This window comes from Garra rufa, unplaced genomic scaffold (genome assembly GCF_049309525.1).
Source record: "Garra rufa unplaced genomic scaffold, GarRuf1.0 hap1_unplaced_001, whole genome shotgun sequence".
Lineage (NCBI taxonomy): Eukaryota > Metazoa > Chordata > Actinopteri > Cypriniformes > Cyprinidae > Garra > Garra rufa.
The window spans coordinates 23895566-23967654 of NW_027394276.1; positions in this window are offsets into that span (position 1 = coordinate 23895566).

Sequence of the window (72089 nt, forward strand, 5' to 3'; positions counted from 1 at the left end):
AAACACTTCTAACACCTTCAGATTTGTTTCTCTGTGTTGCAAAATAGGTTTTATTCATGCACAGACTGCAATTTTAATTTTGGACCGAGTTTCAGCTTGCATTGCCAGAACCAAGTTTGTTATGTGCTGAAAAGCCTTTTTCTGACATTTCAGGCTCTAACTTCAAAAATCACGCAAAACACTTCTAACACCTTCAGATATGTTTCTCTGTGTTGCAAAATAGGTTTTATTCATGCACAGACTGCAATTTTAATTTTTGGCCGAGTTTCAGCTTGCATTACCAGAACCAAGTTTGTTATGTGCTGAAACGCTGTTTTCTGACATTTCAGGCTCTAACTTCAAAAATCATGCAAAACACTTCTAACACCTTCAGATATGTTTCTCTGTGTTGAAAAATAGGTTTTATTCATGCACAGACTGCAATTTTAATTTTGGACCGAGTTTCAGCTTGCATTGCCTGAACCAAGTTTGTTATGTGCTGAAACGCCGTTTTCTGACATTTCAGGCTCTAACTTCAAAAATCATGCAAAACACTTCTAACACCTTCAGATATGTTTCTCTGTGTTGAAAAATAGGTTTTATTCATGCACAGACTGCAATTTTAATTTTGGGCCGAGTTTCAGCTTGCATTGCCTGAACCAAGTTTGTTATGTGCTGAAACGCCGTTTTCTGACATTTCAGGCTCTAACTTCAAAAATCATGCAAAACACTTCTAACACCTTCAGATATGTTTCTCTGTGTTGAAAAATAGGTTTTATTCATGCACAGACTGCAATTTTACTTTTTGGCCGAGTTTCAGCTTGCATTGCCTGAACCGAGTTTGTTATGTGCTGAAACGCGGTTTTCTGACATTTCAGGCTCTAACTTCAAAAATCATGCAAAACACTTCTAACACCTTCAGATATGATTCTCTGTGTTGCAAAATAGGTTTTATTCATGCACAGACTGCAATTTTAATTTTTGGCCGAGTTTCAGCTTTTATTACCAGAACCAAGTTTGTTATGTGCTGAAACGCTGTTTTCTGACATTTCAGGCTCTAACTTCAAAAATCATGCAAAACACTTCTAACACCTTCAGATATGTTTCTCTGTGTTGAAAAATAGGTTTTATTCATGCACAGACTGCAATTTTAATTTTTGGCCGAGTTTCAGCTTGCATTGCCTGAACCGAGTTTGTTATGTCCTGAAACGCCGTTTTCTGACATTTCAGGCTCTAACTTCAAAAATCATGCAAAACACTTCTAACACCTTCAGATATGTTTCTCTGTGTTGCAAAATAGGTTTTATTCATGCACAGACTGCAATTTTAATTTTGGACCGAGTTTCAGCTTGCATTGCCAGAACCAAGTTTGTTAAGTGCTGAAACGCTGTTTTCTGACATTTCAGGCTCTAACTTCAAAAATCATGCAAAACACTTCTAACACCTTCAGATATGTTTCTCTGTGTTGAAAAATAGGTTTTATTCATGCACAGACTGCAATTTTAATTTTGGGCCGAGTTTCAGCTTGCATTGCCTGAACCAAGTTTGTTATGTGCTGAAACGCCGTTTTCTGACATTTCAGGCTCTAACTTCAAAAATCATGCAAAACACTTCTAACACCTTCAGATATGTTTCTCTGTGTTGAAAAATAGGTTTTATTCATGCACAGACTGCAATTTTAATTTTTGGCCGAGTTTCAGCTTGCATTGCCTGAACCGAGTTTGTTATGTGCTGAAACGCGGTTTTCTGACATTTCAGGCTCTAACTTCAAAAATCATGCAAAACACTTCTAACACCTTCAGATATGTTTCTCTGTGTTGAAAAATAGGTTTTATTCATGCACAGACTGCAATTTTAATTTTTGGCCGAGTTTCAGCTTGCATTGCCTGAACCGAGTTTGTTATGTGCTGAAAACGCCGTTTTCTGACATTTCAGGCTCTAACTTCAAAAATCATGCAAAACACTTCTAACACCTTCAGATATGTTTCTCTGTGTTGCAAAATAGGTTTTATTCATGCACAGACTGCAATTTTAATTTTGGACCGAGTTTCAGCTTGCATTGCCAGAACCAAGTTTGTTAAGTGCTGAAACGCTGTTTTCTGACATTTCAGGCTCTAACTTCAAAAATCATGCAAAACACTTCTAACACCTTCAGATATGTTTCTCTGTGTTGCAAAATAGGTTTTATTCATGCACAGACTGCAATTTTAATTTTGGGCCGAGTTTCAGCTTGCATTGCCAGAACCAAGTTTGTTATGTGCTGAAAAGCCTTTTTCTGACATTTCAGGCTCTAACTTCAAAAATCATGCAAAACACTTCTAACACCTTCAGATATGTTTCTCTGTGTTGCAAAATAGGTTTTATTCATGCACAGACTGCAATTTTAATTTTTGGCCGAGTTTCAGCTTGCATTGCCTGAACCGAGTTTGTTATGTGCTGAAACGCCGTTTTCTGACATTTCAGGCTCTAACTTCAAAAATCATGCAAAACACTTCTAACACCTTCAGATATGTTTCTCTGTGTTGCAAAATAGGTTTTATTCATGCACAGACTGCAATTTTAATTTTTGGCCGAGTTTCAGCTTTTATTACCAGAACCAAGTTTGTTATGTGCTGAAACGCTGTTTTCTGACATTTCAGGCTCTAACTTCAAAAATCATGCAAAACACTTCTAACACCTTCAGATATGTTTCTCTGTGTTGCAAAATAGGTTTTATTCATGCACAGACTGCAATTTTAATTTTGGGCCGAGTTTCAGCTTGCATTGCCTGAACCAAGTTTGTTATGTGCTGAAAAGCCTTTTTCTGACATTTCAGGCTCTAGCTTCAAAAATCATGCAAAACACTTCTAACACCTTCAGATTTGTTTCTCTGTGTTGCAAAATAGGTTTTATTCATGCACAGACTGCAATTTTAATTTTGGACCGAGTTTCAGCTTGCATTGCCAGAACCAAGTTTGTTATGTGCTGAAAAGCCTTTTTCTGACATTTCAGGCTCTAACTTCAAAAATCATGCAAAACACTTCTAACACCTTCAGATATGTTTCTCTGTGTTGCAAAATAGGTTTTATTCATGCACAGACTGCAATTTTAATTTTTGGCCGAGTTTCAGCTTGCATTACCAGAACCAAGTTTGTTATGTGCTGAAACGCTGTTTTCTGACATTTCAGGCTCTAACTTCAAAAATCATGCAAAACACTTCTAACACCTTCAGATATGTTTCTCTGTGTTGAAAAATAGGTTTTATTCATGCACAGACTGCAATTTTAATTTTGGACCGAGTTTCACCTTGCATTGCCTGAACCAAGTTTGTTATGTGCTGAAACGCCGTTTTCTGACATTTCAGGCTCTAACTTCAAAAATCATGCAAAACACTTCTAACACCTTCAGATATGTTTCTCTGTGTTGAAAAATAGGTTTTATTCATGCACAGACTGCAATTTTACTTTTTGGCCGAGTTTCAGCTTGCATTGCCTGAACCGAGTTTGTTATGTGCTGAAACGCGGTTTTCTGACATTTCAGGCTCTAACTTCAAAAATCATGCAAAACACTTCTAACACCTTCAGATATGATTCTCTGTGTTGCAAAATAGGTTTTATTCATGCACAGACTGCAATTTTAATTTTTGGCCGAGTTTCAGCTTTTATTACCAGAACCAAGTTTGTTATGTGCTGAAACGCTGTTTTCTGACATTTCAGGCTCTAACTTCAAAAATCATGCAAAACACTTCTAACACCTTCAGATATGTTTCTCTGTGTTGAAAAATAGGTTTTATTCATGCACAGACTGCAATTTTAATTTTTGGCCGAGTTTCAGCTTGCATTGCCTGAACCGAGTTTGTTATGTGCTGAAACGCCGTTTTCTGACATTTCAGGCTCTAACTTCAAAAATCATGCAAAACACTTCTAACACCTTCAGATATGTTTCTCTGTGTTGCAAAATAGGTTTTATTCATGCACAGACTGCAATTTTAATTTTGGACCGAGTTTCAGCTTGCATTGCCAGAACCAAGTTTGTTAAGTGCTGAAACGCTGTTTTCTGACATTTCAGGCTCTAACTTCAAAAATCATGCAAAACACTTCTAACACCTTCAGATATGTTTCTCTGTGTTGCAAAATAGGTTTTATTCATGCACAGACTGCAATTTTAATTTTTGGCCGAGTTTCAGCTTGCATTACCAGAACCAAGTTTGTTATGTGCTGAAACGCTGTTTTCTGACATTTCAGGCTCTAACTTCAAAAATCATGCAAAACACTTCTAACACCTTCAGATATGTTTCTCTGTGTTGCAAAATAGGTTTTATTCATGCACAGACTGCTATTTTAATTTTGGGCCGAGTTTCAGCTTGCATTGCCAGAACCAAGTTTGTTATGTGCTGAAAAGCCTTTTTCTGACATTTCAGGCTCTAACTTCAAAAATCATGCAAAACACTTCTAACACCTTCAGATATGTTTCTCTGTGTTGCAAAATAGGTTTTATTCATGCACAGACTGCAATTTTAATTTTGGACCGAGTTTCAGCTTGCATTGCCAGAACCAAGTTTGTTATGTGCTGAAACGCCGTTTTCTGACATTTCAGGCTCTAACTTCAAAAATCATGCAAAACACTTCTAACACCTTCAGATATGTTTCTCTGTGTTGCAAAATAGGTTTTATTCATGCACAGACTGCAATTTTAATTTTTGGCCGAGTTTCAGCTTGCATTGCCTGAACCGAGTTTGTTATGTGCTGAAACGCCGTTTTCTGACATTTCAGGCTCTAACTTCAAAAATCATGCAAAACACTTCTAACACCTTCAGATATGTTTCTCTGTGTTGCAAAATAGGTTTTATTCATGCACAGACTGCAATTTTAATTTTTGGCCGAGTTTCAGCTTTTATTACCAGAACCAAGTTTGTTATGTGCTGAAACGCTGTTTTCTGACATTTCAGGCTCTAACTTCAAAAATCATGCAAAACACTTCTAACACCTTCAGATATGTTTCTCTGTGTTGCAAAATAGGTTTTATTCATGCACAGACTGCAATTTTAATTTTTGGCCGAGTTTCAGCTTGCATTGCCAGAACCAAGTTTGTTAAGTGCTGAAACGCCGTTTTCTGACATTTCAGGCTCTAACTTCAAAAATCATGCAAAACACTTCTAACACCTTCAAATATGTTTCTCTGTGTTGCAAAATAGGTTTTATTCATGCACAGACTGCAATTTTAATTTTGGGCCGAGTTTCAGCTTGCATTGCCTGAACCAAATTTGTTATGTGCTAAAACGTCGTTTTCTGACATTTCAGGCTCTAACTTCAAAAATCATGCAAAACACTTCTAACACCTTCAGATATGTTTCTCTGTGTTGCAAAATAGGTTTTATTCATGCACAGACTGCAATTTTAATTTTTGGCCGAGTTTCAGCTTGCATTGCCTGAACCGAGTTTGTTATGTGCTGAAACGCCGTTTTCTGACATTTCAGGCTCTAACTTCAAAAATCATGCAAAACACTTCTAACACCTTCAGATATGTTTCTCTGTGTTGCAAAATAGGTTTTATTCATGCACAGACTGCAATTTTAATTTTGGACCGAGTTTCAGCTTGCATTGCCAGAACCAAGTTTGATATGTGCTGAAAAGCCTTTTTCTGACATTTCAGGCTCTAACTTCAAAAATCATGCAAAACACTTCTAACACGTTCAAATATGTTTCTCTGTGTTGCAAAATAGGTTTTATTCATGCACAGACTGCAATTTTAATTTTGGACCGAGTTTCAGCTTGCATTGCCAGAACCAAGTTTGTTAAGTGCTGAAACGCTGTTTTCTGACATTTCAGGCTCTAACTTCAAAAATCATGCAAAACACTTCTAACACCTTCAGATATGTTTCTCTGTGTTGCAAAATAGGTTTTATTCATGCACAGACTGCAATTTTAATTTTTGGCCGAGTTTCAGCTTTTATTACCAGAACCAAGTTTGTTATGTGCTGAAACGCTGTTTTCTGACATTTCAGGCTCTAACTTCAAAAATCATGCAAAACACTTCTAACACCTTCAGATATGTTTCTCTGTGTTGCAAAATAGGTTTTATTCATGCACAGACTGCAATTTTAATTTTGGGCCGAGTTTCAGCTTGCATTGCCTGAACCAAGTTTGTTATGTGCTGAAAAGCCTTTTTCTGACATTTCAGGCTCTAGCTTCAAAAATCATGCAAAACACTTCTAACACCTTCAGATTTGTTTCTCTGTGTTGCAAAATAGGTTTTATTCATGCACAGACTGCAATTTTAATTTTGGACCGAGTTTCAGCTTGCATTGCCAGAACCAAGTTTGTTATGTGCTGAAAAGCCTTTTTCTGACATTTCAGGCTCTAACTTCAAAAATCATGCAAAACACTTCTAACACCTTCAGATATGTTTCTCTGTGTTGCAAAATAGGTTTTATTCATGCACAGACTGCAATTTTAATTTTTGGCCGAGTTTCAGCTTGCATTACCAGAACCAAGTTTGTTATGTGCTGAAACGCTGTTTTCTGACATTTCAGGCTCTAACTTCAAAAATCATGCAAAACACTTCTAACACCTTCAGATATGTTTCTCTGTGTTGAAAAATAGGTTTTATTCATGCACAGACTGCAATTTTAATTTTGGACCGAGTTTCAGCTTGCATTGCCTGAACCAAGTTTGTTATGTGCTGAAACGCCGTTTTCTGACATTTCAGGCTCTAACTTCAAAAATCATGCAAAACACTTCTAACACCTTCAGATATGTTTCTCTGTGTTGAAAAATAGGTTTTATTCATGCACAGACTGCAATTTTAATTTTGGGCCGAGTTTCAGCTTGCATTGCCTGAACCAAGTTTGTTATGTGCTGAAACGCCGTTTTCTGACATTTCAGGCTCTAACTTCAAAAATCATGCAAAACACTTCTAACACCTTCAGATATGTTTCTCTGTGTTGAAAAATAGGTTTTATTCATGCACAGACTGCAATTTTACTTTTTGGCCGAGTTTCAGCTTGCATTGCCTGAACCGAGTTTGTTATGTGCTGAAACGCGGTTTTCTGACATTTCAGGCTCTAACTTCAAAAATCATGCAAAACACTTCTAACACCTTCAGATATGATTCTCTGTGTTGCAAAATAGGTTTTATTCATGCACAGACTGCAATTTTAATTTTTGGCCGAGTTTCAGCTTTTATTACCAGAACCAAGTTTGTTATGTGCTGAAACGCTGTTTTCTGACATTTCAGGCTCTAACTTCAAAAATCATGCAAAACACTTCTAACACCTTCAGATATGTTTCTCTGTGTTGAAAAATAGGTTTTATTCATGCACAGACTGCAATTTTAATTTTTGGCCGAGTTTCAGCTTGCATTGCCTGAACCGAGTTTGTTATGTGCTGAAACGCCGTTTTCTGACATTTCAGGCTCTAACTTCAAAAATCATGCAAAACACTTCTAACACCTTCAGATATGTTTCTCTGTGTTGCAAAATAGGTTTTATTCATGCACAGACTGCAATTTTAATTTTGGACCGAGTTTCAGCTTGCATTGCCAGAACCAAGTTTGTTAAGTGCTGAAACGCTGTTTTCTGACATTTCAGGCTCTAACTTCAAAAATCATGCAAAACACTTCTAACACCTTCAGATATGTTTCTCTGTGTTGCAAAATAGGTTTTATTCATGCACAGACTGCAATTTTCATTTTTGGCCGAGTTTCAGCTTGCATTGCCTGAACCGAGTTTGTTATGTGCTGAAACGCCGTTTTCTGACATTTCAGGCTCTAACTTCAAAAATCATGCAAAACACTTCTAACACCTTCAGATATGTTTCTCTGTGTTGCAAAATAGGTTTTATTCATGCACAGACTGCAATTTTAATTTTGGACCGAGTTTCAGCTTGCATTGCCAGAACCAAGTTTGATATGTGCTGAAAAGCCTTTTTCTGACATTTCAGGCTCTAACTTCAAAAATCATGCAAAACACTTCTAACACGTTCAGATATGTTTCTCTGTGTTGCAAAATAGGTTTTATTCATGCACAGACTGCAATTTTAATTTTGGACCGAGTTTCAGCTTGCATTGCCAGAACCAAGTTTGTTAAGTGCTGAAACGCTGTTTTCTGACATTTCAGGCTCTAACTTCAAAAATCATGCAAAACACTTCTAACACCTTCAGATATGTTTCTCTGTGTTGCAAAATAGGTTTTATTCATGCACAGACTGCAATTTTAATTTTTGGCCGAGTTTCAGCTTTTATTACCAGAACCAAGTTTGTTATGTGCTGAAACGCTGTTTTCTGACATTTCAGGCTCTAACTTCAAAAATCATGCAAAACACTTCTAACACCTTCAGATATGTTTCTCTGTGTTGCAAAATAGGTTTTATTCATGCACAGACTGCAATTTTAATTTTGGGCCGAGTTTCAGCTTGCATTGCCTGAACCAAGTTTGTTATGTGCTGAAAAGCCTTTTTCTGACATTTCAGGCTCTAGCTTCAAAAATCATGCAAAACACTTCTAACACCTTCAGATTTGTTTCTCTGTGTTGCAAAATAGGTTTTATTCATGCACAGACTGCAATTTTAATTTTGGACCGAGTTTCAGCTTGCATTGCCAGAACCAAGTTTGTTATGTGCTGAAAAGCCTTTTTCTGACATTTCAGGCTCTAACTTCAAAAATCATGCAAAACACTTCTAACACCTTCAGATATGTTTCTCTGTGTTGCAAAATAGGTTTTATTCATGCACAGACTGCAATTTTAATTTTTGGCCGAGTTTCAGCTTGCATTACCAGAACCAAGTTTGTTATGTGCTGAAACGCTGTTTTCTGACATTTCAGGCTCTAACTTCAAAAATCATGCAAAACACTTCTAACACCTTCAGATATGTTTCTCTGTGTTGAAAAATAGGTTTTATTCATGCACAGACTGCAATTTTAATTTTGGGCCGAGTTTCAGCTTGCATTGCCTGAACCAAGTTTGTTATGTGCTGAAACGCCGTTTTCTGACATTTCAGGCTCTAACTTCAAAAATCATGCAAAACACTTCTAACACCTTCAGATATGTTTCTCTGTGTTGAAAAATAGGTTTTATTCATGCACAGACTGCAATTTTAATTTTGGGCCGAGTTTCAGCTTGCACTGCCTGAACCAAGTTTGTTATGTGCTGAAACGCCGTTTTCTGACATTTCAGGCTCTAACTTCAAAAATCATGCAAAACACTTCTAACACCTTCAGATATGTTTCTCTGTGTTGAAAAATAGGTTTTATTCATGCACAGACTGCAATTTTACTTTTTGGTCGAGTTTCAGCTTGCATTGCCTGAACCGAGTTTGTTATGTGCTGAAACGCGGTTTTCTGACATTTCAGGCTCTAACTTCAAAAATCATGCAAAACACTTCTAACACCTTCAGATATGATTCTCTGTGTTGCAAAATAGGTTTTATTCATGCACAGACTGCAATTTTAATTTTTGGCCGAGTTTCAGCTTTTATTACCAGAACCAAGTTTGTTATGTGCTGAAACGCTGTTTTCTGACATTTCAGGCTCTAACTTCAAAAATCATGCAAAACACTTCTAACACCTTCAGATATGTTTCTCTGTGTTGAAAAATAGGTTTTATTCATGCACAGACTGCAATTTTAATTTTTGGCCGAGTTTCAGCTTGCATTGCCTGAACCGAGTTTGTTATGTGCTGAAACGCCGTTTTCTGACATTTCAGGCTCTAACTTCAAAAATCATGCAAAACACTTCTAACACCTTCAGATATGTTTCTCTGTGTTGCAAAATAGGTTTTATTCATGCACAGACTGCAATTTTAATTTTGGACCGAGTTTCAGCTTGCATTGCCAGAACCAAGTTTGTTAAGTGCTGAAACGCTGTTTTCTGACATTTCAGGCTCTAACTTCAAAAATCATGCAAAACACTTCTAACACCTTCAGATATGTTTCTCTGTGTTGCAAAATAGGTTTTATTCATGCACAGACTGCAATTTTAATTTTTGGCCGAGTTTCAGCTTGCATTACCAGAACCAAGTTTGTTATGTGCTGAAACGCTGTTTTCTGACATTTCAGGCTCTAACTTCAAAAATCATGCAAAACACTTCTAACACCTTCAGATATGTTTCTCTGTGTTGCAAAATAGGTTTTATTCATGCACAGACTGCTATTTTAATTTTGGGCCGAGTTTCAGCTTGCATTGCCAGAACCAAGTTTGTTATGTGCTGAAAAGCCTTTTTCTGACATTTCAGGCTCTAACTTCAAAAATCATGCAAAACACTTCTAACACCTTCAGATATGTTTCTCTGTGTTGCAAAATAGGTTTTATTCATGCACAGACTGCAATTTTAATTTTTGGCCGAGTTTCAGCTTGCATTACCAGAACCAAGTTTGTTATGTGCTGAAACGCTGTTTTCTGACATTTCAGGCTCTAACTTCAAAAATCATGCAAAACACTTCTAACACCTTCAGATATGTTTCTCTGTGTTGAAAAATAGGTTTTATTCATGCACAGACTGCAATTTTAATTTTGGACCGAGTTTCAGCTTGCATTGCCTGAACCAAGTTTGTTATGTGCTGAAACGCCGTTTTCTGACATTTCAGGCTCTAACTTCAAAAATCATGCAAAACACTTCTAACACCTTCAGATATGTTTCTCTGTGTTGAAAAATAGGTTTTATTCATGCACAGACTGCAATTTTAATTTTGGGCCGAGTTTCAGCTTGCATTGCCTGAACCAAGTTTGTTATGTGCTGAAACGCCGTTTTCTGACATTTCAGGCTCTAACTTCAAAAATCATGCAAAACACTTCTAACACCTTCAGATATGTTTCTCTGTGTTGAAAAATAGGTTTTATTCATGCACAGACTGCAATTTTACTTTTTGGCCGAGTTTCAGCTTGCATTGCCTGAACCGAGTTTGTTATGTGCTGAAACGCGGTTTTCTGACATTTCAGGCTCTAACTTCAAAAATCATGCAAAACACTTCTAACACCTTCAGATATGATTCTCTGTGTTGCAAAATAGGTTTTATTCATGCACAGACTGCAATTTTAATTTTTGGCCGAGTTTCAGCTTTTATTACCAGAACCAAGTTTGTTATGTGCTGAAACGCTGTTTTCTGACATTTCAGGCTCTAACTTCAAAAATCATGCAAAACACTTCTAACACCTTCAGATATGTTTCTCTGTGTTGAAAAATAGGTTTTATTCATGCACAGACTGCAATTTTAATTTTTGGCCGAGTTTCAGCTTGCATTGCCTGAACCGAGTTTGTTATGTGCTGAAACGCCGTTTTCTGACATTTCAGGCTCTAACTTCAAAAATCATGCAAAACACTTCTAACACCTTCAGATATGTTTCTCTGTGTTGCAAAATAGGTTTTATTCATGCACAGACTGCAATTTTAATTTTGGACCGAGTTTCAGCTTGCATTGCCAGAACCAAGTTTGTTAAGTGCTGAAACGCTGTTTTCTGACATTTCAGGCTCTAACTTCAAAAATCATGCAAAACACTTCTAACACCTTCAGATATGTTTCTCTGTGTTGCAAAATAGGTTTTATTCATGCACAGACTGCAATTTTAATTTTTGGCCTAGTTTCAGCTTGCATTACCAGAACCAAGTTTGTTATGTGCTGAAACGCTGTTTTCTGACATTTCAGGCTCTAACTTCAAAAATCATGCAAAACACTTCTAACACCTTCAGATATGTTTCTCTGTGTTGCAAAATAGGTTTTATTCATGCACAGACTGCTATTTTAATTTTGGGCCGAGTTTCAGCTTGCATTGCCAGAACCAAGTTTGTTATGTGCTGAAAAGCCTTTTTCTGACATTTCAGGCTCTAACTTCAAAAATCATGCAAAACACTTCTAACACCTTCAGATATGTTTCTCTGTGTTGCAAAATAGGTTTTATTCATGCACAGACTGCAATTTTAATTTTGGACCGAGTTTCAGCTTGCATTGCCAGAACCAAGTTTGTTATGTGCTGAAACGCCGTTTTCTGACATTTCAGGCTCTAACTTCAAAAATCATGCAAAACACTTCTAACACCTTCAGATATGTTTCTCTGTGTTGCAAAATAGGTTTTATTCATGCACAGACTGCAATTTTAATTTTTGGCCGAGTTTCAGCTTGCATTGCCTGAACCGAGTTTGTTATGTGCTGAAACGCCGTTTTCTGACATTTCAGGCTCTAACTTCAAAAATCATGCAAAACACTTCTAACACCTTCAGATATGTTTCTCTGTGTTGCAAAATAGGTTTTATTCATGCACAGACTGCAATTTTAATTTTTGGCCGAGTTTCAGCTTTTATTACCAGAACCAAGTTTGTTATGTGCTGAAACGCTGTTTTCTGACATTTCAGGCTCTAACTTCAAAAATCATGCAAAACACTTCTAACACCTTCAGATATGTTTCTCTGTGTTGCAAAATAGGTTTTATTCATGCACAGACTGCAATTTTAATTTTTGGCCGAGTTTCAGCTTGCATTGCCAGAACCAAGTTTGTTAAGTGCTGAAACGCCGTTTTCTGACATTTCAGGCTCTAACTTCAAAAATCATGCAAAACACTTCTAACACCTTCAAATATGTTTCTCTGTGTTGCAAAATAGGTTTTATTCATGCACAGACTGCAATTTTAATTTTGGGCCGAGTTTCAGCTTGCATTGCCTGAACCAAGTTTGTTATGTGCTAAAACGTCGTTTTCTGACATTTCAGGCTCTAACTTCAAAAATCATGCAAAACACTTCTAACACCTTCAGATATGTTTCTCTGTGTTGCAAAATAGGTTTTATTCATGCACAGACTGCAATTTTAATTTTTGGCCGAGTTTCAGCTTGCATTGCCTGAACCGAGTTTGTTATGTGCTGAAACGCCGTTTTCTGACATTTCAGGCTCTAACTTCAAAAATCATGCAAAACACTTCTAACACCTTCAGATATGTTTCTCTGTGTTGCAAAATAGGTTTTATTCATGCACAGACTGCAATTTTAATTTTGGACCGAGTTTCAGCTTGCATTGCCAGAACCAAGTTTGATATGTGCTGAAAAGCCTTTTTCTGACATTTCAGGCTCTAACTTCAAAAATCATGCAAAACACTTCTAACACGTTCAGATATGTTTCTCTGTGTTGCAAAATAGGTTTTATTCATGCACAGACTGCAATTTTAATTTTGGACCGAGTTTCAGCTTGCATTGCCAGAACCAAGTTTGTTAAGTGCTGAAACGCTGTTTTCTGACATTTCAGGCTCTAACTTCAAAAATCATGCAAAACACTTCTAACACCTTCAGATATGTTTCTCTGTGTTGCAAAATAGGTTTTATTCATGCACAGACTGCAATTTTAATTTTTGGCCGAGTTTCAGCTTGCATTACCAGAACCAAGTTTGTTATGTGCTGAAACGCTGTTTTCTGACATTTGAGGCTCTAACTTCAAAAATCATGCAAAACACTTCTAACACCTTCAGATATGTTTCTCTGTGTTGCAAAATAGGTTTTATTCATGCACAGACTGCAATTTTAATTTTGGACCGAGTTTCAGCTTGCATTGCCAGAACCAAGTTTGTTATGTGCTGAAACGCCGTTTTCTGACGTTTCAGGCTCTAACTTCAAAAATCATGCAAAACACTTCTAACACCTTCAGATATGTTTCTCTGTGTTGCAAAATAGGTTTTATTCATGCACAGACTGCAATTTTAATTTTTGGCCGAGTTTCAGCTTGCATTGCCTGAACCGAGTTTGTTATGTGCTGAAACGCCGTTTTCTGACATTTCAGGCTCTAACTTCAAAAATCATGCAAAACACTTCTAACACCTTCAGATATGTTTCTCTGTGTTGCAAAATAGGTTTTATTCATGCACAGACTGCAATTTTAATTTTTGGCCGAGTTTCAGCTTTTATTACCAGAACCAAGTTTGTTATGTGCTGAAACGCTGTTTTCTGACATTTCAGGCTCTAACTTCAAAAATCATGCAAAACACTTCTAACACCTTCAGATATGTTTCTCTGTGTTGAAAAATAGGTTTTATTCATGCACAGACTGCAATTTTAATTTTTGGCCGAGTTTCAGCTTGCATTGCCTGAACCGAGTTTGTTATGTACTGAAACGCCGTTTTCTGACATTTCAGGCTCTAACTTCAAAAATCATGCAAAACACTTCTAACACCTTCAGATATGTTTCTCTGTGTTGCAAAATAGGTTTTATTCATGCACAGACTGCAATTTTAATTTTTGGCCGAGTTTCAGCTTGCATTACCAGAACCAAGTTTGTTATGTGCTGAAACGCTGTTTTCTGACATTTCAGGCTCTAACTTCAAAAATCATGCAAAACACTTCTAACACCTTCAGATATGTTTCTCTGTGTTGAAAAATAGGTTTTATTCATGCACAGACTGCAATTTTAATTTTTGGCCGAGTTTCAGCTTGCATTGCCAGAACAAAGTTTGTTAAGTGCTGAAACGCCGTTTTCTGACATTTCAGGCTCTAACTTCAAAAATCATGCAAAACACTTCTAACACCTTCAGATATGTTTCTCTGTGTTGCAAAATAGGTTTTATTCATGCACAGACTGCAATTTTAATTTTGGGCCGAGTTTCAGCTTGCATTGCCTGAACCAAGTTTGTTATGTGCTGAAAAGCCTTTTTCTGACATTTCAGGCTCTAACTTCAAAAATCATGCAAAACACTTCTAACACCTTCAGATATGTTTCTCTGTGTTGCAAAATAGGTTTTATTCATGCACAGACTGCAATTTTAATTTTTGGCCGAGTTTCAGCTTGCATTGCCTGAACCGAGTTTGTTATGTGCTGAAACGCCGTTTTCTGACATTTCAGGCTCTAACTTCAAAAATCATGCAAAACACTTCTAACACCTTCAGATATGTTTCTCTGTGTTGCAAAATAGGTTTTATTCATGCACAGACTGCAATTTTAATTTTTGGCCGAGTTTCAGCTTTTATTACCAGAACCAAGTTTGTTATGTGCTGAAACGCTGTTTTCTGACATTTCAGGCTCTAACTTCAAAAATCATGCAAAACACTTCTAACACCTTCAGATATGTTTCTCTGTGTTGCAAAATAGGTTTTATTCATGCACAGACTGCAATTTTAATTTTGGGCCGAGTTTCAGCTTGCATTGCCTGAACCAAGTTTGTTATGTGCTGAAAAGCCTTTTTCTGACATTTCAGGCTCTAGCTTCAAAAATCATGCAAAACACTTCTAACACCTTCAGATTTGTTTCTCTGTGTTGCAAAATAGGTTTTATTCATGCACAGACTGCAATTTTAATTTTGGACCGAGTTTCAGCTTGCATTGCCAGAACCAAGTTTGTTATGTGCTGAAAAGCCTTTTTCTGACATTTCAGGCTCTAACTTCAAAAATCATGCAAAACACTTCTAACACCTTCAGATATGTTTCTCTGTGTTGCAAAATAGGTTTTATTCATGCACAGACTGCAATTTTAATTTTGGACCGAGTTTCAGCTTGCATTGCCAGAACCAAGTTTGTTAAGTGCTGAAACGCTGTTTTCTGACATTTCAGGCTCTAACTTCAAAAATCATGCAAAACACTTCTAACACCTTCAGATATGTTTCTCTGTGTTGCAAAATAGGTTTTATTCATGCACAGACTGCAATTTTAATTTTTGGCCGAGTTTCAGCTTGCATTACCAGAACCAAGTTTGTTATGTGCTGAAACGCTGTTTTCTGACATTTCAGGCTCTAACTTCAAAAATCATGCAAAACACTTCTAACACCTTCAGATATGTTTCTCTGTGTTGAAAAATAGGTTTTATTCATGCACAGACTGCAATTTTAATTTTGGACCGAGTTTCAGCTTGCATTGCCTGAACCAAGTTTGTTATGTGCTGAAACGCCGTTTTCTGACATTTCAGGCTCTAACTTCAAAAATCATGCAAAACACTTCTAACACCTTCAGATATGTTTCTCTGTGTTGAAAAATAGGTTTTATTCATGCACAGACTGCAATTTTACTTTTTGGCCGAGTTTCAGCTTGCATTGCCTGAACCGAGTTTGTTATGTGCTGAAACGCGGTTTTCTGACATTTCAGGCTCTAACTTCAAAAATCATGCAAAACACTTCTAACACCTTCAGATATGATTCTCTGTGTTGCAAAATAGGTTTTATTCATGCACAGACTGCAATTTTAATTTTTGGCCGAGTTTCAGCTTTTATTACCAGAACCAAGTTTGTTATGTGCTGAAACGCTGTTTTCTGACATTTCAGGCTCTAACTTCAAAAATCATGCAAAACACTTCTAACACCTTCAGATATGTTTCTCTGTGTTGAAAAATAGGTTTTATTCATGCACAGACTGCAATTTTAATTTTTGGCCGAGTTTCAGCTTGCATTGCCTGAACCGAGTTTGTTATGTGCTGAAACGCCGTTTTCTGACATTTCAGGCTCTAACTTCAAAAATCATGCAAAACACTTCTAACACCTTCAGATATGTTTCTCTGTGTTGCAAAATAGGTTTTATTCATGCACAGACTGCAATTTTAATTTTGGACCGAGTTTCAGCTTGCATTGCCAGAACCAAGTTTGTTAAGTGCTGAAACGCTGTTTTCTGACATTTCAGGCTCTAACTTCAAAAATCATGCAAAACACTTCTAACACCTTCAGATATGTTTCTCTGTGTTGCAAAATAGGTTTTATTCATGCACAGACTGCTATTTTAATTTTGGGCCGAGTTTCAGCTTGCATTGCCAGAACCAAGTTTGTTATGTGCTGAAAAGCCTTTTTCTGACATTTCAGGCTCTAACTTCAAAAATCATGCAAAACACTTCTAACACCTTCAGATATGTTTCTCTGTGTTGCAAAATAGGTTTTATTCATGCACAGACTGCAATTTTAATTTTGGACCGAGTTTCAGCTTGCATTGCCAGAACCAAGTTTGTTATGTGCTGAAACGCCGTTTTCTGACATTTCAGGCTCTAACTTCAAAAATCATGCAAAACACTTCTAACACCTTCAGATATGTTTCTCTGTGTTGCAAAATAGGTTTTATTCATGCACAGACTGCAATTTTAATTTTTGGCCGAGTTTCAGCTTGCATTGCCTGAACCGAGTTTGTTATGTGCTGAAACGCCGTTTTCTGACATTTCAGGCTCTAACTTCAAAAATCATGCAAAACACTTCTAACACCTTCAGATATGTTTCTCTGTGTTGCAAAATAGGTTTTATTCATGCACAGACTGCAATTTTAATTTTGGGCCGAGTTTCAGCTTTTATTACCAGAACCAAGTTTGTTATGTGCTGAAACGCTGTTTTCTGACATTTCAGGCTCTAACTTCAAAAATCATGCAAAACACTTCTAACACCTTCAGATATGTTTCTCTGTGTTGCAAAATAGGTTTTATTCATGCACAGACTGCAATTTTAATTTTTGGCCGAGTTTCAGCTTGCATTGCCTGAACCAAGTTTGTTAAGTGCTGAAACGCCGTTTTCTGACATTTCAGGCTCTAACTTCAAAAATCATGCAAAACACTTCTAACACCTTCAGATATGTTTCTCTGTGTTGCAAAATAGGTTTTATTCATGCACAGACTGCAATTTTAATTTTGGGCCGAGTTTCAGCTTGCATTGCCTGAACCAAGTTTGTTAAGTGCTGAAACGCCGTTTTCTGACATTTCAGGCTCTAACTTCAAAAATCATGCAAAACACTTCTAACACCTTCAAATATGTTTCTCTGTGTTGCAAAATAGGTTTTATTCATGCACAGACTGCAATTTTAATTTTGGGCCGAGTTTCAGCTTGCATTGCCTGAACCAAGTTTGTTATGTGCTAAAACGTCGTTTTCTGACATTTCAGGCTCTAACTTCAAAAATCATGCAAAACACTTCTAACACCTTCAGATATGTTTCTCTGTGTTGCAAAATAGGTTTTATTCATGCACAGACTGCAATTTTAATTTTTGGCCGAGTTTCAGCTTGCATTGCCTGAACCGAGTTTGTTATGTGCTGAAACGCCGTTTTCTGACATTTCAGGCTCTAACTTCAAAAATCATGCAAAACACTTCTAACACCTTCAGATATGTTTCTCTGTGTTGCAAAATAGGTTTTATTCATGCACAGACTGCAATTTTAATTTTGGACCGAGTTTCAGCTTGCATTGCCAGAACCAAGTTTGATATGTGCTGAAAAGCCTTTTTCTGACATTTCAGGCTCTAACTTCAAAAATCATGCAAAACACTTCTAACACGTTCAGATATGTTTCTCTGTGTTGCAAAATAGGTTTTATTCATGCACAGACTGCAATTTTAATTTTGGACCGAGTTTCAGCTTGCATTGCCAGAACCAAGTTTGTTAAGTGCTGAAACGCTGTTTTCTGACATTTCAGGCTCTAACTTCAAAAATCATGCAAAACACTTCTAACACCTTCAGATATGTTTCTCTGTGTTGCAAAATAGGTTTTATTCATGCACAGACTGCAATTTTAATTTTTGGCCGAGTTTCAGCTTGCATTACCAGAACCAAGTTTGTTATGTGCTGAAACGCTGTTTTCTGACATTTCAGGCTCTAACTTAAAAAATCATGCAAAACACTTCTAACACCTTCAGATATGTTTCTCTGTGTTGCAAAAAAGGTTTTATTCATGCACAGACTGCAATTTTAATTTTGGGCCGAGTTTCAGCTTGCATTGCCAGAACCAAGTTTGTTATGTGCTGAAAAGCCTTTTTCTGACATTTGAGGCTCTAACTTCAAAAATCATGCAAAACACTTCTAACACCTTCAGATATGTTTCTCTGTGTTGCAAAATAGGTTTTATTCATGCACAGACTGCAATTTTAATTTTGGACCGAGTTTCAGCTTGCATTGCCAGAACCAAGTTTGTTATGTGCTGAAACGCCGTTTTCTGACGTTTCAGGCTCTAACTTCAAAAATCATGCAAAACACTTCTAACACCTTCAGATATGTTTCTCTGTGTTGCAAAATAGGTTTTATTCATGCACAGACTGCAATTTTAATTTTTGGCCGAGTTTCAGCTTGCATTGCCTGAACCGAGTTTGTTATGTGCTGAAACGCCGTTTTCTGACATTTCAGGCTCTAACTTCAAAAATCATGCAAAACACTTCTAACACCTTCAGATATGTTTCTCTGTGTTGCAAAATAGGTTTTATTCATGCACAGACTGCAATTTTAATTTTTGGCCGAGTTTCAGCTTTTATTACCAGAACCAAGTTTGTTATGTGCTGAAACGCTGTTTTCTGACATTTCAGGCTCTAACTTCAAAAATCATGCAAAACATTTCTAACACCTTCAGATATGTTTCTCTGTGTTGAAAAATAGGTTTTATTCATGCACAGACTGCAATTTTAATTTTTGGCCGAGTTTCAGCTTGCATTGCCTGAACCGAGTTTGTTATGTACTGAAACGCCGTTTTCTGACATTTCAGGCTCTAACTTCAAAAATCATGCAAAACACTTCTAACACCTTCAGATATGTTTCTCTGTGTTGCAAAATAGGTTTTATTCATGCACAGACTGCAATTTTAATTTTTGGCCGAGTTTCAGCTTGCATTACCAGAACCAAGTTTGTTATGTGCTGAAACGCTGTTTTCTGACATTTCAGGCTCTAACTTCAAAAATCATGCAAAACACTTCTAACACCTTCAGATATGTTTCTCTGTGTTGAAAAATAGGTTTTATTCATGCACAGACTGCAATTTTAATTTTTGGCCGAGTTTCAGCTTGCATTGCCAGAACAAAGTTTGTTAAGTGCTGAAACGCCGTTTTCTGACATTTCAGGCTCTAACTTCAAAAATCATGCAAAACACTTCTAACACCTTCAGATATGTTTCTCTGTGTTGCAAAATAGGTTTTATTCATGCACAGACTGCAATTTTAATTTTGGGCCGAGTTTCAGCTTGCATTGCCTGAACCAAGTTTGTTATGTGCTGAAAAGCCTTTTTCTGACATTTCAGGCTCTAGCTTCAAAAATAATGCAAAACACTTCTAACACCTTCAGATTTGTTTCTCTGTGTTGCAAAATAGGTTTTATTCATGCACAGACTGCAATTTTAATTTTGGACCGAGTTTCAGCTTGCATTGCCAGAACCAAGTTTGTTATGTGCTGAAAAGCCTTTTTCTGACATTTCAGGCTCTAACTTCAAAAATCATGCAAAACACTTCTAACACCTTCAGATATGTTTCTCTGTGTTGCAAAATAGGTTTTATTCATGCACAGACTGCAATTTTAATTTTGGACCGAGTTTCAGCTTGCATTGCCAGAACCAAGTTTGTTATGTGCTGAAACGCTGTTTTCTGACATTTCAGGCTCTAACTTCAAAAATCATGCAAAACACTTCCAACACCTTCAGATATGTTTCTCTGTGTTGCAAAATAGGTTTTATTCATGCACAGACTGCAATTTTAATTTTGGGCCGAGTTTCAGCTTGCATTGCCAGAACCAAGTTTGTTATGTGCTGAAAAGCCTTTTTCTGACATTTCAGGCTCTAACTTCAAAAATCATGCAAAACACTTCTAACACCTTCAGATTTGTTTCTCTGTGTTGCAAAATAGGTTTTATTCATGCACAGACTGCAATTTTAATTTTGGACCGAGTTTCAGCTTGCATTGCCTGAACCAAGTTTGTTATGTGCTGAAACGCCGTTTTCTGACATTTCAGGCTCTAACTTCAAAAATCATGCAAAACACTTCTAACACCTTCAGATATGTTTCTCTGTGTTGAAAAATAGGTTTTATTCATGCACAGACTGCAATTTTAATTTTGGGCCGAGTTTCAGCTTGCATTGCCTGAACCAAGTTTGTTATGTGCTGAAACGCCGTTTTCTGACATTTCAGGCTCTAACTTCAAAAATCATGCAAAACACTTCTAACACCTTCAGATATGTTTCTCTGTGTTGAAAAATAGGTTTTATTCATGCACAGACTGCAATTTTAATTTTTGGCCGAGTTTCAGCTTGCATTGCCTGAACCGAGTTTGTTATGTGCTGAAACGCGGTTTTCTGACATTTCAGGCTCTAACTTCAAAAATCATGCAAAACACTTCTAACACCTTCAGATATGATTCTCTGTGTTGCAAAATAGGTTTTATTCATGCACAGACTGCAATTTTAATTTTTGGCCGAGTTTCAGCTTTTATTACCAGAACCAAGTTTGTTATGTGCTGAAACGCTGTTTTCTGACATTTCAGGCTCTAACTTCAAAAATCATGCAAAACATTTCTAACACCTTCAGATATGTTTCTCTGTGTTGAAAAATAGGTTTTATTCATGCACAGACTGCAATTTTAATTTTTGGCCGAGTTTCAGCTTGCATTGCCTGAACCGAGTTTGTTATGTACTGAAACGCCGTTTTCTGACATTTCAGGCTCTAACTTCAAAAATCATGCAAAACACTTCTAACACCTTCAGATATGTTTCTCTGTGTTGCAAAATAGGTTTTATTCATGCACAGACTGCAATTTTAATTTTTGGCCGAGTTTCAGCTTGCATTGCCAGAACAAAGTTTGTTAAGTGCTGAAACGCCGTTTTCTGACATTTCAGGCTCTAACTTCAAAAATCATGCAAAACACTTCTAACACCTTCAGATATGTTTCTCTGTGTTGCAAAATAGGTTTTATTCATGCACAGACTGCAATTTTAATTTTGGACCGAGTTTCAGCTTGCATTGCCAGAACCAAGTTTGTTATGTGCTGAAACGCCGTTTTCTGACGTTTCAGGCTCTAACTTCAAAAATCATGCAAAACACTTCTAACACCTTCAGATATGTTTCTCTGTGTTGAAAAATAGGTTTTATTCATGCACAGACTGCAATTTTAATTTTTGGCCGAGTTTCAGCTTGCATTGCCAGAACAAAGTTTGTTAAGTGCTGAAACGCCGTTTTCTGACATTTCAGGCTCTAACTTCAAAAATCATGCAAAACACTTCTAACACCTTCAGATATGTTTCTCTGTGTTGCAAAATAGGTTTTATTCATGCACAGACTGCAATTTTAATTTTGGGCCGAGTTTCAGCTTGCATTGCCTGAACCAAGTTTGTTATGTGCTGAAAAGCCTTTTTCTGACATTTCAGGCTCTAGCTTCAAAAATCATGCAAAACACTTCTAACACCTTCAGATTTGTTTCTCTGTGTTGCAAAATAGGTTTTATTCATGCACAGACTGCAATTTTAATTTTGGACCGAGTTTCAGCTTGCATTGCCAGAACCAAGTTTGTTATGTGCTGAAAAGCCTTTTTCTGACATTTCAGGCTCTAACTTCAAAAATCATGCAAAACACTTCTAACACCTTCAGATATGTTTCTCTGTGTTGAAAAATAGGTTTTATTCATGCACAGACTGCAATTTTAATTTTTGGCCGAGTTTCAGCTTGCATTGCCTGAACCGAGTTTGTTATGTGCTGAAACGCGGTTTTCTGACATTTCAGGCTCTAACTTCAAAAATCATGCAAAACACTTCTAACACCTTCAGATATGATTCTCTGTGTTGCAAAATAGGTTTTATTCATGCACAGACTGCAATTTTAATTTTTGGCCGAGTTTCAGCTTTTATTACCAGAACCAAGTTTGTTATGTGCTGAAACGCTGTTTTCTGACATTTCAGGCTCTAACTTCAAAAATCATGCAAAACACTTCTAACACCTTCAGATATGTTTCTCTGTGTTGAAAAATAGGTTTTATTCATGCACAGACTGCAATTTTAATTTTTGGCCGAGTTTCAGCTTGCATTGCCTGAACCGAGTTTGTTATGTGCTGAAAACGCCGTTTTCTGACATTTCAGGCTCTAACTTCAAAAATCATGCAAAACACTTCTAACACCTTCAGATATGTTTCTCTGTGTTGCAAAATAGGTTTTATTCATGCACAGACTGCAATTTTAATTTTGGACCGAGTTTCAGCTTGCATTGCCAGAACCAAGTTTGTTAAGTGCTGAAACGCTGTTTTCTGACATTTCAGGCTCTAACTTCAAAAATCATGCAAAACACTTCTAACACCTTCAGATATGTTTCTCTGTGTTGCAAAATAGGTTTTATTCATGCACAGACTGCTATTTTAATTTTGGGCCGAGTTTCAGCTTGCATTGCCAGAACCAAGTTTGTTATGTGCTGAAAAGCCTTTTTCTGACATTTCAGGCTCTAACTTCAAAAATCATGCAAAACACTTCTAACACCTTCAGATATGTTTCTCTGTGTTGCAAAATAGGTTTTATTCATGCACAGACTGCAATTTTAATTTTTGGCCGAGTTTCAGCTTTTATTACCAGAACCAAGTTTGTTATGTGCTGAAACGCTGTTTTCTGACATTTCAGGCTCTAACTTCAAAAATCATGCAAAACACTTCTAACACCTTCAGATATGTTTCTCTGTGTTGCAAAATAGGTTTTATTCATGCACAGACTGCAATTTTAATTTTTGGCCGAGTTTCAGCTTGCATTGCCTGAACCAAGTTTGTTAAGTGCTGAAACGCCGTTTTCTGACATTTCAGGCTCTAACTTCAAAAATCATGCAAAACACTTCTAACACCTTCAGATATGTTTCTCTGTGTTGCAAAATAGATTTTATTCATGCACAGACTGCAATTTTAATTTTTGGCCGAGTTTCAGCTTTTATTACCAGAACCAAGTTTGTTATGTGCTGAAACGCTGTTTTCTGACATTTCAGGCTCTAACTTCAAAAATCATGCAAAACACTTCTAACACCTTCAGATATGTTTCTCTGTGTTGAAAAATAGGTTTTATTCATGCACAGACTGCAATTTTAATTTTTGGCCGAGTTTCAGCTTGCATTGCCTGAACCGAGTTTGTTATGTGCTGAAACGCCGTTTTCTGACATTTCAGGCTCTAACTTCAAAAATCATGCAAAACACTTCTAACACCTTCAGATATGTTTCTCTGTGTTGAAAAATAGGTTTTATTCATGCACAGACTGCAATTTTAATTTTTGGCCGAGTTTCAGCTTGCATTGCCTGAACCGAGTTTGTTAAGTGCTGAAACGCCGTTTTCTGACATTTCAGGCTCTAACTTCAAAAATCATGCAAAACACTTCTAACACCTTCAGATATGTTTCTCTGTGTTGCAAAATAGGTTTTATTCATGCACAGACTGCAATTTTAATTTTGGACCGAGTTTCAGCTTGCATTGCCTGAACCAAGTTTGTTATGTGCTGAAACGCCGTTTTCTGACATTTCAGGCTCTAACTTCAAAAATCATGCAAAACACTTCTAACACCTTCAGATATGTTTCTCTGTGTTGAAAAATAGGTTTTATTCATGCACAGACTGCAATTTTAATTTTGGGCCGAGTTTCAGCTTGCATTGCCTGAACCAAGTTTGTTATGTGCTGAAACGCCGTTTTCTGACATTTCAGGCTCTAACTTCAAAAATCATGCAAAACACTTCTAACACCTTCAGATATGTTTCTCTGTGTTGAAAAATAGGTTTTATTCATGCACAGACTGCAATTTTAATTTTTGGCCGAGTTTCAGCTTGCATTGCCTGAACCGAGTTTGTTATGTGCTGAAACGCGGTTTTCTGACATTTCAGGCTCTAACTTCAAAAATCATGCAAAACACTTCTAACACCTTCAGATATGATTCTCTGTGTTGCAAAATAGGTTTTATTCATGCACAGACTGCAATTTTAATTTTTGGCCGAGTTTCAGCTTTTATTACCAGAACCAAGTTTGTTATGTGCTGAAACGCTGTTTTCTGACATTTCAGGCTCTAACTTCAAAAATCATGCAAAACACTTCTAACACCTTCAGATATGTTTCTCTGTGTTGAAAAATAGGTTTTATTCATGCACAGACTGCAATTTTAATTTTTGGCCGAGTTTCAGCTTGCATTGCCTGAACCGAGTTTGTTATGTGCTGAAAACGCCGTTTTCTGACATTTCAGGCTCTAACTTCAAAAATCATGCAAAACACTTCTAACACCTTCAGATATGTTTCTCTGTGTTGCAAAATAGGTTTTATTCATGCACAGACTGCAATTTTAATTTTGGACCGAGTTTCAGCTTGCATTGCCAGAACCAAGTTTGTTAAGTGCTGAAACGCTGTTTTCTGACATTTCAGGCTCTAACTTCAAAAATCATGCAAAACACTTCTAACACCTTCAGATATGTTTCTCTGTGTTGCAAAATAGGTTTTATTCATGCACAGACTGCTATTTTAATTTTGGGCCGAGTTTCAGCTTGCATTGCCAGAACCAAGTTTGTTATGTGCTGAAAAGCCTTTTTCTGACATTTCAGGCTCTAACTTCAAAAATCATGCAAAACACTTCTAACACCTTCAGATATGTTTCTCTGTGTTGCAAAATAGGTTTTATTCATGCACAGACTGCAATTTTAATTTTTGGCCGAGTTTCAGCTTGCATTGCCTGAACCGAGTTTGTTATGTGCTGAAACGCCGTTTTCTGACATTTCAGGCTCTAACTTCAAAAATCATGCAAAACACTTCTAACACCTTCAGATATGTTTCTCTGTGTTGCAAAATAGGTTTTATTCATGCACAGACTGCAATTTTAATTTTGGACCGAGTTTCAGCTTGCATTGCCAGAACCAAGTTTGTTATGTGCTGAAACGCCGTTTTCTGACGTTTCAGGCTCTAACTTCAAAAATCATGCAAAACACTTCTAACACCTTCAGATATGTTTCTCTGTGTTGAAAAATAGGTTTTATTCATGCACAGACTGCAATTTTAATTTTTGGCCGAGTTTCAGCTTGCATTGCCAGAACAAAGTTTGTTAAGTGCTGAAACGCCGTTTTCTGACATTTCAGGCTCTAACTTCAAAAATCATGCAAAACACTTCTAACACCTTCAGATATGTTTCTCTGTGTTGCAAAATAGGTTTTATTCATGCACAGACTGCAATTTTAATTTTGGGCCGAGTTTCAGCTTGCATTGCCTGAACCAAGTTTGTTATGTGCTGAAAAGCCTTTTTCTGACATTTCAGGCTCTAGCTTCAAAAATCATGCAAAACACTTCTAACACCTTCAGATTTGTTTCTCTGTGTTGCAAAATAGGTTTTATTCATGCACAGACTGCAATTTTAATTTTGGACCGAGTTTCAGCTTGCATTGCCAGAACCAAGTTTGTTATGTGCTGAAAAGCCTTTTTCTGACATTTCAGGCTCTAACTTCAAAAATCATGCAAAACACTTCTAACACCTTCAGATATGTTTCTCTGTGTTGAAAAATAGGTTTTATTCATGCACAGACTGCAATTTTAATTTTTGGCCGAGTTTCAGCTTGCATTGCCTGAACCGAGTTTGTTATGTGCTGAAACGCGGTTTTCTGACATTTCAGGCTCTAACTTCAAAAATCATGCAAAACACTTCTAACACCTTCAGATATGATTCTCTGTGTTGCAAAATAGGTTTTATTCATGCACAGACTGCAATTTTAATTTTTGGCCGAGTTTCAGCTTTTATTACCAGAACCAAGTTTGTTATGTGCTGAAACGCTGTTTTCTGACATTTCAGGCTCTAACTTCAAAAATCATGCAAAACACTTCTAACACCTTCAGATATGTTTCTCTGTGTTGAAAAATAGGTTTTATTCATGCACAGACTGCAATTTTAATTTTTGGCCGAGTTTCAGCTTGCATTGCCTGAACCGAGTTTGTTATGTGCTGAAAACGCCGTTTTCTGACATTTCAGGCTCTAACTTCAAAAATCATGCAAAACACTTCTAACACCTTCAGATATGTTTCTCTGTGTTGCAAAATAGGTTTTATTCATGCACAGACTGCAATTTTAATTTTGGACCGAGTTTCAGCTTGCATTGCCAGAACCAAGTTTGTTAAGTGCTGAAACGCTGTTTTCTGACATTTCAGGCTCTAACTTCAAAAATCATGCAAAACACTTCTAACACCTTCAGATATGTTTCTCTGTGTTGCAAAATAGGTTTTATTCATGCACAGACTGCTATTTTAATTTTGGGCCGAGTTTCAGCTTGCATTGCCAGAACCAAGTTTGTTATGTGCTGAAAAGCCTTTTTCTGACATTTCAGGCTCTAACTTCAAAAATCATGCAAAACACTTCTAACACCTTCAGATATGTTTCTCTGTGTTGCAAAATAGGTTTTATTCATGCACAGACTGCAATTTTAATTTTTGGCCGAGTTTCAGCTTTTATTACCAGAACCAAGTTTGTTATGTGCTGAAACGCTGTTTTCTGACATTTCAGGCTCTAACTTCAAAAATCATGCAAAACACTTCTAACACCTTCAGATATGTTTCTCTGTGTTGCAAAATAGGTTTTATTCATGCACAGACTGCAATTTTAATTTTTGGCCGAGTTTCAGCTTGCATTGCCTGAACCAAGTTTGTTAAGTGCTGAAACGCCGTTTTCTGACATTTCAGGCTCTAACTTCAAAAATCATGCAAAACACTTCTAACACCTTCAGATATGTTTCTCTGTGTTGCAAAATAGATTTTATTCATGCACAGACTGCAATTTTAATTTTTGGCCGAGTTTCAGCTTTTATTACCAGAACCAAGTTTGTTATGTGCTGAAACGCTGTTTTCTGACATTTCAGGCTCTAACTTCAAAAATCATGCAAAACACTTCTAACACCTTCAGATATGTTTCTCTGTGTTGAAAAATAGGTTTTATTCATGCACAGACTGCAATTTTAATTTTTGGCCGAGTTTCAGCTTGCATTGCCTGAACCGAGTTTGTTATGTGCTGAAACGCCGTTTTCTGACATTTCAGGCTCTAACTTCAAAAATCATGCAAAACACTTCTAACACCTTCAGATATGTTTCTCTGTGTTGAAAAATAGGTTTTATTCATGCACAGACTGCAATTTTAATTTTTGGCCGAGTTTCAGCTTGCATTGCCTGAACCGAGTTTGTTAAGTGCTGAAACGCCGTTTTCTGACATTTCAGGCTCTAACTTCAAAAATCATGCAAAACACTTCTAACACCTTCAGATATGTTTCTCTGTGTTGCAAAATAGGTTTTATTCATGCACAGACTGCAATTTTAATTTTTGGCCGAGTTTCAGCTTTTATTACCAGAACCAAGTTTGTTATGTGCTGAAAAGCCTTTTTCTGACATTTCAGGCTCTAGCTTCAAAAATCATGCAAAACACTTCTAACACCTTCAGATTTGTTTCTCTGTGTTGCAAAATAGGTTTTATTCATGCACAGACTGCAATTTTAATTTTGGACCGAGTTTCAGCTTGCATTGCCAGAACCAAGTTTGTTATGTGCTGAAAAGCCTTTTTCTGACATTTCAGGCTCTAACTTCAAAAATCATGCAAAACACTTCTAACACCTTCAGATATGTTTCTCTGTGTTGCAAAATAGGTTTTATTCATGCACAGACTGCAATTTTAATTTTGGACCGAGCTTCAGCTTGCATTGCCAGAACCAAGTTTGTTAAGTGCTGAAACGCTGTTTTCTGACATTTCAGGCTCTAACTTCAAAAATCATGCAAAACACTTCTAACACCTTCAGATATGTTTCTCTGTGTTGCAAAATAGGTTTTATTCATGCACAGACTGCAATTTTAATTTTTGGCCGAGTTTCAGCTTGCATTACCAGAACCAAGTTTGTTATGTGCTGAAACGCTGTTTTCTGACATTTCAGGCTCTAACTTCAAAAATCATGCAAAACACTTCCAACACCTTCAGATATGTTTCTCTGTGTTGCAAAATAGGTTTTATTCATGCACAGACTGCAATTTTAATTTTGGGCCGAGTTTCAGCTTGCATTGCCAGAACCAAGTTTGTTATGTGCTGAAAAGCCTTTTTCTGACATTTCAGGCTCTAACTTCAAAAATCATGCAAAACACTTCTAACACCTTCAGATTTGTTTCTCTGTGTTGCAAAATAGGTTTTATTCATGCACAGACTGCAATTTTAATTTTGGACCGAGTTTCAGCTTGCATTGCCTGAACCAAGTTTGTTATGTGCTGAAACGCCGTTTTCTGACATTTCAGGCTCTAACTTCAAAAATCATGCAAAACACTTCTAACACCTTCAGATATGTTTCTCTGTGTTGAAAAATAGGTTTTATTCATGCACAGACTGCAATTTTAATTTTGGGCCGAGTTTCAGCTTGCATTGCCTGAACCAAGTTTGTTATGTGCTGAAACGCCGTTTTCTGACATTTCAGGCTCTAACTTCAAAAATCATGCAAAACACTTCTAACACCTTCAGATATGTTTCTCTGTGTTGAAAAATAGGTTTTATTCATGCACAGACTGCAATTTTAATTTTTGGCCGAGTTTCAGCTTGCATTGCCTGAACCGAGTTTGTTATGTGCTGAAACGCGGTTTTCTGACATTTCAGGCTCTAACTTCAAAAATCATGCAAAACACTTCTAACACCTTCAGATATGATTCTCTGTGTTGCAAAATAGGTTTTATTCATGCACAGACTGCAATTTTAATTTTTGGCCGAGTTTCAGCTTTTATTACCAGAACCAAGTTTGTTATGTGCTGAAACGCTGTTTTCTGACATTTCAGGCTCTAACTTCAAAAATCATGCAAAACACTTCTAACACCTTCAGATATGTTTCTCTGTGTTGAAAAATAGGTTTTATTCATGCACAGACTGCAATTTTAATTTTTGGCCGAGTTTCAGCTTGCATTGCCTGAACCGAGTTTGTTCTGTGCTGAAACGCCGTTTTCTGACATTTCAGGCTCTAACTTCAAAAATCATGCAAAACACTTCTAACACCTTCAGATATGTTTCTCTGTGTTGCAAAATAGGTTTTATTCATGCACAGACTGCAATTTTAATTTTGGACCGAGTTTCAGCTTGCATTGCCAGAACCAAGTTTGTTAAGTGCTGAAACGCTGTTTTCTGACATTTCAGGCTCTAACTTCAAAAATCATGCAAAACACTTCTAACACCTTCAGATATGTTTCTCTGTGTTGCAAAATAGGTTTTATTCATGCACAGACTGCTATTTTAATTTTGGGCCGAGTTTCAGCTTGCATTGCCAGAACCAAGTTTGTTATGTGCTGAAAAGCCTTTTTCTGACATTTCAGGCTCTAACTTCAAAAATCATGCAAAACACTTCTAACACCTTCAGATATGTTTCTCTGTGTTGCAAAATAGGTTTTATTCATGCACAGACTGCAATTTTAATTTTTGGCCGAGTTTCAGCTTGCATTGCCTGAACCGAGTTTGTTATGTGCTGAAACGCCGTTTTCTGACATTTCAGGCTCTAACTTCAAAAATCATGCAAAACACTTCTAACACCTTCAGATATGTTTCTCTGTGTTGCAAAATAGGTTTTATTCATGCACAGACTGCAATTTTAATTTTTGGCCGAGTTTCAGCTTTTATTACCAGAACCAAGTTTGTTATGTGCTGAAACGCTGTTTTCTGACATTTCAGGCTCTAACTTCAAAAATCATGCAAAACACTTCTAACACCTTCAGATATGTTTCTCTGTGTTGCAAAATAGGTTTTATTCATGCACAGACTGCAATTTTAATTTTTGGCCGAGTTTCAGCTTGCATTGCCTGAACCAAGTTTGTTAAGTGCTGAAACGCCGTTTTCTGACATTTCAGGCTCTAACTTCAAAAATCATGCAAAACACTTCTAACACCTTCAGATATGTTTCTCTGTGTTGAAAAATAGGTTTTATTCATGCACAGACTGCAATTTTAATTTTTGGCCGAGTTTCAGCTTTTATTACCAGAACCAAGTTTGTTATGTGCTGAAACGCTGTTTTCTGACATTTCAGGCTCTAACTTCAAAAATCATGCAAAACACTTCTAACACCTTCAGATATGTTTCTCTGTGTTGAAAAATAGGTTTTATTCATGCACAGACTGCAATTTTAATTTTTGGCCGAGTTTCAGCTTGCATTGCCTGAACCGAGTTTGTTATGTGCTGAAACGCCGTTTTCTGACATTTCAGGCTCTAACTTCAAAAATCATGCAAAACACTTCTAACACCTTCAGATATGTTTCTCTGTGTTGAAAAATAGGTTTTATTCATGCACAGACTGCAATTTTAATTTTTGGCCGAGTTTCAGCTTGCATTGCCTGAACCGAGTTTGTTAAGTGCTGAAACGCCGTTTTCTGACATTTCAGGCTCTAACTTCAAAAATCATGCAAAACACTTCTAACACCTTCAGATATGTTTCTCTGTGTTGCAAAATAGGTTTTATTCATGCACAGACTGCAATTTTAATTTTTGGCCGAGTTTCAGCTTTTATTACCAGAACCAAGTTTGTTATGTGCTGAAAAGCCTTTTTCTGACATTTCAGGCTCTAGCTTCAAAAATCATGCAAAACACTTCTAACACCTTCAGATTTGTTTCTCTGTGTTGCAAAATAGGTTTTATTCATGCACAGACTGCAATTTTAATTTTGGACCGAGTTTCAGCTTGCATTGCCAGAACCAAGTTTGTTATGTGCTGAAAAGCCTTTTTCTGACATTTCAGGCTCTAACTTCAAAAATCATGCAAAACACTTCTAACACCTTCAGATATGTTTCTCTGTGTTGAAAAATAGGTTTTATTCATGCACAGACTGCAATTTTAATTTTTGGCCGAGTTTCAGCTTGCATTGCCTGAACCGAGTTTGTTAAGTGCTGAAACGCCGTTTTCTGACATTTCAGGCTCTAACTTCAAAAATCATGCAAAACACTTCTAACACCTTCAGATATGTTTCTCTGTGTTGCAAAATAGGTTTTATTCATGCACAGACTGCAATTTTAATTTTTGGCCGAGTTTCAGCTTTTATTACCAGAACCAAGTTTGTTATGTGCTGAAAAGCCTTTTTCTGACATTTCAGGCTCTAGCTTCAAAAATCATGCAAAACACTTCTAACACGTTCAGATATGTTTCTCTGTGTTGCAAAATAGGTTTTATTCATGCACAGACTGCAATTTTAATTTTGGACCGAGTTTCAGCTTGCATTGCCAGAACCAAGTTTGTTAAGTGCTGAAACGCTGTTTTCTGACATTTCAGGCTCTAACTTCAAAAATCATGCAAAACACTTCTAACACCTTCAGATATGTTTCTCTGTGTTGCAAAATAGGTTTTATTCATGCACAGACTGCAATTTTAATTTTTGGCCGAGTTTCAGCTTGCATTACCAGAACCAAGTTTGTTATGTGCTGAAACGCTGTTTTCTGACATTTCAGGCTCTAACTTAAAAAATCATGCAAAACACTTCTAACACCTTCAGATATGTTTCTCTGTGTTGCAAAAAAGGTTTTATTCATGCACAGACTGCAATTTTAATTTTGGGCCGAGTTTCAGCTTGCATTGCCAGAACCAAGTTTGTTATGTGCTGAAAAGCCTTTTTCTGACATTTGAGGCTCTAACTTCAAAAATCATGCAAAACACTTCTAACACCTTCAGATATGTTTCTCTGTGTTGCAAAATAGGTTTTATTCATGCACAGACTGCAATTTTAATTTTGGACCGAGTTTCAGCTTGCATTGCCAGAACCAAGTTTGTTATGTGCTGAAACGCCGTTTTCTGACGTTTCAGGCTCTAACTTCAAAAATCATGCAAAACACTTCTAACACCTTCAGATATGTTTCTCTGTGTTGCAAAATAGGTTTTATTCATGCACAGACTGCAATTTTAATTTTTGGCCGAGTTTCAGCTTGCATTGCCTGAACCGAGTTTGTTATGTGCTGAAACGCCGTTTTCTGACATTTCAGGCTCTAACTTCAAAAATCATGCAAAACACTTCTAACACCTTCAGATATGTTTCTCTGTGTTGCAAAATAGGTTTTATTCATGCACAGACTGCAATTTTAATTTTTGGCCGAGTTTCAGCTTTTATTACCAGAACCAAGTTTGTTATGTGCTGAAACGCTGTTTTCTGACATTTCAGGCTCTAACTTCAAAAATCATGCAAAACATTTCTAACACCTTCAGATATGTTTCTCTGTGTTGAAAAATAGGTTTTATTCATGCACAGACTGCAATTTTAATTTTTGGCCGAGTTTCAGCTTGCATTGCCTGAACCGAGTTTGTTATGTACTGAAACGCCGTTTTCTGACATTTCAGGCTCTAACTTCAAAAATCATGCAAAACACTTCTAACACCTTCAGATATGTTTCTCTGTGTTGCAAAATAGGTTTTATTCATGCACAGACTGCAATTTTAATTTTTGGCCGAGTTTCAGCTTGCATTACCAGAACCAAGTTTGTTATGTGCTGAAACGCTGTTTTCTGACATTTCAGGCTCTAACTTCAAAAATCATGCAAAACACTTCTAACACCTTCAGATATGTTTCTCTGTGTTGAAAAATAGGTTTTATTCATGCACAGACTGCAATTTTAATTTTTGGCCGAGTTTCAGCTTGCATTGCCAGAACAAAGTTTGTTAAGTGCTGAAACGCCGTTTTCTGACATTTCAGGCTCTAACTTCAAAAATCATGCAAAACACTTCTAACACCTTCAGATATGTTTCTCTGTGTTGCAAAATAGGTTTTATTCATGCACAGACTGCAATTTTAATTTTGGGCCGAGTTTCAGCTTGCATTGCCTGAACCAAGTTTGTTATGTGCTGAAAAGCCTTTTTCTGACATTTCAGGCTCTAGCTTCAAAAATAATGCAAAACACTTCTAACACCTTCAGATTTGTTTCTCTGTGTTGCAAAATAGGTTTTATTCATGCACAGACTGCAATTTTAATTTTGGACCGAGTTTCAGCTTGCATTGCCAGAACCAAGTTTGTTATGTGCTGAAAAGCCTTTTTCTGACATTTCAGGCTCTAACTTCAAAAATCATGCAAAACACTTCTAACACCTTCAGATATGTTTCTCTGTGTTGCAAAATAGGTTTTATTCATGCACAGACTGCAATTTTAATTTTGGACCGAGTTTCAGCTTGCATTGCCAGAACCAAGTTTGTTATGTGCTGAAACGCTGTTTTCTGACATTTCAGGCTCTAACTTCAAAAATCATGCAAAACACTTCCAACACCTTCAGATATGTTTCTCTGTGTTGCAAAATAGGTTTTATTCATGCACAGACTGCAATTTTAATTTTGGGCCGAGTTTCAGCTTGCATTGCCAGAACCAAGTTTGTTATGTGCTGAAAAGCCTTTTTCTGACATTTCAGGCTCTAACTTCAAAAATCATGCAAAACACTTCTAACACCTTCAGATTTGTTTCTCTGTGTTGCAAAATAGGTTTTATTCATGCACAGACTGCAATTTTAATTTTGGACCGAGTTTCAGCTTGCATTGCCTGAACCAAGTTTGTTATGTGCTGAAACGCCGTTTTCTGACATTTCAGGCTCTAACTTCAAAAATCATGCAAAACACTTCTAACACCTTCAGATATGTTTCTCTGTGTTGAAAAATAGGTTTTATTCATGCACAGACTGCAATTTTAATTTTGGGCCGAGTTTCAGCTTGCATTGCCTGAACCAAGTTTGTTATGTGCTGAAACGCCGTTTTCTGACATTTCAGGCTCTAACTTCAAAAATCATGCAAAACACTTCTAACACCTTCAGATATGTTTCTCTGTGTTGAAAAATAGGTTTTATTCATGCACAGACTGCAATTTTAATTTTTGGCCGAGTTTCAGCTTGCATTGCCTGAACCGAGTTTGTTATGTGCTGAAACGCGGTTTTCTGACATTTCAGGCTCTAACTTCAAAAATCATGCAAAACACTTCTAACACCTTCAGATATGATTCTCTGTGTTGCAAAATAGGTTTTATTCATGCACAGACTGCAATTTTAATTTTTGGCCGAGTTTCAGCTTTTATTACCAGAACCAAGTTTGTTATGTGCTGAAACGCTGTTTTCTGACATTTCAGGCTCTAACTTCAAAAATCATGCAAAACATTTCTAACACCTTCAGATATGTTTCTCTGTGTTGAAAAATAGGTTTTATTCATGCACAGACTGCAATTTTAATTTTTGGCCGAGTTTCAGCTTGCATTGCCTGAACCGAGTTTGTTATGTACTGAAACGCCGTTTTCTGACATTTCAGGCTCTAACTTCAAAAATCATGCAAAACACTTCTAACACCTTCAGATATGTTTCTCTGTGTTGCAAAATAGGTTTTATTCATGCACAGACTGCAATTTTAATTTTTGGCCGAGTTTCAGCTTGCATTACCAGAACCAAGTTTGTTATGTGCTGAAACGCTGTTTTCTGACATTTCAGGCTCTAACTTCAAAAATCATGCAAAACACTTCTAACACCTTCAGATATGTTTCTCTGTGTTGAAAAATAGGTTTTATTCATGCACAGACTGCAATTTTAATTTTTGGCCGAGTTTCAGCTTGCATTGCCAGAACAAAGTTTGTTAAGTGCTGAAACGCCGTTTTCTGACATTTCAGGCTCTAACTTCAAAAATCATGCAAAACACTTCTAACACCTTCAGATATGTTTCTCTGTGTTGCAAAATAGGTTTTATTCATGCACAGACTGCAATTTTAATTTTGGACCGAGTTTCAGCTTGCATTGCCAGAACCAAGTTTGTTATGTGCTGAAACGCCGTTTTCTGACGTTTCAGGCTCTAACTTCAAAAATCATGCAAAACACTTCTAACACCTTCAGATATGTTTCTCTGTGTTGAAAAATAGGTTTTATTCATGCACAGACTGCAATTTTAATTTTTGGCCGAGTTTCAGCTTGCATTGCCAGAACAAAGTTTGTTAAGTGCTGAAACGCCGTTTTCTGACATTTCAGGCTCTAACTTCAAAAATCATGCAAAACACTTCTAACACCTTCAGATATGTTTCTCTGTGTTGCAAAATAGGTTTTATTCATGCACAGACTGCAATTTTAATTTTGGGCCGAGTTTCAGCTTGCATTGCCTGAACCAAGTTTGTTATGTGCTGAAAAGCCTTTTTCTGACATTTCAGGCTCTAGCTTCAAAAATCATGCAAAACACTTCTAACACCTTCAGATTTGTTTCTCTGTGTTGCAAAATAGGTTTTATTCATGCACAGACTGCAATTTTAATTTTGGACCGAGTTTCAGCTTGCATTGCCAGAACCAAGTTTGTTATGTGCTGAAAAGCCTTTTTCTGACATTTCAGGCTCTAACTTCAAAAATCATGCAAAACACTTCTAACACCTTCAGATATGTTTCTCTGTGTTGAAAAATAGGTTTTATTCATGCACAGACTGCAATTTTAATTTTTGGCCGAGTTTCAGCTTGCATTGCCTGAACCGAGTTTGTTATGTGCTGAAACGCGGTTTTCTGACATTTCAGGCTCTAACTTCAAAAATCATGCAAAACACTTCTAACACCTTCAGATATGATTCTCTGTGTTGCAAAATAGGTTTTATTCATGCACAGACTGCAATTTTAATTTTTGGCCGAGTTTCAGCTTTTATTACCAGAACCAAGTTTGTTATGTGCTGAAACGCTGTTTTCTGACATTTCAGGCTCTAACTTCAAAAATCATGCAAAACACTTCTAACACCTTCAGATATGTTTCTCTGTGTTGAAAAATAGGTTTTATTCATGCACAGACTGCAATTTTAATTTTTGGCCGAGTTTCAGCTTGCATTGCCTGAACCGAGTTTGTTATGTGCTGAAAACGCCGTTTTCTGACATTTCAGGCTCTAACTTCAAAAATCATGCAAAACACTTCTAACACCTTCAGATATGTTTCTCTGTGTTGCAAAATAGGTTTTATTCATGCACAGACTGCAATTTTAATTTTGGACCGAGTTTCAGCTTGCATTGCCAGAACCAAGTTTGTTAAGTGCTGAAACGCTGTTTTCTGACATTTCAGGCTCTAACTTCAAAAATCATGCAAAACACTTCTAACACCTTCAGATATGTTTCTCTGTGTTGCAAAATAGGTTTTATTCATGCACAGACTGCTATTTTAATTTTGGGCCGAGTTTCAGCTTGCATTGCCAGAACCAAGTTTGTTATGTGCTGAAAAGCCTTTTTCTGACATTTCAGGCTCTAACTTCAAAAATCATGCAAAACACTTCTAACACCTTCAGATATGTTTCTCTGTGTTGCAAAATAGGTTTTATTCATGCACAGACTGCAATTTTAATTTTTGGCCGAGTTTCAGCTTTTATTACCAGAACCAAGTTTGTTATGTGCTGAAACGCTGTTTTCTGACATTTCAGGCTCTAACTTCAAAAATCATGCAAAACACTTCTAACACCTTCAGATATGTTTCTCTGTGTTGCAAAATAGGTTTTATTCATGCACAGACTGCAATTTTAATTTTTGGCCGAGTTTCAGCTTGCATTGCCTGAACCAAGTTTGTTAAGTGCTGAAACGCCGTTTTCTGACATTTCAGGCTCTAACTTCAAAAATCATGCAAAACACTTCTAACACCTTCAGATATGTTTCTCTGTGTTGCAAAATAGATTTTATTCATGCACAGACTGCAATTTTAATTTTTGGCCGAGTTTCAGCTTTTATTACCAGAACCAAGTTTGTTATGTGCTGAAACGCTGTTTTCTGACATTTCAGGCTCTAACTTCAAAAATCATGCAAAACACTTCTAACACCTTCAGATATGTTTCTCTGTGTTGAAAAATAGGTTTTATTCATGCACAGACTGCAATTTTAATTTTTGGCCGAGTTTCAGCTTGCATTGCCTGAACCGAGTTTGTTATGTGCTGAAACGCCGTTTTCTGACATTTCAGGCTCTAACTTCAAAAATCATGCAAAACACTTCTAACACCTTCAGATATGTTTCTCTGTGTTGAAAATTAGGTTTTATTCATGCACAGACTGCAATTTTAATTTTTGGCCGAGTTTCAGCTTGCATTGCCTGAACCGAGTTTGTTAAGTGCTGAAACGCCGTTTTCTGACATTTCAGGCTCTAACTTCAAAAATCATGCAAAACACTTCTAACACCTTCAGATATGTTTCTCTGTGTTGCAAAATAGGTTTTATTCATGCACAGACTGCAATTTTAATTTTGGACCGAGTTTCAGCTTGCATTGCCTGAACCAAGTTTGTTATGTGCTGAAACGCCGTTTTCTGACATTTCAGGCTCTAACTTCAAAAATCATGCAAAACACTTCTAACACCTTCAGATATGTTTCTCTGTGTTGAAAAATAGGTTTTATTCATGCACAGACTGCAATTTTAATTTTGGGCCGAGTTTCAGCTTGCATTGCCTGAACCAAGTTTGTTATGTGCTGAAACGCCGTTTTCTGACATTTCAGGCTCTAACTTCAAAAATCATGCAAAACACTTCTAACACCTTCAGATATGTTTCTCTGTGTTGAAAAATAGGTTTTATTCATGCACAGACTGCAATTTTAATTTTTGGCCGAGTTTCAGCTTGCATTGCCTGAACCGAGTTTGTTATGTGCTGAAACGCGGTTTTCTGACATTTCAGGCTCTAACTTCAAAAATCATGCAAAACACTTCTAACACCTTCAGATATGATTCTCTGTGTTGCAAAATAGGTTTTATTCATGCACAGACTGCAATTTTAATTTTTGGCCGAGTTTCAGCTTTTATTACCAGAACCAAGTTTGTTATGTGCTGAAACGCTGTTTTCTGACATTTCAGGCTCTAACTTCAAAAATCATGCAAAACACTTCTAACACCTTCAGATATGTTTCTCTGTGTTGAAAAATAGGTTTTATTCATGCACAGACTGCAATTTTAATTTTTGGCCGAGTTTCAGCTTGCATTGCCTGAACCGAGTTTGTTATGTGCTGAAAACGCCGTTTTCTGACATTTCAGGCTCTAACTTCAAAAATCATGCAAAACACTTCTAACACCTTCAGATATGTTTCTCTGTGTTGCAAAATAGGTTTTATTCATGCACAGACTGCAATTTTAATTTTGGACCGAGTTTCAGCTTGCATTGCCAGAACCAAGTTTGTTAAGTGCTGAAACGCTGTTTTCTGACATTTCAGGCTCTAACTTCAAAAATCATGCAAAACACTTCTAACACCTTCAGATATGTTTCTCTGTGTTGCAAAATAGGTTTTATTCATGCACAGACTGCTATTTTAATTTTGGGCCGAGTTTCAGCTTGCATTGCCAGAACCAAGTTTGTTATGTGCTGAAAAGCCTTTTTCTGACATTTCAGGCTCTAACTTCAAAAATCATGCAAAACACTTCTAACACCTTCAGATATGTTTCTCTGTGTTGCAAAATAGGTTTTATTCATGCACAGACTGCAATTTTAATTTTTGGCCGAGTTTCAGCTTGCATTGCCTGAACCGAGTTTGTTATGTGCTGAAACGCCGTTTTCTGACATTTCAGGCTCTAACTTCAAAAATCATGCAAAACACTTCTAACACCTTCAGATATGTTTCTCTGTGTTGCAAAATAGGTTTTATTCATGCACAGACTGCAATTTTAATTTTGGACCGAGTTTCAGCTTGCATTGCCAGAACCAAGTTTGTTATGTGCTGAAACGCCGTTTTCTGACGTTTCAGGCTCTAACTTCAAAAATCATGCAAAACACTTCTAACACCTTCAGATATGTTTCTCTGTGTTGAAAAATAGGTTTTATTCATGCACAGACTGCAATTTTAATTTTTGGCCGAGTTTCAGCTTGCATTGCCAGAACAAAGTTTGTTAAGTGCTGAAACGCCGTTTTCTGACATTTCAGGCTCTAACTTCAAAAATCATGCAAAACACTTCTAACACCTTCAGATATGTTTCTCTGTGTTGCAAAATAGGTTTTATTCATGCACAGACTGCAATTTTAATTTTGGGCCGAGTTTCAGCTTGCATTGCCTGAACCAAGTTTGTTATGTGCTGAAAAGCCTTTTTCTGACATTTCAGGCTCTAGCTTCAAAAATCATGCAAAACACTTCTAACACCTTCAGATTTGTTTCTCTGTGTTGCAAAATAGGTTTTATTCATGCACAGACTGCAATTTTAATTTTGGACCGAGTTTCAGCTTGCATTGCCAGAACCAAGTTTGTTATGTGCTGAAAAGCCTTTTTCTGACATTTCAGGCTCTAACTTCAAAAATCATGCAAAACACTTCTAACACCTTCAGATATGTTTCTCTGTGTTGAAAAATAGGTTTTATTCATGCACAGACTGCAATTTTAATTTTTGGCCGAGTTTCAGCTTGCATTGCCTGAACCGAGTTTGTTATGTGCTGAAACGCGGTTTTCTGACATTTCAGGCTCTAACTTCAAAAATCATGCAAAACACTTCTAACACCTTCAGATATGATTCTCTGTGTTGCAAAATAGGTTTTATTCATGCACAGACTGCAATTTTAATTTTTGGCCGAGTTTCAGCTTTTATTACCAGAACCAAGTTTGTTATGTGCTGAAACGCTGTTTTCTGACATTTCAGGCTCTAACTTCAAAAATCATGCAAAACACTTCTAACACCTTCAGATATGTTTCTCTGTGTTGAAAAATAGGTTTTATTCATGCACAGACTGCAATTTTAATTTTTGGCCGAGTTTCAGCTTGCATTGCCTGAACCGAGTTTGTTATGTGCTGAAAACGCCGTTTTCTGACATTTCAGGCTCTAACTTCAAAAATCATGCAAAACACTTCTAACACCTTCAGATATGTTTCTCTGTGTTGCAAAATAGGTTTTATTCATGCACAGACTGCAATTTTAATTTTGGACCGAGTTTCAGCTTGCATTGCCAGAACCAAGTTTGTTAAGTGCTGAAACGCTGTTTTCTGACATTTCAGGCTCTAACTTCAAAAATCATGCAAAACACTTCTAACACCTTCAGATATGTTTCTCTGTGTTGCAAAATAGGTTTTATTCATGCACAGACTGCTATTTTAATTTTGGGCCGAGTTTCAGCTTGCATTGCCAGAACCAAGTTTGTTATGTGCTGAAAAGCCTTTTTCTGACATTTCAGGCTCTAACTTCAAAAATCATGCAAAACACTTCTAACACCTTCAGATATGTTTCTCTGTGTTGCAAAATAGGTTTTATTCATGCACAGACTGCAATTTTAATTTTTGGCCGAGTTTCAGCTTTTATTACCAGAACCAAGTTTGTTATGTGCTGAAACGCTGTTTTCTGACATTTCAGGCTCTAACTTCAAAAATCATGCAAAACACTTCTAACACCTTCAGATATGTTTCTCTGTGTTGCAAAATAGGTTTTATTCATGCACAGACTGCAATTTTAATTTTTGGCCGAGTTTCAGCTTGCATTGCCTGAACCAAGTTTGTTAAGTGCTGAAACGCCGTTTTCTGACATTTCAGGCTCTAACTTCAAAAATCATGCAAAACACTTCTAACACCTTCAGATATGTTTCTCTGTGTTGCAAAATAGATTTTATTCATGCACAGACTGCAATTTTAATTTTTGGCCGAGTTTCAGCTTTTATTACCAGAACCAAGTTTGTTATGTGCTGAAACGCTGTTTTCTGACATTTCAGGCTCTAACTTCAAAAATCATGCAAAACACTTCTAACACCTTCAGATATGTTTCTCTGTGTTGAAAAATAGGTTTTATTCATGCACAGACTGCAATTTTAATTTTTGGCCGAGTTTCAGCTTGCATTGCCTGAACCGAGTTTGTTATGTGCTGAAACGCCGTTTTCTGACATTTCAGGCTCTAACTTCAAAAATCATGCAAAACACTTCTAACACCTTCAGATATGTTTCTCTGTGTTGAAAAATAGGTTTTATTCATGCACAGACTGCAATTTTAATTTTTGGCCGAGTTTCAGCTTGCATTGCCTGAACCGAGTTTGTTAAGTGCTGAAACGCCGTTTTCTGACATTTCAGGCTCTAACTTCAAAAATCATGCAAAACACTTCTAACACCTTCAGATATGTTTCTCTGTGTTGCAAAATAGGTTTTATTCATGCACAGACTGCAATTTTAATTTTTGGCCGAGTTTCAGCTTTTATTACCAGAACCAAGTTTGTTATGTGCTGAAAAGCCTTTTTCTGACATTTCAGGCTCTAGCTTCAAAAATCATGCAAAACACTTCTAACACCTTCAGATTTGTTTCTCTGTGTTGCAAAATAGGTTTTATTCATGCACAGACTGCAATTTTAATTTTGGACCGAGTTTCAGCTTGCATTGCCAGAACCAAGTTTGTTATGTGCTGAAAAGCCTTTTTCTGACATTTCAGGCTCTAACTTCAAAAATCATGCAAAACACTTCTAACACCTTCAGATATGTTTCTCTGTGTTGCAAAATAGGTTTTATTCATGCACAGACTGCAATTTTAATTTTGGACCGAGCTTCAGCTTGCATTGCCAGAACCAAGTTTGTTAAGTGCTGAAACGCTGTTTTCTGACATTTCAGGCTCTAACTTCAAAAATCATGCAAAACACTTCTAACACCTTCAGATATGTTTCTCTGTGTTGCAAAATAGGTTTTATTCATGCACAGACTGCAATTTTAATTTTTGGCCGAGTTTCAGCTTGCATTACCAGAACCAAGTTTGTTATGTGCTGAAACGCTGTTTTCTGACATTTCAGGCTCTAACTTCAAAAATCATGCAAAACACTTCCAACACCTTCAGATATGTTTCTCTGTGTTGCAAAATAGGTTTTATTCATGCACAGACTGCAATTTTAATTTTGGGCCGAGTTTCAGCTTGCATTGCCAGAACCAAGTTTGTTATGTGCTGAAAAGCCTTTTTCTGACATTTCAGGCTCTAACTTCAAAAATCATGCAAAACACTTCTAACACCTTCAGATTTGTTTCTCTGTGTTGCAAAATAGGTTTTATTCATGCACAGACTGCAATTTTAATTTTGGACCGAGTTTCAGCTTGCATTGCCTGAACCAAGTTTGTTATGTGCTGAAACGCCGTTTTCTGACATTTCAGGCTCTAACTTCAAAAATCATGCAAAACACTTCTAACACCTTCAGATATGTTTCTCTGTGTTGAAAAATAGGTTTTATTCATGCACAGACTGCAATTTTAATTTTGGGCCGAGTTTCAGCTTGCATTGCCTGAACCAAGTTTGTTATGTGCTGAAACGCCGTTTTCTGACATTTCAGGCTCTAACTTCAAAAATCATGCAAAACACTTCTAACACCTTCAGATATGTTTCTCTGTGTTGAAAAATAGGTTTTATTCATGCACAGACTGCAATTTTAATTTTTGGCCGAGTTTCAGCTTGCATTGCCTGAACCGAGTTTGTTATGTGCTGAAACGCGGTTTTCTGACATTTCAGGCTCTAACTTCAAAAATCATGCAAAACACTTCTAACACCTTCAGATATGATTCTCTGTGTTGCAAAATAGGTTTTATTCATGCACAGACTGCAATTTTAATTTTTGGCCGAGTTTCAGCTTTTATTACCAGAACCAAGTTTGTTATGTGCTGAAACGCTGTTTTCTGACATTTCAGGCTCTAACTTCAAAAATCATGCAAAACACTTCTAACACCTTCAGATATGTTTCTCTGTGTTGAAAAATAGGTTTTATTCATGCACAGACTGCAATTTTAATTTTTGGCCGAGTTTCAGCTTGCATTGCCTGAACCGAGTTTGTTCTGTGCTGAAACGCCGTTTTCTGACATTTCAGGCTCTAACTTCAAAAATCATGCAAAACACTTCTAACACCTTCAGATATGTTTCTCTGTGTTGCAAAATAGGTTTTATTCATGCACAGACTGCAATTTTAATTTTGGACCGAGTTTCAGCTTGCATTGCCAGAACCAAGTTTGTTAAGTGCTGAAACGCTGTTTTCTGACATTTCAGGCTCTAACTTCAAAAATCATGCAAAACACTTCTAACACCTTCAGATATGTTTCTCTGTGTTGCAAAATAGGTTTTATTCATGCACAGACTGCTATTTTAATTTTGGGCCGAGTTTCAGCTTGCATTGCCAGAACCAAGTTTGTTATGTGCTGAAAAGCCTTTTTCTGACATTTCAGGCTCTAACTTCAAAAATCATGCAAAACACTTCTAACACCTTCAGATATGTTTCTCTGTGTTGCAAAATAGGTTTTATTCATGCACAGACTGCAATTTTAATTTTTGGCCGAGTTTCAGCTTGCATTGCCTGAACCGAGTTTGTTATGTGCTGAAACGCCGTTTTCTGACATTTCAGGCTCTAACTTCAAAAATCATGCAAAACACTTCTAACACCTTCAGATATGTTTCTCTGTGTTGCAAAATAGGTTTTATTCATGCACAGACTGCAATTTTAATTTTTGGCCGAGTTTCAGCTTTTATTACCAGAACCAAGTTTGTTATGTGCTGAAACGCTGTTTTCTGACATTTCAGGCTCTAACTTCAAAAATCATGCAAAACACTTCTAACACCTTCAGATATGTTTCTCTGTGTTGCAAAATAGGTTTTATTCATGCACAGACTGCAATTTTAATTTTTGGCCGAGTTTCAGCTTGCATTGCCTGAACCAAGTTTGTTAAGTGCTGAAACGCCGTTTTCTGACATTTCAGGCTCTAACTTCAAAAATCATGCAAAACACTTCTAACACCTTCAGATATGTTTCTCTGTGTTGAAAAATAGGTTTTATTCATGCACAGACTGCAATTTTAATTTTTGGCCGAGTTTCAGCTTTTATTACCAGAACCAAGTTTGTTATGTGCTGAAACGCTGTTTTCTGACATTTCAGGCTCTAACTTCAAAAATCATGCAAAACACTTCTAACACCTTCAGATATGTTTCTCTGTGTTGAAAAATAGGTTTTATTCATGCACAGACTGCAATTTTAATTTTTGGCCGAGTTTCAGCTTGCATTGCCTGAACCGAGTTTGTTATGTGCTGAAACGCCGTTTTCTGACATTTCAGGCTCTAACTTCAAAAATCATGCAAAACACTTCTAACACCTTCAGATATGTTTCTCTGTGTTGAAAAATAGGTTTTATTCATGCACAGACTGCAATTTTAATTTTTGGCCGAGTTTCAGCTTGCATTGCCTGAACCGAGTTTGTTAAGTGCTGAAACGCCGTTTTCTGACATTTCAGGCTCTAACTTCAAAAATCATGCAAAACACTTCTAACACCTTCAGATATGTTTCTCTGTGTTGCAAAATAGGTTTTATTCATGCACAGACTGCAATTTTAATTTTTGGCCGAGTTTCAGCTTTTATTACCAGAACCAAGTTTGTTATGTGCTGAAAAGCCTTTTTCTGACATTTCAGGCTCTAGCTTCAAAAATCATGCAAAACACTTCTAACACCTTCAGATTTGTTTCTCTGTGTTGCAAAATAGGTTTTATTCATGCACAGACTGCAATTTTAATTTTGGACCGAGTTTCAGCTTGCATTGCCAGAACCAAGTTTGTTATGTGCTGAAAAGCCTTTTTCTGACATTTCAGGCTCTAACTTCAAAAATCATGCAAAACACTTCTAACACCTTCAGATATGTTTCTCTGTGTTGAAAAATAGGTTTTATTCATGCACAGACTGCAATTTTAATTTTTGGCCGAGTTTCAGCTTGCATTGCCTGAACCGAGTTTGTTAAGTGCTGAAACGCCGTTTTCTGACATTTCAGGCTCTAACTTCAAAAATCATGCAAAACACTTCTAACACCTTCAGATATGTTTCTCTGTGTTGCAAAATAGGTTTTATTCATGCACAGACTGCAATTTTAATTTTTGGCCGAGTTTCAGCTTTTATTACCAGAACCAAGTTTGTTATGTGCTGAAAAGCCTTTTTCTGACATTTCAGGCTCTAGCTTCAAAAATCATGCAAAACACTTCTAACACCTTCAGATTTGTTTCTCTGTGTTGCAAAATAGGTTTTATTCATGCACAGACTGCAATTTTAATTTTGGACCGAGTTTCAGCTTGCATTGCCAGAACCAAGTTTGTTATGTGCTGAAAAGCCTTTTTCTGACATTTCAGGCTCTAACTTCAAAAATCATGCAAAACACTTCTAACACCTTCAGATATGTTTCTCTGTGTTGCAAAATAAGTTTTATTCATGCACAGACTGCAATTTTAATTTTGGACCGAGCTTCAGCTTGCATTGCCAGAACCAAGTTTGTTAAGTGCTGAAACGCTGTTTTCTGACATTTCAGGCTCTAACTTCAAAAATCATGCAAAACACTTCTAACACCTTCAGATATGTTTCTCTGTGTTGCAAAATAGGTTTTATTCATGCACAGACTGCAATTTTAATTTTTGGCCGAGTTTCAGCTTGCATTACCAGAACCAAGTTTGTTATGTGCTGAAACGCTGTTTTCTGACATTTCAGGCTCTAACTTCAAAAATCATGCAAAACACTTCCAACACCTTCAGATATGTTTCTCTGTGTTGCAAAATAGGTTTTATTCATGCACAGACTGCAATTTTAATTTTGGGCCGAGTTTCAGCTTGCATTGCCAGAACCAAGTTTGTTATGTGCTGAAAAGCCTTTTTCTGACATTTCAGGCTCTAACTTCAAAAATCATGCAAAACACTTCTAACACCTTCAGATTTGTTTCTCTGTGTTGCAAAATAGGTTTTATTCATGCACAGACTGCAATTTTAATTTTGGGCCGAGTTTCAGCTTGCATTGCCTGAACCAAGTTTGTTATGTGCTGAAACGCCGTTTTCTGACATTTCAGGCTCTAACTTCAAAAATCATGCAAAACACTTCTAACACCTTCAGATATGTTTCTCTGTGTTGAAAAATAGGTTTTATTCATGCACAGACTGCAATTTTAATTTTTGGCCGAGTTTCAGCTTGCATTGCCTGAACCGAGTTTGTTATGTGCTGAAACGCGGTTTTCTGACATTTCAGGCTCTAACTTCAAAAATCATGCAAAACACTTCTAACACCTTCAGATATGATTCTCTGTGTTGCAAAATAGGTTTTATTCATGCACAGACTGCAATTTTAATTTTTGGCCGAGTTTCAGCTTTTATTACCAGAACCAAGTTTGTTATGTGCTGAAACGCTGTTTTCTGACATTTCAGGCTCTAACTTCAAAAATCATGCAAAACACTTCTAACACCTTCAGATATGTTTCTCTGTGTTGAAAAATAGGTTTTATTCATGCACAGACTGCAATTTTAATTTTTGGCCGAGTTTCAGCTTGCATTGCCTGAACCGAGTTTGTTCTGTGCTGAAACGCCGTTTTCTGACATTTCAGGCTCTAACTTCAAAAATCATGCAAAACACTTCTAACACCTTCAGATATGTTTCTCTGTGTTGCAAAATAGGTTTTATTCATGCACAGACTGCAATTTTAATTTTGGACCGAGTTTCAGCTTGCATTGCCAGAACCAAGTTTGTTAAGTGCTGAAACGCTGTTTTCTGACATTTCAGGCTCTAACTTCAAAAATCATGCAAAACACTTCTAACACCTTCAGATATGTTTCTCTGTGTTGCAAAATAGGTTTTATTCATGCACAGACTGCTATTTTAATTTTGGGCCGAGTTTCAGCTTGCATTGCCAGAACCAAGTTTGTTATGTGCTGAAAAGCCTTTTTCTGACATTTCAGGCTCTAACTTCAAAAATCATGCAAAACACTTCTAACACCTTCAGATATGTTTCTCTGTGTTGCAAAATAGGTTTTATTCATGCACAGACTGCAATTTTAATTTTTGGCCGAGTTTCAGCTTGCATTGCCTGAACCGAGTTTGTTATGTGCTGAAACGCCGTTTTCTGACATTTCAGGCTCTAACTTCAAAAATCATGCAAAACACTTCTAACACCTTCAGATATGTTTCTCTGTGTTGCAAAATAGGTTTTATTCATGCACAGACTGCAATTTTAATTTTTGGCCGAGTTTCAGCTTTTATTACCAGAACCAAGTTTGTTATGTGCTGAAACGCTGTTTTCTGACATTTCAGGCTCTAACTTCAAAAATCATGCAAAACACTTCTAACACCTTCAGATATGTTTCTCTGTGTTGCAAAATAGGTTTTATTCATGCACAGACTGCAATTTTAATTTTTGGCCGAGTTTCAGCTTGCATTGCCTGAACCAAGTTTGTTAAGTGCTGAAACGCCGTTTTCTGACATTTCAGGCTCTAACTTCAAAAATCATGCAAAACACTTCTAACACCTTCAGATATGTTTCTCTGTGTTGAAAAATAGGTTTTATTCATGCACAGACTGCAATTTTAATTTTTGGCCGAGTTTCAGCTTTTATTACCAGAACCAAGTTTGTTATGTGCTGAAACGCTGTTTTCTGACATTTCAGGCTCTAACTTCAAAAATCATGCAAAACACTTCTAACACCTTCAGATATGTTTCTCTGTGTTGAAAAATAGGTTTTATTCATGCACAGACTGCAATTTTAATTTTTGGCCGAGTTTCAGCTTGCATTGCCTGAACCGAGTTTGTTATGTGCTGAAACGCCGTTTTCTGACATTTCAGGCTCTAACTTCAAAAATCATGCAAAACACTTCTAACACCTTCAGATATGTTTCTCTGTGTTGAAAAATAGGTTTTATTCATGCACAGACTGCAATTTTAATTTTTGGCCGAGTTTCAGCTTGCATTGCCTGAACCGAGTTTGTTAAGTGCTGAAACGCCGTTTTCTGACATTTCAGGCTCTAACTTCAAAAATCATGCAAAACACTTCTAACACCTTCAGATATGTTTCTCTGTGTTGCAAAATAGGTTTTATTCATGCACAGACTGCAATTTTAATTTTTGGCCGAGTTTCAGCTTTTATTACCAGAACCAAGTTTGTTATGTGCTGAAAAGCCTTTTTCTGACATTTCAGGCTCTAGCTTCAAAAATCATGCAAAACACTTCTAACACCTTCAGATTTGTTTCTCTGTGTTGCAAAATAGGTTTTATTCATGCACAGACTGCAATTTTAATTTTGGACCGAGTTTCAGCTTGCATTGCCAGAACCAAGTTTGTTATGTGCTGAAAAGCCTTTTTCTGACATTTCAGGCTCTAACTTCAAAAATCATGCAAAACACTTCTAACACCTTCAGATATGTTTCTCTGTGTTGCAAAATAGGTTTTATTCATGCACAGACTGCAATTTTAATTTTGGACCGAGCTTCAGCTTGCATTGCCAGAACCAAGTTTGTTAAGTGCTGAAACGCTGTTTTCTGACATTTCAGGCTCTAACTTCAAAAATCATGCAAAACACTTCTAACACCTTCAGATATGTTTCTCTGTGTTGCAAAATAGGTTTTATTCATGCACAGACTGCAATTTTAATTTTTGGCCGAGTTTCAGCTTGCATTACCAGAACCAAGTTTGTTATGTGCTGAAACGCTGTTTTCTGACATTTCAGGCTCTAACTTCAAAAATCATGCAAAACACTTCCAACACCTTCAGATATGTTTCTCTGTGTTGCAAAATAGGTTTTATTCATGCACAGACTGCAATTTTAATTTTGGGCCGAGTTTCAGCTTGCATTGCCAGAACCAAGTTTGTTATGTGCTGAAAAGCCTTTTTCTGACATTTCAGGCTCTAACTTCAAAAATCATGCAAAACACTTCTAACACCTTCAGATTTGTTTCTCTGTGTTGCAAAATAGGTTTTATTCATGCACAGACTGCAATTTTAATTTTGGACCGAGTTTCAGCTTGCATTGCCTGAACCAAGTTTGTTATGTGCTGAAACGCCGTTTTCTGACATTTCAGGCTCTAACTTCAAAAATCATGCAAAACACTTCTAACACCTTCAGATATGTTTCTCTGTGTTGAAAAATAGGTTTTATTCATGCACAGACTGCAATTTTAATTTTGGGCCGAGTTTCAGCTTGCATTGCCTGAACCAAGTTTGTTATGTGCTGAAACGCCGTTTTCTGACATTTCAGGCTCTAACTTCAAAAATCATGCAAAACACTTCTAACACCTTCAGATATGTTTCTCTGTGTTGAAAAATAGGTTTTATTCATGCACAGACTGCAATTTTAATTTTTGGCCGAGTTTCAGCTTGCATTGCCTGAACCGAGTTTGTTATGTGCTGAAACGCGGTTTTCTGACATTTCAGGCTCTAACTTCAAAAATCATGCAAAACACTTCTAACACCTTCAGATATGATTCTCTGTGTTGCAAAATAGGTTTTATTCATGCACAGACTGCAATTTTAATTTTTGGCCGAGTTTCAGCTTTTATTACCAGAACCAAGTTTGTTATGTGCTGAAACGCTGTTTTCTGACATTTCAGGCTCTAACTTCAAAAATCATGCAAAACACTTCTAACACCTTCAGATATGTTTCTCTGTGTTGAAAAATAGGTTTTATTCATGCACAGACTGCAATTTTAATTTTTGGCCGAGTTTCAGCTTGCATTGCCTGAACCGAGTTTGTTCTGTGCTGAAACGCCGTTTTCTGACATTTCAGGCTCTAACTTCAAAAATCATGCAAAACACTTCTAACACCTTCAGATATGTTTCTCTGTGTTGCAAAATAGGTTTTATTCATGCACAGACTGCAATTTTAATTTTGGACCGAGTTTCAGCTTGCATTGCCAGAACCAAGTTTGTTAAGTGCTGAAACGCTGTTTTCTGACATTTCAGGCTCTAACTTCAAAAATCATGCAAAACACTTCTAACACCTTCAGATATGTTTGTCTGTGTTGCAAAATAGGTTTTATTCATGCACAGACTGCAATTTTAATTTTTGGCCGAGTTTCAGCTTTTATTACCAGAACCAAGTTTGTTATGTGCTGAAACGCTGTTTTCTGACATTTCAGGCTCTAACTTCAAAAATCATGCAAAACACTTCTAACACCTTCAGATATGTTTCTCTGTGTTGCAAAATAGGTTTTATTCATGCACAGACTGCAATTTTAATTTTTGGCCGAGTTTCAGCTTGCATTGCCTGAACCAAGTTTGTTAAGTGCTGAAACGCCGTTTTCTGACATTTCAGGCTCTAACTTCAAAAATCATGCAAAACACTTCTAACACCTTCAGATATGTTTCTCTGTGTTGCAAAATAGGTTTTATTCATGCACAGACTGCAATTTTAATTTTGGGCCGAGTTTCAGTTTGCATTGCCTGAACCAAGTTTGTTATGTGCTAAAACGTCGTTTTCTGACATTTCAGGCTCTAACTTCAAAAATCATGCAAAACACTTCTAACACCTTCAGATATGTTTCTCTGTGTTGCAAAATAGGTTTTATTCATGCACAGACTGCAATTTTAATTTTTGGCCGAGTTTCAGCTTGCATTGCCTGAACCAAGTTTGTTATGTGCTAAAACACCGTTTTCTGACATTTCAGGCTCTAACTTCAAAAATCATGCAAAACACTTCTAACACCTTCAGATATGTTTCTCTGTGTTGCAAAATAGGTTTTATTCATGCACAGACTGCAATTTTAATTTTTGGCCGAGTTTCAGCTTGCATTGCCTGAACCGAGTTTGTTATGTGCTGAAACGCCGTTTTCTGACATTTCAGGCTCTAACTTCAAAAATCATGCAAAACACTCGGTCCAAAACACTTCTAACACCTTCAGATATGTTTCTCTGTGTTGCAAAATAGGTTTTATTCATGCACAGACTGCAATTTTAATTTTGGACCGAGTTTCAGCTTGCATTGCCAGAACCAAGTTTGTTATGTGCTGAAAAGCCTTTTTCTGACATTTCAGGCTCTAACTTCAAAAATCATGCAAAACACTTCTAACACGTTCAGATATGTTTCTCTGTGTTGCAAAATAGGTTTTATTCATGCACAGACTGCAATTTTAATTTTGGGCCGAGTTTCAGCTTGCATTGCCTGAACCAAGTTTGTTATGTGCTGAAACGCCGTTTTCTGACATTTCAGGCTCTAACTTCAAAAATCATGCAAAACACTTCTAACACCTTCAGATATGTTTCTCTGTGTTGAAAAATAGGTTTTATTCATGCACAGACTGCAATTTTAATTTTTGGCCGAGTTTCAGCTTGCATTGCCTGAACCGAGTTTGTTATGTGCTGAAACGCGGTTTTCTGACATTTCAGGCTCTAACTTCAAAAATCATGCAAAACACTTCTAACACCTTCAGATATGATTCTCTGTGTTGCAAAATAGGTTTTATTCATGCACAGACTGCAATTTTAATTTTTGGCCGAGTTTCAGCTTTTATTACCAGAACCAAGTTTGTTATGTGCTGAAACGCTGTTTTCTGACATTTCAGGCTCTAACTTCAAAAATCATGCAAAACACTTCTAACACCTTCAGATATGTTTCTCTGTGTTGAAAAATAGGTTTTATTCATGCACAGACTGCAATTTTAATTTTTGGCCGAGTTTCAGCTTGCATTGCCTGAACCGAGTTTGTTATGTGCTGAAAACGCCGTTTTCTGACATTTCAGGCTCTAACTTCAAAAATCATGCAAAACACTTCTAACACCTTCAGATATGTTTCTCTGTGTTGCAAAATAGGTTTTATTCATGCACAGACTGCAATTTTAATTTTGGACCGAGTTTCAGCTTGCATTGCCAGAACCAAGTTTGTTAAGTGCTGAAACGCTGTTTTCTGACATTTCAGGCTCTAACTTCAAAAATCATGCAAAACACTTCTAACACCTTCAGATATGTTTCTCTGTGTTGCAAAATAGGTTTTATTCATGCACAGACTGCTATTTTAATTTTGGGCCGAGTTTCAGCTTGCATTGCCAGAACCAAGTTTGTTATGTGCTGAAAAGCCTTTTTCTGACATTTCAGGCTCTAACTTCAAAAATCATGCAAAACACTTCTAACACCTTCAGATATGTTTCTCTGTGTTGCAAAATAGGTTTTATTCATGCACAGACTGCAATTTTAATTTTGGACCGAGCTTCAGCTTGCATTGCCAGAACCAAGTTTGTTAAGTGCTGAAACGCTGTTTTCTGACATTTCAGGCTCTAACTTCAAAAATCATGCAAAACACTTCTAACACCTTCAGATATGTTTCTCTGTGTTGCAAAATAGGTTTTATTCATGCACAGACTGCAATTTTAATTTTTGGCCGAGTTTCAGCTTGCATTACCAGAACCAAGTTTGTTATGTGCTGAAACGCTGTTTTCTGACATTTCAGGCTCTAACTTCAAAAATCATGCAAAACACTTCCAACACCTTCAGATATGTTTCTCTGTGTTGCAAAATAGGTTTTATTCATGCACAGACTGCAATTTTAATTTTGGGCCGAGTTTCAGCTTGCATTGCCAGAACCAAGTTTGTTATGTGCTGAAAAGCCTTTTTCTGACATTTCAGGCTCTAACTTCAAAAATCATGCAAAACACTTCTAACACCTTCAGATTTGTTTCTCTGTGTTGCAAAATAGGTTTTATTCATGCACAGACTGCAATTTTAATTTTGGACCGAGTTTCAGCTTGCATTGCCTGAACCAAGTTTGTTATGTGCTGAAACGCCGTTTTCTGACATTTCAGGCTCTAACTTCAAAAATCATGCAAAACACTTCTAACACCTTCAGATATGTTTCTCTGTGTTGAAAAATAGGTTTTATTCATGCACAGACTGCAATTTTAATTTTGGGCCGAGTTTCAGCTTGCATTGCCTGAACCAAGTTTGTTATGTGCTGAAACGCCGTTTTCTGACATTTCAGGCTCTAACTTCAAAAATCATGCAAAACACTTCTAACACCTTCAGATATGTTTCTCTGTGTTGAAAAATAGGTTTTATTCATGCACAGACTGCAATTTTAATTTTTGGCCGAGTTTCAGCTTGCATTGCCTGAACCGAGTTTGTTATGTGCTGAAACGCGGTTTTCTGACATTTCAGGCTCTAACTTCAAAAATCATGCAAAACACTTCTAACACCTTCAGATATGATTCTCTGTGTTGCAAAATAGGTTTTATTCATGCACAGACTGCAATTTTAATTTTTGGCCGAGTTTCAGCTTTTATTACCAGAACCAAGTTTGTTATGTGCTGAAACGCTGTTTTCTGACATTTCAGGCTCTAACTTCAAAAATCATGCAAAACACTTCTAACACCTTCAGATATGTTTCTCTGTGTTGAAAAATAGGTTTTATTCATGCACAGACTGCAATTTTAATTTTTGGCCGAGTTTCAGCTTGCATTGCCTGAACCGAGTTTGTTCTGTGCTGAAACGCCGTTTTCTGACATTTCAGGCTCTAACTTCAAAAATCATGCAAAACACTTCTAACACCTTCAGATATGTTTCTCTGTGTTGCAAAATAGGTTTTATTCATGCACAGACTGCAATTTTAATTTTGGACCGAGTTTCAGCTTGCATTGCCAGAACCAAGTTTGTTAAGTGCTGAAACGCTGTTTTCTGACATTTCAGGCTCTAACTTCAAAAATCATGCAAAACACTTCTAACACCTTCAGATATGTTTGTCTGTGTTGCAAAATAGGTTTTATTCATGCACAGACTGCAATTTTAATTTTTGGCCGAGTTTCAGCTTTTATTACCAGAACCAAGTTTGTTATGTGCTGAAACGCTGTTTTCTGACATTTCAGGCTCTAACTTCAAAAATCATGCAAAACACTTCTAACACCTTCAGATATGTTTCTCTGTGTTGCAAAATAGGTTTTATTCATGCACAGACTGCAATTTTAATTTTTGGCCGAGTTTCAGCTTGCATTGCCTGAACCAAGTTTGTTAAGTGCTGAAACGCCGTTTTCTGACATTTCAGGCTCTAACTTCAAAAATCATGCAAAACACTTCTAACACCTTCAGATATGTTTCTCTGTGTTGCAAAATAGGTTTTATTCATGCACAGACTGCAATTTTAATTTTGGGCCGAGTTTCAGTTTGCATTGCCTGAACCAAGTTTGTTATGTGCTAAAACGTCGTTTTCTGACATTTCAGGCTCTAACTTCAAAAATCATGCAAAACACTTCTAACACCTTCAGATATGTTTCTCTGTGTTGCAAAATAGGTTTTATTCATGCACAGACTGCAATTTTAATTTTTGGCCGAGTTTCAGCTTGCATTGCCTGAACCAAGTTTGTTATGTGCTAAAACACCGTTTTCTGACATTTCAGGCTCTAACTTCAAAAATCATGCAAAACACTTCTAACACCTTCAGATATGTTTCTCTGTGTTGCAAAATAGGTTTTATTCATGCACAGACTGCAATTTTAATTTTTGGCCGAGTTTCAGCTTGCATTGCCTGAACCGAGTTTGTTATGTGCTGAAACGCCGTTTTCTGACATTTCAGGCTCTAACTTCAAAAATCATGCAAAACACTCGGTCCAAAACACTTCTAACACCTTCAGATATGTTTCTCTGTGTTGCAAAATAGGTTTTATTCATGCACAGACTGCAATTTTAATTTTGGACCGAGTTTCAGCTTGCATTGCCAGAACCAAGTTTGTTATGTGCTGAAAAGCCTTTTTCTGACATTTCAGGCTCTAACTTCAAAAATCATGCAAAACACTTCTAACACGTTCAGATATGTTTCTCTGTGTTGCAAAATAGGTTTTATTCATGCACAGACTGCAATTTTAATTTTGGGCCGAGTTTCAGCTTGCATTGCCTGAACCAAGTTTGTTATGTGCTGAAACGCCGTTTTCTGACATTTCAGGCTCTAACTTCAAAAATCATGCAAAACACTTCTAACACCTTCAGATATGTTTCTCTGTGTTGAAAAATAGGTTTTATTCATGCACAGACTGCAATTTTAATTTTTGGCCGAGTTTCAGCTTGCATTGCCTGAACCGAGTTTGTTATGTGCTGAAACGCGGTTTTCTGACATTTCAGGCTCTAACTTCAAAAATCATGCAAAACACTTCTAACACCTTCAGATATGATTCTCTGTGTTGCAAAATAGGTTTTATTCATGCACAGACTGCAATTTTAATTTTTGGCCGAGTTTCAGCTTTTATTACCAGAACCAAGTTTGTTATGTGCTGAAACGCTGTTTTCTGACATTTCAGGCTCTAACTTCAAAAATCATGCAAAACACTTCTAACACCTTCAGATATGTTTCTCTGTGTTGAAAAATAGGTTTTATTCATGCACAGACTGCAATTTTAATTTTTGGCCGAGTTTCAGCTTGCATTGCCTGAACCGAGTTTGTTATGTGCTGAAAACGCCGTTTTCTGACATTTCAGGCTCTAACTTCAAAAATCATGCAAAACACTTCTAACACCTTCAGATATGTTTCTCTGTGTTGCAAAATAGGTTTTATTCATGCACAGACTGCAATTTTAATTTTGGACCGAGTTTCAGCTTGCATTGCCAGAACCAAGTTTGTTAAGTGCTGAAACGCTGTTTTCTGACATTTCAGGCTCTAACTTCAAAAATCATGCAAAACACTTCTAACACCTTCAGATATGTTTCTCTGTGTTGCAAAATAGGTTTTATTCATGCACAGACTGCTATTTTAATTTTGGGCCGAGTTTCAGCTTGCATTGCCAGAACCAAGTTTGTTATGTGCTGAAAAGCCTTTTTCTGACATTTCAGGCTCTAACTTCAAAAATCATGCAAAACACTTCTAACACCTTCAGATATGTTTCTCTGTGTTGCAAAATAGGTTTTATTCATGCACAGACTGCAATTTTAATTTTTGGCCGAGTTTCAGCTTGCATTGCCTGAACCGAGTTTGTTATGTGCTGAAACGCCGTTTTCTGACATTTCAGGCTCTAACTTCAAAAATCATGCAAAACACTTCTAACACCTTCAGATATGTTTCTCTGTGTTGCAAAATAGGTTTTATTCATGCACAGACTGCAATTTTAATTTTTGGCCGAGTTTCAGCTTTTATTACCAGAACCAAGTTTGTTATGTGCTGAAACGCTGTTTTCTGACATTTCAGGCTCTAACTTCAAAAATCATGCAAAACACTTCTAACACCTTCAGATATGTTTCTCTGTGTTGCAAAATAGGTTTTATTCATGCACAGACTGCAATTTTAATTTTTGGCCGAGTTTCAGCTTGCATTGCCTGAACCAAGTTTGTTAAGTGCTGAAACGCCGTTTTCTGACATTTCAGGCTCTAACTTCAAAAATCATGCAAAACACTTCTAACACCTTCAGATATGTTTCTCTGTGTTGCAAAATAGATTTTATTCATGCACAGACTGCAATTTTAATTTTTGGCCGAGTTTCAGCTTTTATTACCAGAACCAAGTTTGTTATGTGCTGAAACGCTGTTTTCTGACATTTCAGGCTCTAACTTCAAAAATCATGCAAAACACTTCTAACACCTTCAGATATGTTTCTCTGTGTTGAAAAATAGGTTTTATTCATGCACAGACTGCAATTTTAATTTTTGGCCGAGTTTCAGCTTGCATTGCCTGAACCGAGTTTGTTATGTGCTGAAACGCCGTTTTCTGACATTTCAGGCTCTAACTTCAAAAATCATGCAAAACACTTCTAACACCTTCAGATATGTTTCTCTGTGTTGAAAAATAGGTTTTATTCATGCACAGACTGCAATTTTAATTTTTGGCCGAGTTTCAGCTTGCATTGCCTGAACCGAGTTTGTTAAGTGCTGAAACGCCGTTTTCTGACATTTCAGGCTCTAACTTCAAAAATCATGCAAAACACTTCTAACACCTTCAGATATGTTTCTCTGTGTTGCAAAATAGGTTTTATTCATGCACAGACTGCAATTTTAATTTTTGGCCGAGTTTCAGCTTTTATTACCAGAACCAAGTTTGTTATGTGCTGAAAAGCCTTTTTCTGACATTTCAGGCTCTAGCTTCAAAAATTGCGCAAAACACTTCTAACACCTTCAGATTTGTTTCTCTGTGTTGCAAAATAGGTTTTATTCATGCACAGACTGCAATTTTAATTTTGGACCGAGTTTCAGCTTGCATTGCCAGAACCAAGTTTGTTATGTGCTGAAAAGCCTTTTTCTGACATTTCAGGCTCTAACTTCAAAAATCATGCAAAACACTTCTAACACCTTCAGATATGTTTCTCTGTGTTGCAAAATAGGTTTTATTCATGCACAGACTGCAATTTTAATTTTGGACCGAGCTTCAGCTTGCATTGCCAGAACCAAGTTTGTTAAGTGCTGAAACGCTGTTTTCTGACATTTCAGGCTCTAACTTCAAAAATCATGCAAAACACTTCTAACACCTTCAGATATGTTTCTCTGTGTTGCAAAATAGGTTTTATTCATGCACAGACTGCAATTTTAATTTTTGGCCGAGTTTCAGCTTGCATTACCAGAACCAAGTTTGTTATGTGCTGAAACGCTGTTTTCTGACATTTCAGGCTCTAACTTCAAAAATCATGCAAAACACTTCCAACACCTTCAGATATGTTTCTCTGTGTTGCAAAATAGGTTTTATTCATGCACAGACTGCAATTTTAATTTTGGGCCGAGTTTCAGCTTGCATTGCCAGAACCAAGTTTGTTATGTGCTGAAAAGCCTTTTTCTGACATTTCAGGCTCTAACTTCAAAAATCATGCAAAACACTTCTAACACCTTCAGATTTGTTTCTCTGTGTTGCAAAATAGGTTTTATTCATGCACAGACTGCAATTTTAATTTTGGACCGAGTTTCAGCTTGCATTGCCTGAACCAAGTTTGTTATGTGCTGAAACGCCGTTTTCTGACATTTCAGGCTCTAACTTCAAAAATCATGCAAAACACTTCTAACACCTTCAGATATGTTTCTCTGTGTTGAAAAATAGGTTTTATTCATGCACAGACTGCAATTTTAATTTTGGGCCGAGTTTCAGCTTGCATTGCCTGAACCAAGTTTGTTATGTGCTGAAACGCCGTTTTCTGACATTTCAGGCTCTAACTTCAAAAATCATGCAAAACACTTCTAACACCTTCAGATATGTTTCTCTGTGTTGAAAAATAGGTTTTATTCATGCACAGACTGCAATTTTAATTTTTGGCCGAGTTTCAGCTTGCATTGCCTGAACCGAGTTTGTTATGTGCTGAAACGCGGTTTTCTGACATTTCAGGCTCTAACTTCAAAAATCATGCAAAACACTTCTAACACCTTCAGATATGATTCTCTGTGTTGCAAAATAGGTTTTATTCATGCACAGACTGCAATTTTAATTTTTGGCCGAGTTTCAGCTTTTATTACCAGAACCAAGTTTGTTATGTGCTGAAACGCTGTTTTCTGACATTTCAGGCTCTAACTTCAAAAATCATGCAAAACACTTCTAACACCTTCAGATATGTTTCTCTGTGTTGAAAAATAGGTTGTATTCATGCACAGACTGCAATTTTAATTTTTGGCCGAGTTTCAGCTTGCATTGCCTGAACCGAGTTTGTTCTGTGCTGAAACGCCGTTTTCTGACATTTCAGGCTCTAACTTCAAAAATCATGCAAAACACTTCTAACACCTTCAGATATGTTTCTCTGTGTTGCAAAATAGGTTTTATTCATGCACAGACTGCTATTTTAATTTTGGACCGAGTTTCAGCTTGCATTGCCAGAACCAAGTTTGTTAAGTGCTGAAACGCTGTTTTCTGACATTTCAGGCTCTAACTTCAAAAATCATGCAAAACACTTCTAACACCTTCAGATATGTTTCTCTGTGTTGCAAAATAGGTTTTATTCATGCACAGACTGCTATTTTAATTTTGGGCCGAGTTTCAGCTTGCATTGCCAGAACCAAGTTTGTTATGTGCTGAAAAGCCTTTTTCTGACATTTCAGGCTCTAACTTCAAAAATCATGCAAAACACTTCTAACACCTTCAGATATGTTTCTCTGTGTTGCAAAATAGGTTTTATTCATGCACAGACTGCAATTTTAATTTTTGGCCGAGTTTCAGCTTGCATTGCCTGAACCGAGTTTGTTATGTGCTGAAACGCTGTTTTCTGACATTTCAGGCTCTAACTTCAAAAATCATGCAAAACACTTCTAACACCTTCAGATATGTTTCTCTGTGTTGCAAAATAGGTTTTATTCATGCACAGACTGCAATTTTAATTTTTGGCCGAGTTTCAGCTTGCATTGCCTGAACCAAGTTTGTTAAGTGCTGAAACGCCGTTTTCTGACATTTCAGGCTCTAACTTCAAAAATCATGCAAAACACTTCTAACACCTTCAGATATGTTTCTCTGTGTTGCAAAATAGGTTTTATTCATGCACAGACTGCAATTTTAATTTTGGGCCGAGTTTCAGTTTGCATTGCCTGAACCAAGTTTGTTATGTGCTAAAACGTCGTTTTCTGACATTTCAGGCTCTAACTTCAAAAATCATGCAAAACACTTCTAACACCTTCAGATATGTTTCTCTGTGTTGCAAAATAGGTTTTATTCATGCACAGACTGCAATTTTAATTTTTGGCCGAGTTTCAGCTTGCATTGCCTGAACCAAGTTTGTTATGTGCTAAAACACCGTTTTCTGACATTTCAGGCTCTAACTTCAAAAATCATGCAAAACACTTCTAACACCTTCAGATATGTTTCTCTGTGTTGCAAAATAGGTTTTATTCATGCACAGACTGCAATTTTAATTTTTGGCCGAGTTTCAGCTTGCATTGCCTGAACCGAGTTTGTTATGTGCTGAAACGCCGTTTTCTGACATTTCAGGCTCTAACTTCAAAAATCATGCAAAACACTCGGTCCAAAACACTTCTAACACCTTCAGATATGTTTCTCTGTGTTGCAAAATAGGTTTTATTCATGCACAGACTGCAATTTTAATTTTGGACCGAGTTTCAGCTTGCATTGCCAGAACCAAGTTTGTTATGTGCTGAAAAGCCTTTTTCTGACATTTCAGGCTCTAACTTCAAAAATCATGCAAAACACTTCTAACACGTTCAGATATGTTTCTCTGTGTTGCAAAATAGGTTTTATTCATGCACAGACTGCAATTTTAATTTTGGGCCGAGTTTCAGCTTGCATTGCCTGAACCAAGTTTGTTATGTGCTGAAACGCCGTTTTCTGACATTTCAGGCTCTAACTTCAAAAATCATGCAAAACACTTCTAACACCTTCAGATATGTTTCTCTGTGTTGAAAAATAGGTTTTATTCATGCACAGACTGCAATTTTAATTTTTGGCCGAGTTTCAGCTTGCATTGCCTGAACCGAGTTTGTTATGTGCTGAAACGCGGTTTTCTGACATTTCAGGCTCTAACTTCAAAAATCATGCAAAACACTTCTAACACCTTCAGATATGATTCTCTGTGTTGCAAAATAGGTTTTATTCATGCACAGACTGCAATTTTAATTTTTGGCCGAGTTTCAGCTTTTATTACCAGAACCAAGTTTGTTATGTGCTGAAACGCTGTTTTCTGACATTTCAGGCTCTAACTTCAAAAATCATGCAAAACACTTCTAACACCTTCAGATATGTTTCTCTGTGTTGAAAAATAGGTTTTATTCATGCACAGACTGCAATTTTAATTTTTGGCCGAGTTTCAGCTTGCATTGCCTGAACCGAGTTTGTTATGTGCTGAAAACGCCGTTTTCTGACATTTCAGGCTCTAACTTCAAAAATCATGCAAAACACTTCTAACACCTTCAGATATGTTTCTCTGTGTTGCAAAATAGGTTTTATTCATGCACAGACTGCAATTTTAATTTTGGACCGAGTTTCAGCTTGCATTGCCAGAACCAAGTTTGTTAAGTGCTGAAACGCTGTTTTCTGACATTTCAGGCTCTAACTTCAAAAATCATGCAAAACACTTCTAACACCTTCAGATATGTTTCTCTGTGTTGCAAAATAGGTTTTATTCATGCACAGACTGCTATTTTAATTTTGGGCCGAGTTTCAGCTTGCATTGCCAGAACCAAGTTTGTTATGTGCTGAAAAGCCTTTTTCTGACATTTCAGGCTCTAACTTCAAAAATCATGCAAAACACTTCTAACACCTTCAGATATGTTTCTCTGTGTTGCAAAATAGGTTTTATTCATGCACAGACTGCAATTTTAATTTTTGGCCGAGTTTCAGCTTGCATTGCCTGAACCGAGTTTGTTATGTGCTGAAACGCCGTTTTCTGACATTTCAGGCTCTAACTTCAAAAATCATGCAAAACACTTCTAACACCTTCAGATATGTTTCTCTGTGTTGCAAAATAGGTTTTATTCATGCACAGACTGCAATTTTAATTTTTGGCCGAGTTTCAGCTTTTATTACCAGAACCAAGTTTGTTATGTGCTGAAACGCTGTTTTCTGACATTTCAGGCTCTAACTTCAAAAATCATGCAAAACACTTCTAACACCTTCAGATATGTTTCTCTGTGTTGCAAAATAGGTTTTATTCATGCACAGACTGCAATTTTAATTTTTGGCCGAGTTTCAGCTTGCATTGCCTGAACCAAGTTTGTTAAGTGCTGAAACGCCGTTTTCTGACATTTCAGGCTCTAACTTCAAAAATCATGCAAAACACTTCTAACACCTTCAGATATGTTTCTCTGTGTTGCAAAATAGATTTTATTCATGCACAGACTGCAATTTTAATTTTTGGCCGAGTTTCAGCTTTTATTACCAGAACCAAGTTTGTTATGTGCTGAAACGCTGTTTTCTGACATTTCAGGCTCTAACTTCAAAAATCATGCAAAACACTTCTAACACCTTCAGATATGTTTCTCTGTGTTGAAAAATAGGTTTTATTCATGCACAGACTGCAATTTTAATTTTTGGCCGAGTTTCAGCTTGCATTGCCTGAACCGAGTTTGTTATGTGCTGAAACGCCGTTTTCTGACATTTCAGGCTCTAACTTCAAAAATCATGCAAAACACTTCTAACACCTTCAGATATGTTTCTCTGTGTTGAAAAATAGGTTTTATTCATGCACAGACTGCAATTTTAATTTTTGGCCGAGTTTCAGCTTGCATTGCCTGAACCGAGTTTGTTAAGTGCTGAAACGCCGTTTTCTGACATTTCAGGCTCTAACTTCAAAAATCATGCAAAACACTTCTAACACCTTCAGATATGTTTCTCTGTGTTGCAAAATAGGTTTTATTCATGCACAGACTGCAATTTTAATTTTTGGCCGAGTTTCAGCTTTTATTACCAGAACCAAGTTTGTTATGTGCTGAAAAGCCTTTTTCTGACATTTCAGGCTCTAGCTTCAAAAATTGCGCAAAACACTTCTAACACCTTCAGATTTGTTTCTCTGTGTTGCAAAATAGGTTTTATTCATGCACAGACTGCAATTTTAATTTTGGACCGAGTTTCAGCTTGCATTGCCAGAACCAAGTTTGTTATGTGCTGAAAAGCCTTTTTCTGACATTTCAGGCTCTAACTTCAAAAATCATGCAAAACACTTCTAACACCTTCAGATATGTTTCTCTGTGTTGCAAAATAGGTTTTATTCATGCACAGACTGCAATTTTAATTTTGGACCGAGCTTCAGCTTGCATTGCCAGAACCAAGTTTGTTAAGTGCTGAAACGCTGTTTTCTGACATTTCAGGCTCTAACTTCAAAAATCATGCAAAACACTTCTAACACCTTCAGATATGTTTCTCTGTGTTGCAAAATAGGTTTTATTCATGCACAGACTGCAATTTTAATTTTTGGCCGAGTTTCAGCTTGCATTACCAGAACCAAGTTTGTTATGTGCTGAAACGCTGTTTTCTGACATTTCAGGCTCTAACTTCAAAAATCATGCAAAACACTTCCAACACCTTCAGATATGTTTCTCTGTGTTGCAAAATAGGTTTTATTCATGCACAGACTGCAATTTTAATTTTGGGCCGAGTTTCAGCTTGCATTGCCAGAACCAAGTTTGTTATGTGCTGAAAAGCCTTTTTCTGACATTTCAGGCTCTAACTTCAAAAATCATGCAAAACACTTCTAACACCTTCAGATTTGTTTCTCTGTGTTGCAAAATAGGTTTTATTCATGCACAGACTGCAATTTTAATTTTGGACCGAGTTTCAGCTTGCATTGCCTGAACCAAGTTTGTTATGTGCTGAAACGCCGTTTTCTGACATTTCAGGCTCTAACTTCAAAAATCATGCAAAACACTTCTAACACCTTCAGATATGTTTCTCTGTGTTGAAAAATAGGTTTTATTCATGCACAGACTGCAATTTTAATTTTGGGCCGAGTTTCAGCTTGCATTGCCTGAACCAAGTTTGTTATGTGCTGAAACGCCGTTTTCTGACATTTCAGGCTCTAACTTCAAAAATCATGCAAAACACTTCTAACACCTTCAGATATGTTTCTCTGTGTTGAAAAATAGGTTTTATTCATGCACAGACTGCAATTTTAATTTTTGGCCGAGTTTCAGCTTGCATTGCCTGAACCGAGTTTGTTATGTGCTGAAACGCGGTTTTCTGACATTTCAGGCTCTAACTTCAAAAATCATGCAAAACACTTCTAACACCTTCAGATATGATTCTCTGTGTTGCAAAATAGGTTTTATTCATGCACAGACTGCAATTTTAATTTTTGGCCGAGTTTCAGCTTTTATTACCAGAACCAAGTTTGTTATGTGCTGAAACGCTGTTTTCTGACATTTCAGGCTCTAACTTCAAAAATCATGCAAAACACTTCTAACACCTTCAGATATGTTTCTCTGTGTTGAAAAATAGGTTGTATTCATGCACAGACTGCAATTTTAATTTTTGGCCGAGTTTCAGCTTGCATTGCCTGAACCGAGTTTGTTCTGTGCTGAAACGCCGTTTTCTGACATTTCAGGCTCTAACTTCAAAAATCATGCAAAACACTTCTAACACCTTCAGATATGTTTCTCTGTGTTGCAAAATAGGTTTTATTCATGCACAGACTGCTATTTTAATTTTGGACCGAGTTTCAGCTTGCATTGCCAGAACCAAGTTTGTTAAGTGCTGAAACGCTGTTTTCTGACATTTCAGGCTCTAACTTCAAAAATCATGCAAAACACTTCTAACACCTTCAGATATGTTTCTCTGTGTTGCAAAATAGGTTTTATTCATGCACAGACTGCTATTTTAATTTTGGGCCGAGTTTCAGCTTGCATTGCCAGAACCAAGTTTGTTATGTGCTGAAAAGCCTTTTTCTGACATTTCAGGCTCTAACTTCAAAAATCATGCAAAACACTTCTAACACCTTCAGATATGTTTCTCTGTGTTGCAAAATAGGTTTTATTCATGCACAGACTGCAATTTTAATTTTTGGCCGAGTTTCAGCTTGCATTGCCTGAACCGAGTTTGTTATGTGCTGAAACGCCGTTTTCTGACATTTCAGGCTCTAACTTCAAAAATCATGCAAAACACTTCTAACACCTTCAGATATGTTTCTCTGTGTTGCAAAATAGGTTTTATTCATGCACAGACTGCAATTTTAATTTTTGGCCGAGTTTCAGCTTTTATTACCAGAACCAAGTTTGTTATGTGCTGAAACGCTGTTTTCTGACATTTCAGGCTCTAACTTCAAAAATCATGCAAAACACTTCTAACACCTTCAGATATGTTTCTCTGTGTTGCAAAATAGGTTTTATTCATGCACAGACTGCAATTTTAATTTTTGGCCGAGTTTCAGCTTGCATTACCAGAACCAAGTTTGTTATGTGCTGAAACGCTGTTTTCTGACATTTCAGGCTCTAACTTCAAAAATCATGCAAAACACTTCCAACACCTTCAGATATGTTTCTCTGTGTTGCAAAATAGGTTTTATTCATGCACAGACTGCAATTTTAATTTTGGGCCGAGTTTCAGCTTGCATTGCCAGAACCAAGTTTGTTATGTGCTGAAAAGCCTTTTTCTGACATTTCAGGCTCTAACTTCAAAAATCATGCAAAACACTTCTAACACCTTCAGATTTGTTTCTCTGTGTTGCAAAATAGGTTTTATTCATGCACAGACTGCAATTTTAATTTTGGACCGAGTTTCAGCTTGCATTGCCTGAACCAAGTTTGTTATGTGCTGAAACGCCGTTTTCTGACATTTCAGGCTCTAACTTCAAAAATCATGCAAAACACTTCTAACACCTTCAGATATGTTTCTCTGTGTTGAAAAATAGGTTTTATTCATGCACAGACTGCAATTTTAATTTTGGGCCGAGTTTCAGCTTGCATTGCCTGAACCAAGTTTGTTATGTGCTGAAACGCCGTTTTCTGACATTTCAGGCTCTAACTTCAAAAATCATGCAAAACACTTCTAACACCTTCAGATATGTTTCTCTGTGTTGAAAAATAGGTTTTATTCATGCACAGACTGCAATTTTAATTTTTGGCCGAGTTTCAGCTTGCATTGCCTGAACCGAGTTTGTTATGTGCTGAAACGCGGTTTTCTGACATTTCAGGCTCTAACTTCAAAAATCATGCAAAACACTTCTAACACCTTCAGATATGATTCTCTGTGTTGCAAAATAGGTTTTATTCATGCACAGACTGCAATTTTAATTTTTGGCCGAGTTTCAGCTTTTATTACCAGAACCAAGTTTGTTATGTGCTGAAACGCTGTTTTCTGACATTTCAGGCTCTAACTTCAAAAATCATGCAAAACACTTCTAACACCTTCAGATATGTTTCTCTGTGTTGAAAAATAGGTTTTATTCATGCACAGACTGCAATTTTAATTTTTGGCCGAGTTTCAGCTTGCATTGCCTGAACCGAGTTTGTTCTGTGCTGAAACGCCGTTTTCTGACATTTCAGGCTCTAACTTCAAAAATCATGCAAAACACTTCTAACACCTTCAGATATGTTTCTCTGTGTTGCAAAATAGGTTTTATTCATGCACAGACTGCAATTTTAATTTTGGACCGAGTTTCAGCTTGCATTGCCAGAACCAAGTTTGTTAAGTGCTGAAACGCTGTTTTCTGACATTTCAGGCTCTAACTTCAAAAATCATGCAAAACACTTCTAACACCTTCAGATATGTTTCTCTGTGTTGCAAAATAGGTTTTATTCATGCACAGACTGCTATTTTAATTTTGGGCCGAGTTTCAGCTTGCATTGCCAGAACCAAGTTTGTTATGTGCTGAAAAGCCTTTTTCTGACATTTCAGGCTCTAACTTCAAAAATCATGCAAAACACTTCTAACACCTTCAGATATGTTTCTCTGTGTTGCAAAATAGGTTTTATTCATGCACAGACTGCAATTTTAATTTTTGGCCGAGTTTCAGCTTGCATTGCCTGAACCGAGTTTGTTATGTGCTGAAACGCCGTTTTCTGACATTTCAGGCTCTAACTTCAAAAATCATGCAAAACACTTCTAACACCTTCAGATATGTTTCTCTGTGTTGCAAAATAGGTTTTATTCATGCACAGACTGCAATTTTAATTTTTGGCCGAGTTTCAGCTTTTATTACCAGAACCAAGTTTGTTATGTGCTGAAACGCTGTTTTCTGACATTTCAGGCTCTAACTTCAAAAATCATGCAAAACACTTCTAACACCTTCAGATATGTTTCTCTGTGTTGCAAAATAGGTTTTATTCATGCACAGACTGCAATTTTAATTTTTGGCCGAGTTTCAGCTTGCATTGCCTGAACCAAGTTTGTTAAGTGCTGAAACGCCGTTTTCTGACATTTCAGGCTCTAACTTCAAAAATCATGCAAAACACTTCTAACACCTTCAGATATGTTTCTCTGTGTTGAAAAATAGGTTTTATTCATGCACAGACTGCAATTTTAATTTTTGGCCGAGTTTCAGCTTTTATTACCAGAACCAAGTTTGTTATGTGCTGAAACGCTGTTTTCTGACATTTCAGGCTCTAACTTCAAAAATCATGCAAAACACTTCTAACACCTTCAGATATGTTTCTCTGTGTTGAAAAATAGGTTTTATTCATGCACAGACTGCAATTTTAATTTTTGGCCGAGTTTCAGCTTGCATTGCCTGAACCGAGTTTGTTATGTGCTGAAACGCCGTTTTCTGACATTTCAGGCTCTAACTTCAAAAATCATGCAAAACACTTCTAACACCTTCAGATATGTTTCTCTGTGTTGAAAAATAGGTTTTATTCATGCACAGACTGCAATTTTAATTTTTGGCCGAGTTTCAGCTTGCATTGCCTGAACCGAGTTTGTTAAGTGCTGAAACGCCGTTTTCTGACATTTCAGGCTCTAACTTCAAAAATCATGCAAAACACTTCTAACACCTTCAGATATGTTTCTCTGTGTTGCAAAATAGGTTTTATTCATGCACAGACTGCAATTTTAATTTTTGGCCGAGTTTCAGCTTTTATTACCAGAACCAAGTTTGTTATGTGCTGAAAAGCCTTTTTCTGACATTTCAGGCTCTAGCTTCAAAAATCATGCAAAACACTTCTAACACCTTCAGATTTGTTTCTCTGTGTTGCAAAATAGGTTTTATTCATGCACAGACTGCAATTTTAATTTTGGACCGAGTTTCAGCTTGCATTGCCAGAACCAAGTTTGTTATGTGCTGAAAAGCCTTTTTCTGACATTTCAGGCTCTAACTTCAAAAATCATGCAAAACACTTCTAACACCTTCAGATATGTTTCTCTGTGTTGCAAAATAGGTTTTATTCATGCACAGACTGCAATTTTAATTTTGGACCGAGCTTCAGCTTGCATTGCCAGAACCAAGTTTGTTAAGTGCTGAAACGCTGTTTTCTGACATTTCAGGCTCTAACTTCAAAAATCATGCAAAACACTTCTAACACCTTCAGATATGTTTCTCTGTGTTGCAAAATAGGTTTTATTCATGCACAGACTGCAATTTTAATTTTTGGCCGAGTTTCAGCTTGCATTACCAGAACCAAGTTTGTTATGTGCTGAAACGCTGTTTTCTGACATTTCAGGCTCTAACTTCAAAAATCATGCAAAACACTTCCAACACCTTCAGATATGTTTCTCTGTGTTGCAAAATAGGTTTTATTCATGCACAGACTGCAATTTTAATTTTGGGCCGAGTTTCAGCTTGCATTGCCAGAACCAAGTTTGTTATGTGCTGAAAAGCCTTTTTCTGACATTTCAGGCTCTAACTTCAAAAATCATGCAAAACACTTCTAACACCTTCAGATTTGTTTCTCTGTGTTGCAAAATAGGTTTTATTCATGCACAGACTGCAATTTTAATTTTGGACCGAGTTTCAGCTTGCATTGCCTGAACCAAGTTTGTTATGTGCTGAAACGCCGTTTTCTGACATTTCAGGCTCTAACTTCAAAAATCATGCAAAACACTTCTAACACCTTCAGATATGTTTCTCTGTGTTGAAAAATAGGTTTTATTCATGCACAGACTGCAATTTTAATTTTGGGCCGAGTTTCAGCTTGCATTGCCTGAACCAAGTTTGTTATGTGCTGAAACGCCGTTTTCTGACATTTCAGGCTCTAACTTCAAAAATCATGCAAAACACTTCTAACACCTTCAGATATGTTTCTCTGTGTTGAAAAATAGGTTTTATTCATGCACAGACTGCAATTTTAATTTTTGGCCGAGTTTCAGCTTGCATTGCCTGAACCGAGTTTGTTATGTGCTGAAACGCGGTTTTCTGACATTTCAGGCTCTAACTTCAAAAATCATGCAAAACACTTCTAACACCTTCAGATATGATTCTCTGTGTTGCAAAATAGGTTTTATTCATGCACAGACTGCAATTTTAATTTTTGGCCGAGTTTCAGCTTTTATTACCAGAACCAAGTTTGTTATGTGCTGAAACGCTGTTTTCTGACATTTCAGGCTCTAACTTCAAAAATCATGCAAAACACTTCTAACACCTTCAGATATGTTTCTCTGTGTTGAAAAATAGGTTTTATTCATGCACAGACTGCAATTTTAATTTTTGGCCGAGTTTCAGCTTGCATTGCCTGAACCGAGTTTGTTCTGTGCTGAAACGCCGTTTTCTGACATTTCAGGCTCTAACTTCAAAAATCATGCAAAACACTTCTAACACCTTCAGATATGTTTCTCTGTGTTGCAAAATAGGTTTTATTCATGCACAGACTGCAATTTTAATTTTGGACCGAGTTTCAGCTTGCATTGCCAGAACCAAGTTTGTTAAGTGCTGAAACGCTGTTTTCTGACATTTCAGGCTCTAACTTCAAAAATCATGCAAAACACTTCTAACACCTTCAGATATGTTTGTCTGTGTTGCAAAATAGGTTTTATTCATGCACAGACTGCAATTTTAATTTTTGGCCGAGTTTCAGCTTTTATTACCAGAACCAAGTTTGTTATGTGCTGAAACGCTGTTTTCTGACATTTCAGGCTCTAACTTCAAAAATCATGCAAAACACTTCTAACACCTTCAGATATGTTTCTCTGTGTTGCAAAATAGGTTTTATTCATGCACAGACTGCAATTTTAATTTTTGGCCGAGTTTCAGCTTGCATTGCCTGAACCAAGTTTGTTAAGTGCTGAAACGCCGTTTTCTGACATTTCAGGCTCTAACTTCAAAAATCATGCAAAACACTTCTAACACCTTCAGATATGTTTCTCTGTGTTGCAAAATAGGTTTTATTCATGCACAGACTGCAATTTTAATTTTGGGCCGAGTTTCAGTTTGCATTGCCTGAACCAAGTTTGTTATGTGCTAAAACGTCGTTTTCTGACATTTCAGGCTCTAACTTCAAAAATCATGCAAAACACTTCTAACACCTTCAGATATGTTTCTCTGTGTTGCAAAATAGGTTTTATTCATGCACAGACTGCAATTTTAATTTTTGGCCGAGTTTCAGCTTGCATTGCCTGAACCAAGTTTGTTATGTGCTAAAACACCGTTTTCTGACATTTCAGGCTCTAACTTCAAAAATCATGCAAAACACTTCTAACACCTTCAGATATGTTTCTCTGTGTTGCAAAATAGGTTTTATTCATGCACAGACTGCAATTTTAATTTTTGGCCGAGTTTCAGCTTGCATTGCCTGAACCGAGTTTGTTATGTGCTGAAACGCCGTTTTCTGACATTTCAGGCTCTAACTTCAAAAATCATGCAAAACACTTCTAACACCTTCAGATATGTTTCTCTGTGTTGCAAAATAGGTTTTATTCATGCACAGACTGCAATTTTAATTTTGGACCGAGTTTCAGCTTGCATTGCCAGAACCAAGTTTGTTATGTGCTGAAACGCCGTTTTCTGACATTTCAGGCTCTAACTTCAAAAATCATGCAAAACACTTCTAACACCTTCAGATATGTTTCTCTGTGTTGCAAAATAGGTTTTATTCATGCACAGACTGCAATTTTAATTTTTGGCCGAGTTTCAGCTTGCATTGCCTGAACCGAGTTTGTTATGTGCTGAAACGCCGTTTTCTGACATTTCAGGCTCTAACTTCAAAAATCATGCAAAACACTTCTAACACCTTCAGATATGTTTCTCTGTGTTGCAAAATAGGTTTTATTCATGCACAGACTGCAATTTTAATTTTTGGCCGAGTTTCAGCTTTTATTACCAGAACCAAGTTTGTTATGTGCTGAAACGCTGTTTTCTGACATTTCAGGCTCTAACTTCAAAAATCATGCAAAACACTTCTAACACCTTCAGATATGTTTCTCTGTGTTGCAAAATAGGTTTTATTCATGCACAGACTGCAATTTTAATTTTTGGCCGAGTTTCAGCTTGCATTGCCTGAACCGAGTTTGGTATGTGCTGAAACGCCGTTTTCTGACATTTCAGGCTCTAACTTCAAAAATCATGCAACACACTTCTAACACCTTCAGATATGTTTCTCTGTGTTGCAAAATAGGTTTTATTCATGCACAGACTGCAATTTTAATTTTTGGCAGAGTTTCAGCTTGCATTGCCAGAACCAAGTTTGTTAAGTGCTGAAACGCCGTTTTCTGACATTTCAGGCTCTAACTTCAAAAATCATGCAAAACACTTCTAACACCTTCAAATATGTTTCTCTGTGTTGCAAAATAGGTTTTATTCATGCACAGACTGCAATTTTAATTTTGGGCCGAGTTTCAGCTTGCATTGCCTGAACCAAGTTTGTTATGTGCTAAAACGTCGTTTTCTGACATTTCAGGCTCTAACTTCAAAAATCATGCAAAACACTTCTAACACCTTCAGATATGTTTCTCTGTGTTGCAAAATAGGTTTTATTCATGCACAGACTGCAATTTTAATTTTTGGCCGAGTTTCAGCTTGCATTGCCTGAACCGAGTTTGTTATGTGCTGAAACGCCGTTTTCTGACATTTCAGGCTCTAACTTCAAAAATCATGCAAAACACTTCTAACACCTTCAGATATGTTTCTCTGTGTTGCAAAATAGGTTTTATTCATGCACAGACTGCAATTTTAATTTTGGACCGAGTTTCAGCTTGCATTGCCAGAACCAAGTTTGTTATGTGCTGAAAAGCCTTTTTCTGACATTTCAGGCTCTAACTTCAAAAATCATGCAAAACACTTCTAACACGTTCAGATATGTTTCTCTGTGTTGCAAAATAGGTTTTATTCATGCACAGACTGCAATTTTAATTTTGGACCGAGTTTCAGCTTGCATTGCCAGAACCAAGTTTGTTATGTGCTGAAAAGCCTTTTTCTGACATTTCAGGCTCTAACTTCAAAAATCATGCAAAACACTTCTAACACCTTCAGATATGTTTCTCTGTGTTGCAAAATAGGTTTTATTCATGCACAGACTGCAATTTTAATTTTGGACCGAGTTTCAGCTTGCATTGCCAGAACCAAGTTTGTTATGTGCTGAAACGCCGTTTTCTGACATTTCAGGCTCTAACTTCAAAAATCATGCAAAACACTTCTAACACCTTCAGATATGTTTCTCTGTGTTGCAAAATAGGTTTTA